General features: G+C 40.9%; 4 protein-coding genes across 4 annotated transcripts; 3 read left to right on the top strand and 1 right to left on the bottom strand.

The window, feature by feature from the left end:
* Positions 1-5,285: 5,285 nt before the first annotated feature.
* On the top strand, positions 5,286-6,218 carry LOC113249243 (olfactory receptor-like protein OLF4). Its single transcript, XM_026490756.2, has one exon. It carries the CDS (start codon positions 5,286-5,288, stop codon positions 6,216-6,218), a length of 933 nt encoding a protein of 310 aa, XP_026346541.1.
* Positions 6,219-17,321: 11,103 nt separating this feature from the next.
* On the top strand, positions 17,322-18,254 carry LOC113249244 (olfactory receptor 7A17-like). Its single transcript, XM_026490757.3, has one exon. The coding sequence runs from the start codon at positions 17,322-17,324 to the stop codon at positions 18,252-18,254; it is 933 nt and encodes a 310-aa protein (XP_026346542.3).
* An 8,586-nt stretch (positions 18,255-26,840) lies between these two features.
* Positions 26,841-27,773, top strand: LOC113249240 (olfactory receptor-like protein OLF4). The gene has a single exon (XM_026490754.2). It carries the CDS (start codon positions 26,841-26,843, stop codon positions 27,771-27,773), a length of 933 nt encoding a protein of 310 aa, XP_026346539.1.
* A 16,446-nt stretch (positions 27,774-44,219) lies between these two features.
* On the bottom strand, positions 44,220-48,873 carry LOC113249202 (olfactory receptor-like protein OLF4). The gene is made up of 2 exons (XM_026490719.3): positions 48,862-48,873; positions 44,220-45,137 (listed from the first exon to the last, which is right to left on the bottom strand). The coding sequence occupies exons 1-2, from the start codon at positions 48,871-48,873 to the stop codon at positions 44,220-44,222; spliced, it is 930 nt and encodes a 309-aa protein (XP_026346504.3).
* Between the last annotated feature and the right edge of the window lie 5,073 nt (positions 48,874-53,946).

Here is a 53,946-nt window from a genome sequence, read left to right as displayed (position 1 = left end):
TGGGAACCATGCTGGAGTCATAAGAGGGAAATGTGCCTAATGAGCAGATACAGGGAGCTGTAAATACCTCCTCGTCCCCGGTCTGTCAGCCTGTGCAACCTTGGATGGGAAGGACCATGCTTTTTATGTGCTTGTGCTAAGTCCTTATTCTGGCTGGCTGGGGGCCGATGCTTCACTCCCTCCTGCTCTCTCGGCTGAAGACAGAGCTTTAGTCTGTATCATCTGCCATCCAGGGAGGAATTCAGACTTCCACAAGGACACCTTCCTGTCACACACCCAGCCAGGTGAGTCCAACACTGCAGGGGATGACAGGGTCAGAGAGAATGGAAGCCAAGAACATTGACCCATCACCATGTGAGAGCCAATTCAACTTAGTCCAGGGCAAGCGATCACTGTGTTTCTTTGTTTGCTTGATTAAATAATTAATGTATTTATTCAGGGCTAATACTAATTTCACAGAGTGACTGCTACTCACACTTTTGGTGGTCTTTCATAATCTTTATTATTAAACTGCTATTATAGCGATGCTAGAAAAACTATGTTGAGATTGCTACACTCAATGTGTGGTTCTAATCGGGTGTGATTTTTGTCCCCTGGGGGGGTCACTGATCACTGTCTGGAGCCAGCTTTGCCTGTCACACTGAGAGGGGTTTGTGGGAGACAGGAATGTCTAAACACTAAATACCCCACAATGCACAGCACCCCCCCCACCCCAGGGCAGGCTCTGGCCAGAAAGTCCATGGCGCAGAGACAGAGAAGCCCTGGGGTGAAGATCATCAGTATTTGGAACACAGCTGCCTTCAGCTTCTGCCTTCACCCTTGTAACACTTTCCTCCTGCAGCAAATTCACAGTAACCCCTTGGCCACCAGTTTACAAGTTTCCACCACGAGCAATGTAACAGCTCTGTTAGTTTGTTGCCCGGGCTGCTGAGTGAAAGAGACATTTTTTGTTGTTTTCTTGAACTATCTTTCAGTTTTAGCAAACTGTATATCTGATGGCCATTCTGATCGGCTTTTATTATTCTATGACCATGTTATCCACCTCCCAGGTTTTTTTGTTTGTTTGTTTTCATTTTGTTTCAGTTTTCAGCCTTTCAAACAATTTCCTTAACCCATTGTTGTTGTGTTTTTCATTTGATCATTTTTTTCCTTTAAACTCCATGCCTGAGTGAAACCATATGGTATTTGTCTTTCTATGACCGACTTATTTCACATAATACTCTCTAGCTCCATCCATGTTGTTGCAAATGGCAAGACTTCATTCTTCTTTGATGGCTGAGTGATATTCCATTGCATATCACATCCACTTTTTTTCCCCCTCAGGCCCAGGGTTAGTGTTAGGGTTAGGGCCAGGGTTGGGGTTACAGTTAGGTTTAGGGCCAGAGTGTGGGTATGTGCCTGGTAACCGGCATTTCAGGGACTCCTCCAGACGGTTAGGATTAGGTTAGGATTAGGCACTACGGTTAGGGGCTAGGGTTAGGGTTTGGCTTAGGGTATGTGCCTAGCATCCTGCAGTTCAGAGACATCTCCACAGAGTAATACCCCAGATTCCCGCTGGGGTGAGAAAAAACATTGCAGCCATCTATGGAGTAGAGGCCAGGTTGGGATTTGAAGCTCTAAATTCTCTTTATTTTTTTAAAATATTTTTTATTATATTATGTTAGTCACCATACTGTACATCCCTAGTTTTTGATGTAAAGTTTGATGATTCATTAGTTGCATATAACACCCAGTGCACCATGCAATACGTGCCCTCCTTACTACCCATCACCAGCCTATCCCATTCCTCCACGCCCTCCCCTCTGAAGCCCTCAGTTTGTTTCCCAGAGTCCATAGTCTCTCATGCTTCACTCCCCCCTCTGATTACCCCCCTTTCTTTATCCCTTTCTTCTCCTACTGATCTTCCTAGTTCTTATGTTCCATAGATGAGAGAAACCATATGATAATTGACTTTCTCTGCTTGACTTATTTCATTAGCATAATCTCCTCCAGTGCCATCCATGTTGCTGCAAATGTTGAGAAACCGTTCTTTTTGATAGCGGAATAATACTCCATTGTATATATGGACCGCAACTTCTAAATTCTCTTTAAATAGATAACAATTGTTCCTTCTGTTTTTATCTCTACCTTCTCAGCAATTTCAGAAATATTGCCAGTTGTTTAATGTTTGGGTTCTTCTATGGAATAACTAGGTTGCCATCCAGGTTTTCTTATTGTGTGGAATTTAAGAGACAAAATGATCAAACATACAGAAAAACAAGAGAGACAGAGCAAACCAGGACACAGACTTTTAACTCTGGAGAACTCACTGCTGGTTACCAGGGGGGATGGGGTTGGGGGGATGGGTGAAGTAGATGATGGGGATTCAGGAGGACACCTGTGATGAGCACCAGGGTTGTATGGAGGTGTTGAATCACTAAATTCAACTCCTGAAACTAATATTACACTGTATGTTAATATTTCAACTAAAAAACTGATATTTCAACTATAAAAACTAACATTTCAATTCCTGAAACTAATATTACACTGTGTGTTAACTAACTGTACTTTAATTAAAAACTTAAAAAAATGAATTGGTATCATTTCTTAAAATAGGTGTGAAGATAGAGATAAAACCAAGAGCAACTGAATATAAATTTTGAGTATTGAGGCCCCCAAGTCCTACACTTGCCGCAGCTCAGTGTACCCTGTCTTCTGTCACCCGGCCACATATCCTAATCCTAACCCTAGCCCTACCCCTAAATCTAGCCCTAACCCAGCGCCAAACCTGAGAATATGGGTTCTCAAACACATGGTAAGAAAAGCTGAGAAGCAGCCTAGTTATTTTGAAGAACACCCCAAACATTTAAGTAACAGTAGTATTTCTGAAACAGGTGTGGAGATAGAGATTAAACAGAATAACAACTGAATATCTATTTAAAAAGTATTTTAAGAAATAAATACAAGGTATTTAGAGTCCCAAATCCCCTCCTTGCCTGAGCTCAGTGGATATCTGCGAAGTTCATTCTCACCCCAGCCACAGTCAAGGGTTTATTTTCTGGAGAGGTCTCTGAACTGCAGGATACTAGGGACACACTCTTACCCCAAATCTGGGAAAATATGTTCTTGAAACTACTCTTTTTAACCTGGTTTCATTATCCCTTCATTCTTTTTTTTAATAATATTTTTTATTATATTATGTTAGTCACCATACAGTACATCCCTAGTTTTTGATGAAAAGTTCCATGATTCATTACTTTCATTCTGTAACTTTTTATATTCTTAGATTTGTTTGTATATTCAGTACATATATTCACATATCTTTGTGGAAAAAAACAAAAGTGAACAAAGGAGGTGAGTTCCCTGCACCTTTGAATCCCACATCCTAACGGTGAGGACAGAGTACAGTGGTATGAACGAGTGGATGATGTAATGTCCTCAGGCATGATCATATGAAGCAAGTTATTTGGTATAAAAGATAGACTGTCATGATATTGGCAGCGTTTATAAAGCACGGTCTGGGGAGGGCTTTGCACGTGGAATGAAATCCAGAATGAGGATTAGAGGTGCTCTTTGGGTTTGTCAGAAGAGATCCACACCCAGAGCCCAAGAATATCAGTGAAAGATGCCACAGACGAAAAGGGATAAAGGAGGGGCGCCTGGCTGGCTCAGTCAGTGGCACAAGTGACTCTTCACCTTAGGGTGATGGGTTCAAGCCCCACATTGAGTGGAGAGGTAGGGAAATAAATTTAAGAGGGGGAAAAAAAGAAACGAAGGGGATAAAGGAGCTAATCTCATCCCCTCTCAGAATTCATGAAAATGAATTGGTCAGATAATGATGGAGGAGGTACAGGAAAAACAAGTTTTCTATGCTTGGGTTTGCAAATGCCCGCTTTTGCTATTTTGAGTGGGTTCCTTTCGTGAAGTATTGGTTGATCGCTTTGCTTATTTTCTCATGGGTCTCTCATATATACTGTATTTGACAACAGAAATATACCACTGCTTTGGCTTTTGGAAGAGGTTTTTTTTTTGTTTTTTTTTTTTTTTTTTTTTTGGTGGGTTTTTGTGTGTGTGTATGTGTGGTTTTTTGTCTGTTTTATTTTGTTTTTTTCTCCTCTTAGTATTGTAGCTGGGCACTGGGGTTAGATTCAAGGGTGGAACATTGCCAAAACCAAAGAAAGTTATTGTTCCTCACAGGCTCCCAGGGACCTCCTGAGCTTACACAGCAGAAAATGCCCACCCCAATATGGAGCCCCAGATTTAATTCTCCATGGGAGATGTAAGAATTGGCATTTCTCTGAGCCATTTCTGCATTTTGCAGGGGAAGGATCACTGATCTGGCTACTTGGGTTGGATTCATTCCCAAGCATAACCAGAATGGTGGGGCTGAGAAAGACAGGGGAATAACACAACCCAGGAAGCCACAGTGTCCTGTGTGTGTGACTGTAGAGTGTGAGCTGTCCCCACAACAGGGAGCCAGGACTCATAAATCCCAAGGTGACACAACATAGTGGCCAGAACTAGATAAGAGAGACCACTAAGAAGGGGATCTTGTTCAATTCATGGGATGTCTTTGCAACACGATGAATGCAGTGGGAGAGGCAGTGTGGACAAGGGAGTCCCTGTGCCTTGAGGGTTCAGCGGTAGCAGAGAGGCCACTTCCCTCCTCAGCATGTCTGACAGTGTCTCTCCTCAGTCTCCCTCCTGCTCATTCCCCTTGCACCACTGGCTTTGCTTCCTTGGCTTGAACCTTGGAAACAAGTACCTTCTTCCTAGGAGCCTTTGCACTGGCCATTCCCTCTGCTGGGCACACACTTCCCCCATAATCCTTGATCTATCTCCCTCTCTTACTTGAGTTCTGTGTTCCAATGTCACATTCTTTGCAGAATTGGCCTAAATACCCATGAAAATAGAATGACCTCTTCACTCTATCCTCTAACTCCCTGTCACCATCTGAAATGATCTATATTTTGAAGATGTTATTTATTTCTTTCTCTCTCTCTCTGTCTCTCTCTCTGACTAAAACCTGGTGAGCACTCAATATATATCCCTTAAAATTGGAGAGCTATCTAATTGAAACTGTGGAATACAAGACCCATTAGGGGAAAAAAACTGTTGGAGGAAAAATAGAATAACTAAGATGACATTGGGAATCTCTTACAGGATACCAATCCATAAACAAAATATTAAAATAAATTTCTGGATTGCAAAATATAAAATGTACCATTTCAAATATGTAAGTAATGCACAATTGTATAAAAATCGGTCATGCTATTTCCTTCTTTCCTGGAAGTCACCTCCACTACATGGAACCAGAAAATGATACACAAATTTCAGAATTTCTTCTTCTGGGACTTTCAGAGGAACCAGAACTGCAGCCCCTCATATTCGGGCTTTTCCTCTCCATGTACCTGATCACTGTGTGTGGAAACCTGCTCATCATCCTGGCCGTCAGCTCAGACTCCCACCTCCACACGCCCATGTACTTCTTCCTGGCCAACCTGTCCTTTGTAGACATCTGTTTCACCTCTACCACCGTCCCCAAGATGCTGGTGAACATCCAGACTCAGAGCAAAGTCATAACCTATGCAGGCTGCATCACCCAGATGTACTTTTTCACACTTTTTGCTGTGTTGGATGTCTTTCTCTTGAGTGTGATGGCTTATGACCGGTTTGTGGCCATCTGTCACCCCCTGCACTACACGGTCATCATGAACCCCCAGCTCTGTGCACTGCTGGTTCTGGTGTCCTGGATCATGTGTATCCTGAATTCCTTGTTACAAAGTTTAATGATGTTGCGGCTGTCCTTCTGTTCACATGTCCAAATCTCCCACTTTTTTTGTGAACTCAATGAGATGGTCCAACTCGCCTGTTCTGACACCTTTCTTAATAACGTGGTGATGTATTTTGCAGCTGTCCTGCTGGGTGGTGGTGCTTTTGTTGGGATCCTTTACTCTTACTCTAAGATAGTTTCCTCCATACTTAGAATATCATCAGCTCAGGGCAAGTATAAAGCATTTTCCACCTGTGCATCTCACCTCTCCGTTGTCTGTTTATTTTATTGTACGATGCTCGGTGTGTACCTGAGCTCTGCTTCTCCCCATAGCTTTCACGCAAGTGCAGTGGCTTCGGTGATGTACACGGTGGTTACCCCCATGCTGAACCCCTTCATCTACAGCCTGAGGAACAGAGACATAAAGAGGGCTCTAAAAAGAATCATTTGGGTTCCAGTGATGTGAGGGCCCATCATCTTGGGGCTGAAGAAGTGCAGGGCTCCCAGCCTCAGAGCCAGCAACTGCTATTTGTTGATCAGATTGTGGAAGTAGAATCTGCTCCTTCTATTTATTTCCTAGAATTTCCATTTATTTGAATTCAACTTCTCCATGCATATAAGTATTTACTTTATTAAGCTTCTGCCTTGTCTGATACATAGTTTTCCCCTTTCTCCATTTTCATATGTCCTCAATGTTTCCCCAAGCTTGAATCACAAATGCCTAGAAATTTCTGTATCTTACATGGGGCAGGTTAGATTCCTCAAAAATAATCTCATTTCAAAGAACTTAAATCATGCCAAGTAAATTTTCCCCAGCTTTCCTAATATAATAATCATGGGTTGTATATTCTTGTGGAAAGAGAACTATACTTGGTCACTAAGCCCTTTATATAATTTTATTGTAGGTGAAAATATAAAACTCCAGTTTTCACCTTGAGTCTGTCAATCTTGTTACATTACCACCTTCACTCCTCTTCCTGATAATGTGGATTCTTACCTTGTTCTCTTTACATCTCAGGCTCCTGATGGGGATGCTTAGGCTAGGAAAGCCCGGGCACCCCCTGCACCCCTGTGCTTGTGGACATTCCCACAGATGGTTCCCCAACCAGAGCCTCTGCTGTGGTTGCACCAGCCCTTGGGTTCTTACTGTGACTGCAAGACAGGCTTCAGCAGCACCCATCAGAGACTCTAACAAAACCAGGTTTATTCCTCACAGGTTCTGGAGGGCACAGGGGATCCCAAACACCATTCTGGAAGGTCTCAGAGGGGGAGAGAGGCATTGAGAGGGAGAGAGACTGAGCACCGCTGAGGGATCTGTCTTCATTGGGGTCCATGGGTGGGTGGTTAGGGACTTGTGCTCATTTTTTTTACTGGTGAATTTAAAACACGGGTGGAGTTGGAGGGTGGGAAAAATTGGTGAAGGAGAGTGGAAATGGAGATATGCGATGAATAAATCATGGGAATGGGAAGGCACAGCATATGGAATACAGTCAATGACATTGTAACAGTGATGTAACGGGACAGAGGGCAGCTACACTTGAGGGGAACACAGCAAAACAGAGAGACAATGAATCACTCTGTTGTACGTCTGAATCTGATGTAACGTTGTGTGTCTATATACTCAAATAAAAAATTAAAGAGAATATAATAAAATGTTTTCCTACAGTGCTTAAAAATAACAACAAAACTATACAAAGAGCACCCTACTAGAATTTAGCACAGAAAGGGGAAAGTAGGGTCACTCATGGTGGTTATCTAGGTCACCAGGGCTTTCTAAATTGGTACATGGTGGGTGGCCTGCGTGCTAATATAGTAATTGTGTCATACACACAACTGGCAATATGTTTATCTGAATGTCTGTCTTTGAAATGGAGGCTTCAGAAATCAAAAGCTTAATGTTAGGCACTTACTCTACAAACATGCTCCTGTGTTTCCTAACTGGTCTCCTGGTCTTACACTGTGGTTCAGCTCAGTGTCCAGGAAGCCCACCGTAGCCACTGCAGACACTGTCAGCATGTGTTTGTCTCCCAGTGGAGTCTGCATGGAAAGACAAATTTGAATAAATAGATCGATCTAATACATTCTAAGCATCAGAGACGACTATAAATATGAGGAAGCAAAATTTCATTGCACTCGTCTTCTTACTGTGCAAAATATTTCTTATTCGTGCAGTGAATGTATTTGTGGAAATATTGACCATCGGTGTCCACAACTGAGGGGGTTTATTCCTTGAGGTGAAGGGTCAGTTAGTGTCATATATTTTTATCACCGAATTATCTTCTGTTTCTACTTGAAAAGTTCCAATGCTACCTGATAATACGACTCTCTCTATTGTCACACTAGTAAGCCCCTTTCCTAATATTTGCCACAAATGCTAAGGGATGATGAATGAACAGTATCAGCATCATCCATTTCCTGCCTCCTTCCTGCTCAGAAATCTCTTCCACCTGCGTGATCAGAGGGTGCTTCACAGGAGAGCTGGATGTCCTGCTGGTCGTGGGGTTCAGGGTCACCAGTTCTTGTGCACAGATGTGCAGGTCCTTCAAACCATCCCATTGACCCGGAAGGAGCCTGTTCTGATCGCTTCGTGTCTGTTCACTTGGATTGTTGTGTCAGTCAGCTCTCGCTGTGTAACAGGCTGTCCTTGTGAAATGGGATATCATGACACCTTTACAATCAACTGGAATTATATGCTGGGGAGCATTTCTGATCTCTGCTGGGTCCTCATGGGTCTGGAGTCAGGTGTGAATCTCTACATATTTTTTCTAAGGCTGAGCCATGGTGTGTGTGGCTGTAATGCTCTCCTGTCCCAGCCACTTTATGGGATCTTATTATTACATTTCCGTTTGTAAGTTAATCTTCTATTTATAGATAAAAATTAGTTTATCACATGAATTACTTAAATTTAATTTGTTGTTCAACATCCATATTAACACCTGCCTTCTTCCCCATTAGAAGTGCTGTCTCCCACCCCTCTTAAGTGAGAGTCAGCTGCCTGTGTTCTAGATCCTACCCGTAGCCATGCACCATTAGATCTGTTCCACTGAATCAATCATCAGAGTAAAATTACCCACAATAACCTGCATATGTAAAGCGTACACTTTAGTGAACTAAAGGAGCTCCACAAAAATGAAGAGCATGTAGTGCAAGTTTCTATTTGTGTATAATTGGAGAATGCCACATAAGTTTTAACTGCTTTGTTAGGTAATTTTTTTAAGTAGGCTCCATACCCACCATAGAGCCCAATGTGGGGCTTGAACTCACAATGCTGACATCACTGTCTGAGCTGAGATCAAGAATTGGACACTTAACTGACTGAGCCATCCAGGTGCCCTGCTACTTTATTAGGTAATTTCTAAAACTTCAAGCACCCTGAGCCTTGGTCTCCCGATTTCTCAAGTCACTGTTGTATATTGAACATTACTTCATGTGGATATTGTGAGGATGAATGACATGTGTGGAATTTCCTTTTTGTCTCAAAGAAACATTTCAGGGTGAAATGTGTATGTGTGTGTTTGTATACATTTTCTTTCCCATAAGCTCACTCACACAGGTACACACACATTTATGATTTCATTACTTACATTGAAAGGAAACTACAGGAACTTGGAAAGGGTACCATGAAGAGAATGGACATTTGAATCAACATGACGTAAAAGGATGCAGAAATATAGACACAGAGATGTAAGTTTCAATGAGTGACCTTAATTTTGATCACGAGCTCCTTTCCTATGTCACTGCCTCAAAGGTCCCATAGTCAGATGCCACGAGGAACTCACTGCACCAGAGGATGGGACAGAATATCTCCAAATCAAATTAAAATTTCCTTCCTACCTACTGTGAGTTTCAACTTAAAATGCCCATTCCCCAGGGAAGCTGATGAATGAACTGAGAAGATTACACTCAGTTTTCTCAAGTAATGTTATTGACTTTGTCCATATGAGATTCCTCCGGCTGCTGTAAAGTATCTCCATACTGGTTTCCTAAAACAAACACACATGTGCTCTTACAGTTCCGGAGTCAGAAGCTCGGAAGGAGTCCCATCGGGCTAATAGCAACATGTCTGCAGGGCTGAGTTCCTTCTAGAGGCTCGGGAGAGAATCTGTTTGCTTTCCAATTCCAGTCTTTATTGCTGGCCCCTGATTCCTGGGCTCCTGGCTCTTCCTCCACCTTCAGAGCCTACAAGGCAGCATTTTGAATGTCTCTCCAACACCAACTCCTTTGTCTCCCTCATCAACATTTGGAGAACCTTCGTGATTACCTTCCTCCCACCCAGACAATCAAAGCTTATCTTTTTATCTTGATGGCAGCTAATTAGCAGCCCTGTTCAATCTGCTGCCTTAATTTCCTTGTGCTCTACAAAATAACATTTTCGTAAGTACTCATTAGGATGTGCACATATTTGGGAGACCCTTCTTCTCTCTTCTAAAAATCTTTTTTAAAAAAATTTTATTTAAATTCAATTAACATATCATGTATTATTAGTTTCAGAGGAAGAGGTCAGTGTTTCATCAGTCTTATAATAACACCCAGTGCTCATTACATCACATGCCCTCCTTAATGCCCATCACACAGTTACCCCATTCTCCTCACCCCTCTCCCCTCTAGCAACCCTCAGTTTGTTTCCTATGATTAAGAATCTCTTATGGTTTGTCTCCCTCTCTGATTTCATCTTCTTTTATTTTCTCCTCTCTTCCCCTATGATCCTCTCTTTTGTTTCTTAAATTCCACATATGAGTGAGTTCATATGATAGTTGTCTTTCTCTGATTAACTTATTTTGTTTAGCATAACACATCTTCTTTATCCATTTATCTGTCGATGGACATCTGGGCCCTTTGCATAGTTTGGCTATGTGGACGCTGCTGCTATAAACATTGGGGTGCAGGTGCCCTTTGAATCACTATGTTTGTATCGTTTGGGGTAAATACCCTGTAGTGCAATTGCTGGGTCATAGGGTAGCTCTATTTTTAACTCTTTGAGGAACCTCTGTATTGTTTTCCAGAGTGGCTGGACCAGCCTGCATTCTCACCAACAGTGGAAGAGGGTTCCCCTTCTCCACAACCTTGCCAACATCTGTTGCTTCCTGACTTGTTAACTTTAGTCATTGTGACCTGTGTGAGATGGTTTTGATTTGTATTTCCCTGATGTGGAGTATGTTTTCATGTGTCTGGTGGCCATTTGTATGTCTTCTTCGGAGAAATGTCTGTTCATGTCTTCTGCCCAGTTCTTGATTGGATTATTTGTTTTTTGGGTGTTGAGTTTGAGAAGTTCTTTTTCAAAAGTCTTTTTCAGAAGTATATTGCTTTCAGGTGTACACATCATGATTTGACGAGTTTATACATTACGCTCTGCTCACCCTAAGTGTAGCTACCATATGTCCCCATAAAACACTATTACAATGTATGGACTGTAGTCCTTATGCTGTGACTTTTATTCCTGTGACCTATTCATTCCATAACTGAAAGCCTCTGTCTCCCATTGCTGTACTCCAGAAATTAATGTAACCTGTGTGTCAACTCTACTAGAAACTACTATAAAATATATATATAACAAAAAATATAAATATATAAAATATATATATAAAAAATATATATATAACAAAAAAAAGTGTATTATTTTATGTCACTCAAGGGCCTGTATATAAAAGAAACATAGAATTTGCACAGCTTCTAGAATGAGTGAATACCCTTTTCCTTCAAAATTACATGCAATGGCAATTTTTGGTGCAGAAGACCTAAAACTACCTAAGCTAACTCTAACTCAGGATCACAGCTTTGCTAAGCAAAGAGTGGTCCACAGACCAGGACCCGAACATTAACAGCAACTGCGAGCTTGCCATAAAGGCAGAATCTCTGGGCCACTCAGACCTGCAATCAGATTCTGCATTTGTAGCGGGATCCGTGTGGATTCATGGACACCTTGTAGACAATTTGAAGTTGGAGAAAAGCTGTTCTAGAAAAGGTTTTCTCACTTCTTCCCTTTGACACTTGGGAGAGCGTAATTCTATTTTTGGAGGCTCCTTTCTTGTGGATGTAGGTGTTCAGAGCATCAGACGTTACCAGACATCCTCAGGGGAAAATTCATTTCTGGTTGAGAACCACTGTCCTGGAGCTTGAGAACTAGAAGCATCCTGAGAGAATCACACTCAAGACCCACCACGTACTTGAACATGAACTTGGGGCAGATCACTAGACGCCACCAAGCGCCATTCCTACGCGGAGAATGGAGCTGGGAAATGTACTTCCACAGGGATAACACGTTTGCAAAAATATAACCAATCTGCAAAAGGTGTTCAGTACAGGTGATGCTCGCACAAAGACCTAGTTATTTCATTTATAGCCAACAAACGTTTTATAATGAAGGACTAAATGACAGCTCTATACTTGCGATAAGGTAAGAAATTCTAATTGTAATGGCAAAAGAACCCTCTTTTTTTTTTTATTTCTTAAGTAGGCTTCACTCCCAGCTCAGAGCCCATCACAGGCTTGAACTCACGACTCTGAGATTAAGGGTTGGATGTTTAACACACTGAGCCGCCCACTTGCCACTTGTAAGGGCAAAACTGTCTTGATGTCGATGTGTGTCGTGCCCAACATTTATTATCAAGAATCTGAAACCAATTACCAGCAAAAAGATGAACAAAAGTCCAAATGGCTGCACCAATGCTTCAGCAAAGCTCAATTTTAAAGTAGCCCTTTTCTCCACTTCCTTCTCAGCCTTTTGTCCTAAGAACCCGGGACTACCCCAAAGACAGGACAAAGGAGCTGGTAGCAAGTACCCAGTTCCTGTCAAAACCAGCTGGATCCTGTATTTCCCTGTCAAACCCCAGCCCCTTCCTCCTGACTGGGCTTGCAGGTTTTGAAGGGTCTAGCCTGGGGCAGCCCCCTTTGCCTGGCAAAGCAGTAAAGCTAGTGTTCTTTATCCCAAAGTCTGCTTTCCCATTACACTTTGACTCTGACACTCGGGGGTCAGTATTCAATAACAAACCAGCTTCTCCGCCTCATTAAAATAATAATAATAATAATAATAATAATAATAATAATAATAATAATAACAATAATAAAACCTGTCAGAGACAGCAGGGCTGGGTCCCCACCACATGTCAATGCTTTGAAGATAAAGAGACCTAACCCAGGCAGGTTACTCTGGCTTAGACTTGGAGAAAATTATAACCTGGAGCAGAGATAAGATGCTAGGAGAGTTACATAGCAGGAAGGCGACAAGTTCAGAGAAAGGGAGTAAATAAAACAACCAGAATTTAAATAAAACCGTAGAAAAAAACCCCTAGATTCACTACTTCTCTTTTTTTAGATTTTTATTTATTTATTTGAGAGAAAGAGTGGGAGCACACAAACAGGGGGTGCAGAAGAGGGAGCGGGAGAAGCAGGCTCCCCATGGAGCAAGGAGCCTGACATGGGGCTGGACCCCAGGACCCCAGGACCACGACCCAAGCCAAAGGCAGACACTCAATAGACTGAACCACCCAGGGGCCCCATCGATTCACTACTCCAAACGGGTCCCTTGGGAACAAAGATTCATTAGAGAAATTTCTTTGTGTGCAAAACAGGTTTCCACTTGGGAACCAGGCTGGAATCACGAGAGGGAAATTGGTCTAATGACCAGACACAGGGCGATGTAAATACCTCCTCGTCCTGAGTCCATCACCCTGTACAACCTTGAATGGGAAGGGCCATGCTTCTTGTCTGTTTGTCCCGAGTCCTAATTCTGGCTGGAGTCCAATGCTTCACTCCATCCTGCTGTCTCGGCTGAGGTCAGAGCTTTAGTCTCTGTCATCTGCTATCCAGAGAGGAATTCAGACTCCCACAAGGACACCTTCCTGTCACACACCCAGCCAGGTGAGTCCAACACCCCAGTGGACCATGGATGACAGGGTCAGAGAGAATGGAAGCCAAGAACATTGACCCATCACCACCTGAGGCACAGTTCCGCCTAGCTCAGAGTGAGGGATCACTGTGTCTGTTTGCTTGATGAAGTAATTAATGTAATTATTCAGGGCTAATACCAATTTCACAGAGTGAACTGCTACTCACACTTTTGAAGGTCTTTCATAATCTTTATGATTAAACTGCTATTATAGCGATGCTAGAAAATGTATGTTGAGATTCTTACACTGAATGTGTGGTTCTAATCGGGTGTGAGGTCGTCCCCCGGGGGGTCAGTGATCACTGGAACCAGCTTCGCCTGTCACACTGAGAGGGGTGCCTGGAGAGCCCCTGGGGTAAAGAGCATCAGTACTTGGAACACAGCTGCCTTGGGTTCTGCCTTCTCCCTTCTAACACCTACTTCCTGCAGCAGATTCAGAGGCACCCTTTGGGTGCTAGTTTAAAAGTTCTAGCCACAAACAGTGTAACAGCTCTGTCAGTTTGCTCCCGAAAGCTGCTGGGTGATAGAATGTTTGTTGTTTTCTTTTTTCTTTCTTTCTTTCTTTCTTTCTTTCTTTCTTTCTTTCTTTCTTTCTTTCTTTCTTTCTTCTTTTTTTTCAATTGCAAGGTACAGTTTTAATAGAGTTTCAAACAAGCAAATATAAGTGTATATTGTTTGGGAATGTTTCCATATGTGATCAATGAAAATAAAGCAGGGAAATATTATGCTCTACCTTTTGATATTTATTTCTAAATTAACTGTATTTTTTCAGATAATACAGTTTTTTTTAATAATAATTTTTTATTATATTATGTTAGTCATTATACAGTACATCCCTGGTTTTTGATGTAAAGTTCGATGATTCATCATTGCGTATAACACCCAGTGCACCATGCAATACGTGCCCTCCTTACTACCCATCACCAGTCTATCCCATTCCCCCACCCCCTCCCCTCTGAAGCCCTCAGTTTGTTTCTCAGAGTCCATAGTCTCTCATGCTTCATTCCCCCTTCTGATTAACCCCCCTTTCTTCTTCCCTTTCTTCCCCTACTGATCATTCTAATTCTTATGTTCCATAGATGAGAGAAACCATATGATAGTTGTCTTTCTCTGCTTGACTTACGTCGCTTAGCATCATCTCCTCCAGTTTCAGTAAACTTCAGCTACTCGATGACCATTCTGATCGGCCTTTTCTATTCTATACACACAGGTTATTCTCTTCTTATTTTTAAAACATGATCAGCATTTTGAATGATGTCCTCTGATCATTGTTTCTCAAATGATGTTTGGAACATATTTTGACCATAAAAGTTGTAAGTTTGATTTAAATATATCTACTGTCTTTCTTCGGAGTTTCTTGGCTTATTTAAGTGGTGCGGCCCACCTCTAAATTTTATATGTAGTTTTGTGGTTTGTTTGTTTGTTTGTTTGTTTTGTTTTTTAGATTTTAAGTATTTATTAGAGAGAGAGAGAGAGAGAGAGAGAGCATGAGCAGGGGGAGGGGCAGGCAGAGGGAGAGGGAGAAGCAGACTCCCCCATGAGCAGGGAGCCAGATGCTGGGCTGGATCCCAGGACCCTGAGATCATGACCTGAGCTGAAGGCAGACCCTTAACTGACTGCGCCCCCCAGACGCCCTATATGCAGTTTTCTCGCTGTCCTAATACATTGTGTAGTTACACCGACACTGAGGTCATAATCCCTTTGGTTTTTGGTAGGATGTGAGGGAGGGGATTGATTCCATATTCTTCCAGACAGATATCCCTTTATGCCTGCATTTATTTAGCAATTCAAACTTTCCCACCAAATTGAAATACAACCTTGCCATGTGGTAAGGCTGAGACCCAGTTCCTGACTCATTTAACAAATAAAAAGTGAGCATCTAGGAACATTATATGATATTCTTCTGTTTGTGTTTGCCCACCTTTTGTCGTATTGTGTATACTTCCTTTGTGAAGTGTTGGTTTTCTCTTTGCTCATTTTTCCCCCCTTGGGTCTCTCATATGTAAGACTTTGATTTTATAAATATATCACTCCTTTTGTCTTTTGGGTGAGTTTAATGTGTTCTCACGTTAGTTTTGCTGGGCATCAGGGCATGTAAGCAGGGGTGCAATGCCTCCCGAAACAAGGGAGATGAGTCTTTCTCAGTCTCTCAGGGATACCTGGCTTATTCCTCTCCCTCATTCATTTTGTTCCCCCTTCTCCCTCACTCTTTGTCTTTCCACTTCTTAAACAGATTCTTTTTTTTTTTTTAATGTTCGTGAAATACACAGCAGAAAACTCCCATCCCAACATGGAGTTCCAAATCTATTTGTCCATGGGAAGAGTAAGACTTGGCACTTCTGTGAGCCATTTCTGCATTTTGTAGAGGAAGGATCACTGACCTGGCCTTCTTGGGTTGAATCCATTCCTGGCATCACCAGGATGGTGGGGCTGAGAAAGACAGGGAATAACACAACCCAGGAGGCCATGGTGTCCTGTATGTGTGTGACTGTAGAGTGTGAGCTGTCCCCACAACAAGGTGCCAGGACTCATAAGTCCCAAGGTGACACAACACAGGGGCCAGCACTCAATCAAGACAGGCCACAAGAAGGGCATCTTGTTCAATTCCTGGGATGTCTTTGCAACACGATGAATGCAGTGGGAGAGGCAGTGTGGACAAGGAAGTCCTGGTGCCTTGAGGGTTCAGAGGTAACAGAGAGGCCACTTCCCTCCTCAACGTGTCTGACAGCGTCTCTCCTCAGTCTCCCTCCTGCTCATTCCCCTTGCAGCAGTGGCTTTGCTTCTTTGAGTTGAACATTGGAAACAAGTACCTTCTTCCTCAGGGCCTTTGCAATGGCCATTCCCTCTGCGAGGCACACACTTCCACACAACAATGAAAATAAGAATGTTCTATTCCATCTCTGCTTTATCCTTGTTTTCCTTTTCTTCCTAGCACCCCCTCACCATCTACAAAGATGTAATTCTCTTATCTGCTTATACATTTTTTTTTCTATCACTGTAGGGACTTTTGTTCTCACGTAGCTGATGCTCATTGCTCATGTAGTGCCCGAAACACCATCAGCAGTCAATTTATATTCCTGAAATTTTTGAAGAATTTCTTAGTAAAACTACAAAATACATGATTTCTTAGGGAAGAAGCTAATTAAACAAACAAACAAACAAACAAGATGTGGCAGAGGAGATCCTCTAAAGGGGACCATATCCATATACAACTTATTAAAAATTATTTTGGAGGACGTGGTTGGCTACATCCCATGAGCATCTGACTCTTGATCTCAGCTAGGTTTTTTTTTAAGATTGTATTTATTTATTTGAGAGAGAGAGAGAGAGCAAGAGAGAGATCTTAAGCCAGGCGTTGGGGAGGAAGAAGCAGACTCCCCACTTAGTGGGAGCCAGAAGTAGGGCTCAATCCCAGATCTCTGGGATAATGACCAGAGGTGAAGGCAAATGCTTGGCTGATCCTCCCAGGTGCCCCCAGCTCAGATCTCGTCTAAGGTCCTCAGTACAAGCCCCACGTTCCACGCTGGGCATGGAGCCCACTTAAAAACAAAAACTATTAACAAAATAAAAAGAATGTCTGGCCTGCAAAATATAAAATGTAACATTTCAAATCTGTGAGTAATGCAAGTTTGTCTGAATATCAGTCATGTTATTTCCCTCTTTTCCAGAAGTCACATCTACCTTATGGAACCAGAAAATGATACACAAATTTCTGAATTTTTTCTTCTGGGATTTTCAGAGAAACCAGAACTGCAGCCCCTCATATTTGGGCTTTTCCTCTCCATGTACCTGATCACTGTGTTTGGAAATCTGCTCATTATCTTGGCCATTAGCACAGACCCCAACCTCCACACCCCCATGTACTTCTTTCTGGCCAACCTGTCCTTTGTAGACATCTGCTTCACCTCCAACACCATCCCCAAGATGCTGTGGAACATCCAGACTCAGAGCAAAGTCATAACCTATGCAGGCTGTGTCACACAGATTTATTTCCTCATACTCTTTGCCGTGTTGGACGTCTTTCTCCTGAGTGTGATGGCCTATGACCGGTTTGTGGCCATCTGTCACCCCCTGCACTACACAGTCATCATGAACCCACGGCTCTGTGGACTGCTGGTTCTGGTGTCCTGGATCATGTGTGTCCTGAATTCCTTGTTACAAAGTTTAATGATGTTGAGACTTTCCTTCTGTTCACACTTGCACATCCCCCACTTTTTTTGTGAACTCAATGAGATGGTCCAACTCGCCTGTTCTGACACCTTTCTTAATAACTTGGTGATGTATTTTGCAGCTGTCCTGCTGGGTGGGGGTCCTTTTGCTGGGATCCTTTACTCTTATTCTAAGATAGTTTCTTCCATACGTAGAATCTCATCAGCTCAGGGCAAGTATAAAGCATTTTCCACCTGTGCATCTCACCTCTCCGTTGTCTGTTTATTTTATTGCACGATGCTCGGTGTGTACCTGAGCTCTGCTGCCACCCAGAGCTCCCACGCAAGTGCCGTGGCCTCGGTGATGTACACGGTGGTCACCCCCATGCTGAACCCCTTCATCTACAGCCTGAGGAACAGAGACATAAAGAGGGGTTTGAAAAGAATCATTGGGGTTCCAGTGATGTGAGGGACCATCGTCCTGGGACTGAAGGAGTGCCCATGATTGCAGAGCCCACAGCCTCAGAGCCAGGAACTGCTATTCTTCTATCAGACTCTGGACATAGAATGTGTCCCTTCTATTTATTTCCTGGATTTTCCATTTGTTTGAATTCAACGGTCTTCATATATTGAAGTACTCACTTTTTAAGCCTCTGATCTTTCTGATATGCAGACAGAATCCTTTTCCTCCATTTTCAAAGGATCCCAGTGTTTCGCCCAACCATCAAGCACAAAAGCCTGGAAATTTCTGTATCTTACATAGGACATGTTGGATTTCTTAAAATAATTTCATTTCATGTGACTTATACCATGTCAAGTAAATTTTCCCTAGCTTTCCTAAAACAATAATCATGATTTGTATGCTTCATATAGAAGAAAGTACACTTGGCCTCTAAGCCCCTCACATAACTTTATTGTAGAGGAAAATACAAAACCCAGTTTTGACCTTGAGTCTGTCAATTTTCTTACATCGCTACCTGCAATCATCTTCCTCATTACTCTTCCCTTAAGTCTCAGGCTCCTGACAGGGATGCTCGCATTAGGAAAGCCCGGGCACCCCCTGCACCCTGTGCTTGTGGACATTCCCACAGATGCTTCCCTGACCAGAGCCTCTGCTGTGGCTGCACCAGCCCTTGGATTCTCACTATGACTGCAAGACAGGCCTCAGCATCACCCATCAGAGACTCTAACAAAACCAGGTCTACTCCTCACAGGTCCTGGAGGGCATAGGGGATCCCAAAGGCTTTTCCAGAGGTTTCAGAGGGGAGAGACACAGTGAGAGGGAGGGAGAGAGTGAGCTCCCCTGAGGGATTTGCCTTTATTAGGGTCCATGGCCAGAGTGGTGAAGGGTTTGTGGGTTTATCCCTTTGTAGAATTTTTGAGTAGAAATTGGGTGCTGAAGGGCAAAGGGGGGTCACTATGGTGTCCGTATGGAGGTGACCCAGGGCTTTCTGAAGAGGTACTTCATGGCTGGGACCACCTGAGGGCTTATCTGGTAATAGTGTCCCACACCTGTCAGTGTGCTTACTCAGCATGGCTGTCTTTGAAATGGATGCCTCAGAAATCAAAAGCTTACTGTCGGGCACTTTCTCTACAAACATGCTACTGTGTTTATGAACCAGTCCCCTGCTTTATTCTGTGATTCGGTCAGTGTCCAGAAAGCCTACCAGAGTCTCTGGGAAGCACTGATTAGCAAACATCTCTCTCCCAGTGGCGTCTACATGGAAAGGCAAATTTGAATAAATAGATGAACCTGGTGTGTTCCTTGTGTCAGGGTGACTGTAAATATGATGAAGCAACATTTCAAAACACTCGTTTTGTTACTACACAAATTGTGTTCCTTCCTTCCTTCCTTCCTTCCTTCCTTCCTTCCTTCCTTCCTTCCTTCCTTCCTTTTTCTTTCTTTCTTTCTTTCTTCTTCTTCTTTTTTCCATCACAGTTCATGCTGTGCATCTATTTTTTGAAGCATGGAAGATGTGTGTCCACAACTGAGTAGGTTTATTTATTCATTGAGGTGAAGCATTGGTTCGTGTCTTGTATGTTTCATCACTGAATTATCTTCTTGTTTCTACTTTGAAACTTCCACTGCTACCTGCTAATAGGACTCTTCTATTGGCACAGGAAATGACTATTTATGAGGTTTGCCACAGATGCTAAGGGATGGTGAATGAACAGTATCAGCATCACTCATTTTTACCCCCTTCCTGCTCAGAAGTCTCTTCCACCTGTGTGATCAGAAGACACTTCACGGGAGAGCTGGATGTCCTCCTGCTCCTGTGGTTCAGGGTCACCAGTTCTTCTGCACAAACGTGCATGTCCTTCAAACTCTCCCAGTGACCCGGAAGGAGCCCACATGTAGTCACTTGTTCATAAAGCCATCAGAAATAGACGTGAGTAACAATGACCAGGACTGGTCTCCTCATTTGTCAGGTCCTGTGCCACAGGTAAAGGCAGCACATGATCTAACTGCCTCAGGTCTGATCACTTGGGTGATTGTGTCAGTCAGCTCTCTCTGTGTAACAGGCTGTCCTTGTCAAATGGGATGTCATACTGATGTGTGGTTGTCAGGTGCAAAGGTTAAGAGAGAATTCTTGAACCATTTTATGATGTAAACTGTGCTTTTATTATAGGTCAGGAAGCATAGACAAAAAGAGTGGCATGGGACTGTGAGGATGACTGGTTATATACTTTTGAGTTTATGGAGGGAGGAGGTGCAGATAATGGAAGTTTCTAAAGAATTTGTATATGTTGGACGTGAGGTTTACAAGACCTTGGAGGTCTGGCTATTGTCAAGATAGGCTTCCTTTTAGTCTCTTATAAAGCATCAACATTGAGGCAGCCATGAGCTCCTGGAGGAGTGTCACACTCTGCATGTCTCAGGGATTCATCAAGCAAGGGCTGTAGGTTGTAAGGAGATTGACTTCTAGATACATTTCTCTTGCCTTTGTTCTCCTCATCAGTAATCCCTTTATAATCAATTAGCGTTATTTCTGGGAGGCTTTTCTGATCTCTGCAGGGCTCCTCCTGGGTCTGGTGTCAGGAGTGAATCTGCCTGTATTTCTAAGGCTCATTCACGGTGTTGTACCTGGTTGTAGTGCTTCTCTGTACCAGTCAACTTATGGTCTTATTACTACATTTCCATATGTAAGTTATTCTTCTATTTGTGAATTAAATTAACTTATGTGAATTATTTGAATTTCATCCCACTGTTCCCACATCCATATAACGCTTTCCTTCCCTGATAGAAGAGTTCTCTCCCAAACCTCCAATGGAGAGTCATTGTGCTCTAATCCTACCCTTTGCATTATACCGAAGGTATTTTCCCACATAATTACATCATTGGAGGATAATGACACACAATAGCTGCATATTCAGAGTGCTCCATTGATGAATTAAGGAAGCATCACAAAAGTGAAGAGTACACAGTGCATGCTTCCATATATGAACCTTGTTAGAAAAGAATGAAATTGATGGACATTAATTTTTTGTTTCAAAGAATACATTCCAACGTGGTTGTGTCTTCTCTATGTGTGTGTGCATGTTACACATTTTTCTTTCAAATAAGCACAGTCCCAACTTCTGTAAACACACAGTCAATCTATTATTTTGTCTTTTGTGTTGAAAGGAATCCTGAGAGAAAGTGGAGAGGATAGCACTGAAAAGGATGAATGGTTGATCAACATGAAATAAAAGGATGCAAAATATGAGCACAGAATTGCAAATTACAATGTGTGACTTTAACTTGATCATGAGTTCTTTTCCTATGTCACTGCCTCAGAGGTCTAAGAGTCAGGCCACATTCACATTTATGGAATGATGGACTCATTTTACCAGCTGATGGGGCAGAATATCTCCAAATCAAATTAAAATTTCTTTTTTACCTACTGTGGGTTTCAACTTAAAATCCCCATTCCCCATGGGAGCTGATGAATGAATTGAGAAGAGTATATTCAGATCCTTCAAATAATGTTATTGACGATGTCCACATGAGATGCCTCTGGCTGCTGTAAAATATCCCCATACTACTTGCTTAAAAAAAACACACATGTGCTCTTACAGTTCTGGAGTCAGAAGCTCGGAAGGAGTCCCATGTGGGGTTGATCTCCTTCTAGAGGCTCAGGAGAGAAGCTGTATTCTTTCCAACTCTAGTCCCCCTGGCTGATCCCCTGATTCCTGGGCTCCTCGCTCTTCCTCCACCTTCAGAGCCAACAGGGTACCATTTTGAATGTCTCTCGAACACCAACTCCTTTGCCTCCCTCGTCAACATTTGGAGGACTGTTGTGACTACCTTAGTCCCACCTGGACATTCATGGCTAATCTCGGTTAGAGATTTGGTATGAACGTCTCTAATGTTAGCCGATAGCATCCCTGTTCAATCTGCCGTCTTATTCCTTCTTTGCTATAAGAAGTAACACATTGAAGGTCCTGGGGATTAAGATGTGGGCATATCTGGGAGGGCCTTCTTCTGCCTTCTTCAATGACTTTTTCAGAAATGTATTATTTTGTGTCGCTCATAAAAGCAATACACATGGAATTTACACAGCCTCAGGAAGGAATGAATACACTGGTGAGGGAAACAAAGACAAGAGAAATGTAGCTTAAATGAAATCTCCTTACAGCTTGCAGCCGACAGATGGATACCCAAAACATGCAGAGCATGACATTCCTCAAGGAACTCGTGGCTGCCTCAATGCCTAATGTTTTGTTTTATTAAAGACCAATGTCAACTTATCTAACAGCAGCAAGCCCCTCAAGGTGCTGAAAGCCTTGCTTGCAAATTCCTGAGAGACTTACTCAATCCCTAACATTCACTAACTTCAAAGTATGTCATCAGTCACTCCTCACAATCCCAGTGCAGCTCTTTCTGCCCACCGGCCCTGTCCCCATGCCGTAATAAAATCTCCTTTTGTGCACTGTCAAACTTGCAAGAATTCTCTCTTGACCTTTGGGCTTGATGATCCCTCGTCAGACACTCTTCCTTCAAAATTCCACACAAAGACAGTATTTGGTGCAGAACACGTGAAACTGCCTACAGCTATCTCTTCCACAGGAACACAGCCTTGCTCACTGAGGAATCCTCCACAGACCAGGACCCGCACATCAACATCCCCCGGGAGCTTGCCAGAAGTGCGGACTCTCTGGGCCGCCCAGGACCTGTGATCAGATCCTGCATTTGCAGTGGGATCCATGTGCACGCACAGGCACGCCGACGTTGGAGAGATGCTGGTCTAGATGGATCTCTCAGCGTTTACGGTTGGCATGTGTGGCAGGATGATAATGTGGTGGGGGTGCTTTCCTTTGGATGGTAGGTGTTCAGCAGCATCCCATCAGACACCAGACATCCCAGGAGGAAAAGTCATTTCTGGTTGAGAACCACTGACTCAGAGCTTGAGAACTAGAAGCTCCTGACAGAATGACAGCCAAGGCCACCAAATACTGGATATTTAATATGAACAGACCCCTAGGCAGCGCCAAGCACAGTCCCTACAATGTAGAATGGAGTTCATAAATGTACGTCCTCAGGGATAAGATGCTTAGAAACATTAAATCAAACAATCCATATGACACGTGAATCTCACGCTGTATAGTACATAAAAAGGTCTCAACATGTCTGTTATAATTACTAACCATTTTATAATAAGGGAGTAAATGATAGCTCTTAACCTGTATAAAGTAAGAAATTCCTAATTGTAATGACCAACGTGTCTTGAAGCCAGTGTGTGTAGTGGCCAAGGTTTATTATCAGAAGAACCCCCTTCTCTGCCTTATTGAAAAGAAAAGTAGACCCTGTCTGGTGACAGCAGGGCTGGGCCCCACCACATGTCAACACTTTGAAGATAAAAGCCCTAACCCAGGTGTGGCCCTTAGTCTTAGCCTTGGAGAAAATTATAACTCGCAGCTGAAATAAGGTGCTGGAGAAGTCACACATCAGGAAGGGGGCAGGTTCAGGGAAAGGGAGTAAAAGAAACAAAAGAACTGGATTCACTTGACCTCTAACCCTGTCTTCTGGGGACCGAGATTGATTACGCAAAACATCCTTTTTGCCCAGAGGACTTTTCCACTTGGGAATCATGTGCATAGAATCTGGAGGCACAAGAGGGAAATGTGCTCATGAGCAGACAGAGGAGCTCTAAACACGTCCTGGACCCCAGTCCATCAGCCTGTGCAACCTTGGACGAGAAGGGCTATGCTCCTTGTCTGTTTGTTCCGAGTCCTAATTCTGGCTGGGGGCCGATGCTTCACTCCTTCCTACTGTCTCGGTTGAAGTCAGAGCTTTAATCTCTGTCATCTGCTGTCCAGGGAGGAATTCAGACTCCCACAAGGACACCTTCCTGTCACACACACAGCCAGGTGAGTCCAACACCCCAGTGGAGCATAGATGACAGGGTCAGAGAGAATGGAAGCCAAGAACATTGACCCATCACCACCTGAGGCACAATTCCACCTAGCTCAGAGTGAGTGATCACTGTTTTCTTTGCTTGATTAAATAATTAATGTATTTATTCAGGGCTAATACCAATTTCACAGAGTGACTGCTACTCACACTTTTGAAGGTCTTTCATATTCTTTATTATTAAACTGCTATTATAGCAATGCTAGAAAAAGTATGTTGAGATTGTTACACTGAATGTGTGGTTCTAATCGGGTGTGAGGTTGTCCCCCGGGGGATCACTGATCACTGTCTGGAGCCAGCTTTGCTTGTCACACTGAGAGGGGTATGTGGGGGACAGGAATGTCTAAACACCCCAGAATGCACGGGACACCCCCGACCCCAGGGCAGGCTCTGGCCAGAATGTCCATGGAGCAGAGACAGAGAAGTCCTGGGGTGAAGAACATCAGTATTTGGAACACAGCTGCCTTCAGCTTCTGCCTTCACCCTTGTAACACTTACTTCCTGCAGCAAATTCACAGTAACCCCTTGGCTATCAGTTTACAAGTTCCATCCACAAAGAATGTAACATTGTTGCAGGGCTCTTGTCTCATGGAGTCTAAGAAGGGAAAGGAAAGAGCTATCAGGAATGGAAAGGGGTTTTTTTTTAAGATTTTATTTATTTGACAGGAGAGACAGCCAGCGAGAGGGGGAACACAAGCAGGGAGAGTGGGAGAGGAAGAAGCAGGCTCCCAGTGGAGCAGGGAGCCTGATGTGGGGCTTAATCCCAGGACCCTGGGATCAGGCCCTCAGCTGAAGGCAGTTGCTTAAGGACTGAGCCACCCAGGTGCCCAAGGAATGAAAGGGTTCTGAATGGGTTGCCACTGAGGGCTTTTATGGTTGTTCTTTTTTTTTCTTTCTTTCTTTTTTTCTTTTTACCTTTTAAACCTTTACATTTATTTCCATTGAAAAACATTGGAGGCAGCTGGCCTTGTGGTTGCTAACAGGAGTGTGACAAAATAAGTGGCTTTCAATGAAACTTACAACCTGGTTGAAGGGAAAGATAAGTATCTATTTGAAGCAAAATAGGAAACGTGTCTCCAGGGAAGAATAAATTTTAATGAGGCTTCAAAGAGCTGGAAGGAGAGGAGGTCAAGGTTCAAGGAGCCTAAGATAAGGCTTGAAGGGGCTGTGCAGAGAGCATCACCTTGTGGCCAATTTTCAAAGGCCAGCTGTTACCCAGTCAAAGGAAGACAGAAGCTGAGGGTCCATGCAATGAGTGGGAAAATCAGGACACTCTCCCTCATTTTCCCTGGCAATGTAGTTACAATCTCATTTCAGAAAGCAAAATGAAAACGAATCTGATGCATTTTTTTTAGGTCACTTCTTCCTAACGATCTCCAGTTTAAAGTATTTTATATGTTGTCTATATGGCCACTAACATTTAATAAAAATGTTTAACCTCATTAGTAAACAAAGAATTGAAAATTAGAATAGCAATACAATATCTGTTTGGGGCCTATTAAATTGATAAAGATTTTATTTTTAGTTTATTTTTTAAATTTAGATTCCATTAGCCAACATATAGTACATCATTCCTTTCAGACCTAGAGTTTAACGGTTCATCAGTTGCATATAACACCCAGTGCTCATCACATCACATGCCCTCCTTAATGCCCATCACCCAGTTACTCCATCCCCCCACCCATCTCCCCTCCAGCAACCTTCAGTTTGTTTCCTATAGTTAAGAGTTGCTCACTGTTGGCCTCCCTCTCTGATGTATGGAAACTGACCAGGGAACTTGGTACATTTCTTGTCAATATCATGGTGGATTTGAGAATATCATGTCTCTATTGAGAACAAACAGGGTGGACTTGTAACTATCATGGGAACAACTCAGGTTTTCTTGTAAATATCATGTCTCTTTTTCCACATCTGAGATTTTTGTGAGACTGGTTATGCAGCCCCCTGGGTGACCCTAGTCTTGTGTCCCTTGTCTAACCCCACCTGTCCCTTATCCAACAGCACTGTAAGTCTGTACTTGAGGCTGCTGGGTGAAACAGGCATTTCTTTTTGTTTTCTTAAACTGTATCTAAGTTTTTTAAAAACATTTTTTTATTATGTTATGATGTACTATTATATAGTACTTCAGTTTTTTTATTATTATGTTATGTTAGTCACCCTACAGTACCTCATTAGATTTTAATGTGGTGTTCCATCATTAGTTTTTGATATCTCAGTTTTAGCAAACTTCATATTTGTGATGACCCCTTTTCTTCATACCACCTGCCCCCATTTGAAATGTTATTTAATTATCTTATTTATGAATGTATTCTTTCTCCATCATTGAATGTTAGGGACTTTAGTTCTTTAGCACCCTATACTCCTTGCCTAGACAATGCCTAAATCATGGCCAATACTCACTTTATATTTCTGAAATTTGGAAGCATTTTTTAATTAAAATTATAGAACACATGGCCTTTTGGGAAAAAATGATTGGAACAAAAATGCCATCACTATGGTGGCACATGGGATTCCCTGAAGGGGACCAGAGGCATGCACAATGTATTAAAACGAATTTCTAGATTAGAAAGAACGAGTAACATTTCAAATCTGTGAGTAATGCAAGTTTGTGTGAAAATCAGTCATGTTATTTCCCTCTTTCCCAGAAGTCACCTCCACCACATGGGACCGAGCAATGAAACACAAATTTCAAACTTTCTTCTTCTGGGATTTTCAGAGGGACCAGAACTGCAGCCCCTCATATTCGGGTTTTTCCTCTCTATGTACCTGATCACTGTGTTTGGAAACCTGCTCCTCATCCTGGCCGTCAGCTCAGACTCCCACCTCCACACCCCCATGTACTTCTTCCTGGCCAACCTGTCCTTTGTAGACATCTGCTTCACCTCCACCACTGTCCCCAAGATGCTGTGGAACATTCAGACTCAGAGCAAAGTCATAACCTATGCAGGCTGCATTACTCAGATTTATTTCCTCATACTCTTTGCCGGGTTGGATGTCTTTCTCCTGAGTGTGATGGCCTATGATCGCTTTGTGGCCATCTGTCACCCCCTGCACTACACGGTCATCATGAACCCACGGCTGTGTGGAGTGCTGGTTCTGGTGTCCTGGATCATGTGTGTCCTGAATTCCTTGTTACAAAGTTTAATGATGTTGCGGTTTTCGTTCTGTACCCACTTCCAAATCCCCCACTTTTTTTGTGAACTCCATCAGATGATCCAACTTGCCTGTTCTGACACCTTTCTTAATAACGTGGTGATGTATTTTGCAGCTGTCCTGCTGGGTGGTGGGCCTTTTGCTGGGATCCTTTACTCTTATTCTAAGATAGTTTCCTCCATACTTGGGATCTCCTCAGCTCAGGGCAAGTATAAAGCATTTTCCACCTGTGCGTCTCACCTTTCTGTTGTCTCCTTATTTTATTCTACAATCCTAGGAGTGTACCTTAGCTCTGCTGCTACCCAGAGCTCCCACGCAAGTGCAGTGGCCTCAGTGATGTACACGGTGGTCACCCCCATGCTGAACCCCTTCGTCTACAGCCTGAGGAACAGAGACATAAAGAGGGCTCTGAAGGGAATCATTTGGCTTCCAGTGATGTAAGGGCCTATGTTCCTGGGGTAGAAGAAGTGCCCATGATTACAGGACTCACAGCCTTAGAGTCAGGAACTGCTATTCGTTGATCAGGTTATGGAAGTAGAATTGGCTCCTTCTGTTTATTCCCTAGAATTTCCACTTGTTTGAATCCAAATTCTGCATGCATTTAAGTAACTCACTTTATTTATCTTCTGCTCTGAGAAACTTCAATAGCAGCGTAATCATGAATTCTGTCCCCAAATATCAGTGCAAATGCCCAGAACGGGAAGAAGCAGGTTTTTATAATCTCTCAGTCCTGGTTGCTTTTATAAGTGTATCTGTTCGCTAAAACTGCATAAACAGCTATTCTGAAAACACATGTCTTCATATGATGCCTTATAATTGGATGAGATCGTCTGGGAGTTGTTCTGATGTATTGTGCTCTAATTAACCGTCTCTACATTGTATTTCTAAAGCTCATCTGCTATGTTGTGCGGAGCTGTAGTTTGTTTCTTTCTTCAACTAGTACATGATATTTACCCCATTTCAAAATGTAGGTTAATCTTACAGTTTATGCAAAAATTAATTTACTAAATGTAAATTGCCTTATTGAATTTTGCTATTTCTATATCCTTATGTGCCACTTTGCCTTCTTTATGGTTATAATACATTTCTCCCACCCCTGTCAGGTGTGACAGCCACAGGTGCTTTTGATCTGATGTAAGTCATACACCTATTGCAGTTTACATACAATAAGCTACAGATATATTAAACGCACGAATTTCTGAATTAAGGGCACCATACTTGAATTAAGCATATATACTGTATGGGTTCATTTGTAAGAACTCAAGAAGATGCACTGGAAGTTTAATCTGCATTTTTATGTTATTGTTAAAAATGTAATTCACCTGGACATCTGTTTCCTTATTTCTGAAGGTAATGTGGAACTTGAAATGCATGTTGTGAGGAATAAATAAAGTGTTGAATACACTTTGTCATGTGCAAAGAAAACATTTGAGAGTGAGGAGTGTGTGTATGGACGTAAGTGTGTGCACTCGTGCACATCTTTTAAATAAACATGCTCACACAAATGTGTGCAAACACACACACACTGGTTTATAATCCCATCTATTGTGCTGAAAGAAAACTTGAGAGAAATTTTCAGAATATTGAAATGAAAAAGAATGTTTCATGAATGTGAAATAAGAAGAATCTAGAAATTTTGACACAAGTTAATTGAACATAGTTAAAAAAAAAGATTTAAAGTAGAATGAGTAATTTAGGGTGGGGTGCCTGGGTGGCACTGTCCGTTGAGTGCCAGACTCTATGTTTTGGCTCAGGTCATGATCTCAGGGTCATGGGATCCAACCTTCTGTCAAGCTCTGTGCTCAGTGTGTAGTCTGCTTGAGTTTCTCTCTCCCTGTCTCTGCCCCTCCCCTCCCCCTCAAATAAATAAATAAATCTTTAAAAAATTAGGGTGACTTAATTTTAATAATGAATTACTTTTCCTATCTTAATGCCTCAAAGGCCCAAAATCAGAACCAGGTTTACATGTATGCAGTGGGGAATTTCTCTGTACCATCTAATGGGGACAAATCTCTCCAAATTGACTCCAATTTCTCTACTTAATGTGGGATTTCAGCACAAAATGCCTTGGCCCAAGGGACGCTAACTGAATGATTTGAGAGGCTCAAACTCAGTTCCTGCAAACGCTATCTTATTGGATAAATATCTGTATTAGATTCCTTTCACTGTTGTCACAAATATCCACACTCGTGTCTCAAAACAAATGATTCTCTGATGGGTTTAGAAATCAGTAGCATGAAAGGGGTCTCACTGGGCTAAAATAATTATGTGGGTTGTGACCCTTCTGGATGCTCCAGGGGAGAACGTCCCCTTTCCTGCTCCAGTGTCCAGTGGCCCCCACATTCCTTGGCTCATGGCCTTTCCTCCACCTGCAAAACCAACATAACAGTAGTTTCAAGTGTCTCTCTGACTGCACTCTTCTTCCTCCCTCTTCCACATTTAGAGGACCATTGTTATTGCACTGGTGCAATGTGGTTAATCCAGGCTTATCTTCTTTCTAAATTTAAATTCAATTAACCAACATATAATACATCACCAGTTTTTGATGTAACGTTCAATGATTCATTAGTTGCATATAACACCCAGTACTCATCACATCATGTGAGCTTCTTAATGCCCATCACCCAGTTACCCCATCCCCTCACACCCCTCTCCTCTGTAACCCTCAGTTTGTTTTCAGAGTCGGAAGTCTCTCATGGTTTGTCTCCCTCTCTGATTTCTTCCCATTCAGTTTATGTCCCTGTCCCTATGGTCCTCTGCACTATTCCTTATATTCCACATATGAGTGAAATAGTGGAAGAAGCCAAGATGTTCTTCAACTGATGAATGGATAAAGAAGATGTGGTTCATATATACAATGGAATATTACTCAGCCATCAGAAAGGATAAATACCTACCATTTACATTGACATGGATGGAACTGGAGGCTATTATGCTAAGTGAAATGAGTCAGTCAGGCTTATCTTCTTATTGTAAGATAATGACTAGTAGTTTTATTCCTTCTGCTATCTTAATTACCCTACTAAGTAAGCTAATATTTTCAGATGTTATTCAGGATAACGTCTTTTGGAGGCCCTCCCAGGCCTGCTACAAAATCTTTTTTTATAGATATTTTTTATATCACTCAAGAGCTTTTCAATATAAAAAATTGAGCACATAATTTGTCACCACCAAAAGAGTGAGTGAAAAACTATTCTTTCAAAAACACGTTCAAGGAAGATTCCTGGTGGAGAAGACCTAACTACTACCTACACGTGACTCTAACACAAGACCTCAGCTTTGCTCTGAAACTGTGCCCCCACAGACAAGGACCTGCAGCATCCACACTACCTGGGAGCTTATTAGAAATACAGAGTCACTGGGAGCACTGGACACCTAATGAATTAGAATTTGAAAAATTTCTTTAATTTAAATTCAATTAACTTAGTTTCCAATGTAGTGTTCAATGATTCATTAGTTCCCTATCACTTTAGTGATTTGTATGCACAATGAAGGTAGAGAAATTATGGCCTAGAGTCGTATTTCTCACCTTCTCACTGTTGATATTTGGGGCTGGATAGCAATTTGTGTTGGCTGCTATCTCATGGATTATAAACATTGGGCAGCATCCCTTTAGACATGGCCCAAGTATCCCCATGGGCAAAACCATGTCTGGTTGAAAATCACTGTGCCAGAGTTTGAGAACTGGTAGCATCATGACAAAATTACAATCAAGGCTTCATCCAGTACTACATTTATAACAATGATAATATGAGTTATAACAAAAAACATCCATTTGGTCTTCATCTCCATTTCTGGCACAGAGCTTCTCAAGTTAGAATTTCCTAAGTGATAAGAGCTGTAAAGTTGTCTTTCATCAACTTAATGAAGTGACTTTGGGAAGCACCTAAGGAGTGGGGCTGCTTGCCAGGAGGACCAACCATATGGTTAAAGGACAGGAACTTTAGGTCCCACCCCCTGACTTCGTGGGATGGGAGAGGGGCTGGAGATGGAGTCTAATCACCAGTGACCAATGATTTAATCCTTCATGTCTTTTATGAAGCTTCCATGAAACCCATAAGGATGGTTCAGAATGCTCCCAGGTTGGTGGCATACCTGGAGAAGGCATGGAAGCTCCACGCCCTTTCCCCATACCTTGTCCTATGCATGTCTTCCATCTGGCATCTTCCTGCCCCTAAGGCAGCACAGCTCAAGAGGGAAATCCTCAAGAAGCACACATAAACTTGAACATGTGCAAGCTTACCTACTGAGTCCATCATGTGACCACCTAAGGTCAGACCTGAGGTGAGCACAAGGATTCTTGGTTGAGAAGGTGTAGAAACAACTATCCCTGACTTAAACACTGAACCACAGCCGTAGTACTCAAAGACTGTTCCACAGACCAGGACTGATGGCATCAGTAGCATCTGGGAAATAGTTACAATTATAGGATCTCAGATCTTCAAATCAGAATCTGATATTGAACAGGATCCTCAAGCGATTCCTATGCACAGTAATGTTGGAGAAGTTCTGGGTCTAGATTAGTGTTCTCAACCTCTCCACTGTTGACATCTGTGCTAGATAATTCTTTGTGGTGGGGGCCATCCTGTGCATTGTGGAATATGGGGCAACATCCCTGAGCTCAGCTCACTAGGGAGGTGCCAGTAGCAGATCCCTAGTTATGACAACCAGAGGTTTCTCCATATCTTGTCAAGTGCTGTCTGGAGGCAAAAAAGCCCCTGTTGAGAACCATGACTTAGAGCATGAAAACTGAAAATATCTGGTGGAGAGCAAGTCAAACATCATCCCTCCCTCAGCTCAGAACTCGGGATAGCTCATTTCACACCTCTGAGCCCCACTTTTACAAGTGTCACATAAGGTTCATTGTAGTACAAATATGACAGAGTGGATGTCTGGAAAAATGAAATAAAATTATCCATATAGGATTCTCACTCATTGTATGGTGCATAAAATGAACTAAATTCTCATAATTAACAAACTTTTAAAAACGTAGCAGTAAATGGCAGCTCTGAATTTTTGTTATCAGCATGAATCACCTGATTGATTAGTCAAAACCATCAGGAAGACAAGGACATAGTTCCTCATAAGAAGTAGGAAGATCGGTAGGAGAAGAAAGGGAAGAAGAAAGGGGGGGGGGTAAACAGAAGGGGGAATGAACCATGAGAGATTATGGACTCTGGGAAACAAACTGAGGGCTTCAGAGGGGAGGGAGGTGGGGGAATGGGATAGGCTGGTGATGGTATTAAGGAGGGCACATATTGCATGGTGCACTGGGTGTTATATGCAAGTAATGAATCATGGAACTTTACATCAAAAACTAGAGATGTACTGTATGGTGACTAACATAATATAATAAAAAAGTAAAAATAAAAAATAATAATAAAAAAGGAAGACAAGGACATAGTTCCTATATATTTATAGCAAATTAATATACCACTCTCTCTTGTTAAAATGGGGAATAGCCATTTTTTATTTATATCGGGAGATCTTCTCTGCCAGAGACCATACTTTGGAAGTCCAGGAGACCTGGTGAAGCAGGTTCCTCAGTCTTAGATTTGGAGAAAACATGAACTCAAATGGGGATAAGATGCAATGACGTTAAAGGTCTGGAAGACCCCTAATTGCCAGGGGAATATTGAAAAAGAAAACTAAAGCTGGGGGCATCACAATACCTGACTTCAAGCTGCATTACAAAGCCCTGATCATCAAGAAAGCATGGTACTGGCACAAAAACAGAAACATAGATCAATGGAACAGAAGAGAGACCCCAGAAATGGACCCTCAACTCTATGGTCAACTAATCTTCTACAAATCAGGAAAGAGTATCCAATGAAAAAAAGACAGTCCTTCAATAAATCGTGCTGGGAAAATTGGACAGTCACATGCAGAAGAATGAACACGGACCATTCTTTTACACCATCCACAAAGATAAACTCAAAATGGATGAAAGACCTCAATGTGAGGCACAAATGAATAAAAATCCTAGAGGAGAAAACAGGCATTAACCTCTTCAACCTAGGCCACAGCAACTTGCAAGACACATCTCTAAAGGCCAGGGAAACAAAAGCAAAAATGAACTATTGGGACTTCAAGATTGAAAGCTTCTTCACAGCAAAGGAAACAGTCAACAAAACTAAAAGGCAACCCAAGGAATGGGAGAAGATATTTGTAAATGACATAACAGATAAGGGGCTGATATCCAAGACCTATAAAGAACTTCTCAAACTCAACACTCAAAAAATAAGTAATCCAGTCAAGAAATGAGCAGAAGACATGAACAGATACTTCAAAGAAGAGATACAAGTGGTTAACAGACCCATGAAAAAATGCTGCACATCGCTTGCCATCAGGGAAGTGCAAATCATTACCACGATGAGATACCACCTCACACCAGTTTAAATGGCCCAAATCAACAAGACAGGAAATGACAAATGTTGGTGCGGATGTGGAGAAAGGGGAACCGTTTTACACTGTTGTTGGGAATGCAAGCTGGTGCAGCCACTCTGGAAAACAGTATGGAGTTTCCTCAAAATGTTAAAAATAGAGCTCCCCTCTGACCCAATAATTGCACTGCTGGATATTTACCCAAAGATACAGATGTAGGGAAAAAAAGGAGCACATGCACCCCGATGTTCATAGCAGCAATGTACTCAATAGTCAAACTGTGGAAGTACCTTAAATGTCCTTCAATAGATGAACAGTTAAAGATGTGGTTCATATATATAATGGAATATTACCGAGCCATCAACAAGGATGAATACCTACCATTTGCATCTAACTGGGTGGAATTGGAGGGGATTATGCTAAGTGAAATAAGTCAATCGGAGAAAGACAATTATCAAATGATTTCACTCATATGTGGAATATAAGGAATAGGGTGAGGACCATAGGGGAAGGGAGGGAAAATGGAACGGAAAGATATCAGAGAGGGAGAGAAACCATGAGAGACTCTGGACTCCAGGAAACAAATTGAGGGTTGTAGAAGGGAGAGGGGTGGGGGATGGGATAAGTGGGTGATGGGCATTAAAGAGGGCACATATGTGATGTGCACTGGGTGTTATACACAACTAATGAATTCTTGATCACTACATGAAAAACTAATGGTGTACTATATGTTGGCTAATTGAACTTAATTTAAAAAAAGAAAAATACTCTGGAAGGTTGGAGATGAAGTATGAAAAACTGGATTCAACTGACTTCTAATCTGGTCTCCTGGGGACAGAGAATTAGCAGGAAAAACTTCCTTTCTGTCCAGACCAATGGCCCATGGGGAAATAATATGCTCAGAGGTGACAGTAACAATGGAAACAGTGCCTAATGACCAGACTCAGGGAGTTGTAAATATATCCTCCACTGTAGTCCCTTATCATGGTGCATCCTTGTGGAGGCAGGACATGGTTGTTGCATTTGGGTTCCTAAGTCTGGTTGGGGGACCCATGCTCCACTGTTTCCTGCAGTCCTGTCTGGGATTCGAACTCCAATCTCCATCATCACCCCCCCAGGGAGGAATTGGGACCTCCACCTGGAGGCTTTCATCTTATAGACCCCACCCAGTGTTATCTAAGAGCTCAGCTGGTATTTCAGGAAAGGATCAGGGAGAAGGAACCCGAGAACCTTTGCCTGAGGTCACCTAAGAACCTAACCAGCCTAATACAGAGCCAAGAGTTTGCATGTTTGTTTGCTGGGTTGTCTACTAAGGATAAAAATAATTTATTTAATATATTTTAAAAACAAGTGTTTGTTGGACCCAGCAATACAGTGATCATTGCCGACAATATGTGGTCGAAAAGGAAGTACAGTTGGATGAGACAGAGGTAGGAATGGGGAGCATAAAGTGTTTCCTGTGAAATCAGAACATATTCAAGGAGTTTGCAGCTAAGGGAGAAGGAAAACAGAGTATTAGAATTAGAGATGTGAGCAGTGGAGCGAGAGCGTTTTCAAAATTTTCCAAAAGGGGTGCATTTAGCTTGTCCTGTATTTATTAGAAGGATCCTGGTCTGTGGAGGTAAATACTACCCCATGACAGCAGTTTCTGAGGCATACATTTCACAGTATCCGCTCTCCCATTGCTATTCACTGGGGGAAAAAAGGCAAGGATATGCAAGGAAACGAAATGACAAAACAAAAAAATGAAATACATGCAAGGAACATCACTTTGCAACGATTTTATTACCAGAGGCTGAATAGATTTTTGACTTGTTAGCCATTTACTTCCAATATGCAAATTGTATTTGCAAGCACCTTGCTTTCATGTTCTGGGATCTTTTTTATTTTTTAAATTTTTTAATAATTTTTATTTTGTTATATTTGTCACCATACAGTACATCCCCAGTTTTTGATGCAATGTTCCATGATTCATTATTTCTGTATAACACCCAGTGCACCATGCAAAATGTGCCCTCCTTAATACCCATCACCGGCCTATCCCAATCCCTCACCCCCTTCCCCTCTGAAGCCCTCAGTTTGTTTCCCAGAGTCCGTAGTGTCTCATGGTTCATTCCCCCTTCTGTTTATCCCCCCTTCACTCTTCCCTTTCTTCTCCTACTGATCTTCCTATTTATTATGTTCCATAAATGAGTGAAACCATATGATAATTGTCTTTCTCTGCTTGACTTATTTCACCTAGCATAATCTCCTCCAGTCCCATCCATGTTGGTGCAAATGTTGGGTAATCATCCTTTCTGATGGGTGAGTAATATTCCACTGTATCTATGGATCACATCTTCTTTATCCACTCATTTGTCGAAATACCTTAAATGTCTCCTTCCACAGTTTGGCTATTGTGGACAATGCTGCTATGAACATTGGGGTGCGTATGACCCTTCTTTTCACTACACCTGTATCTTTGGGGTAAATACTCAGTAGTGCAATTGCTGGGTTGTAGGAGGGCCTTCTTGTTTGAATTTAATCATAGATATTTTATTCTTGTTGATGCAGTTGTAAATGGGATTGTTTTCTTAATTTCTCTTTCTGAGAGCTTGTGATTTGAGTATATAAATGCAACCAATTGTTTTGTATATTGACTTTATATCCTACTGAATTCCTTCGGTAGTTTTAACAGAATTTCTTCTCTTAAACACTTTCTTGAAATACAATGACATACAATATACTAAACATATTTGAAGTAAATAAAGTAAATAAAACACACTTAATTCTATGTATTTTATTGGAGCACTGTTACATGTGATATACTTACTGTACATACTTAGAGCATACAACTTCAGGCATTGAAAGAGTCATTGAAAACTCATGGGAACACACTACGTGAACCATTTCCAAAGAACTCCAGAAGGCCCACAGTAAGTCCTAAGTACTTCATTATTCAATTGTTACGGTGTAATCTCTCCAGCCTTCATTTCTTTCTGAACACAATGTCAGAATCATAAAGATAACTTCAAGGGATGTTGTGAGAAAGATGAAATGTGTGGAAATAATTTGTTGGGTCCAAAGAATGTTCAAGACTAAGGGTTGTGTGTATGTAAATGTATGTGTATTCATGTGCTCATTTATTTCAAGAAAACACACTCACATGCATCTATGTACATGCGCAAGGCTCAAATCATCATTATAACTCATTGTAACCTATCTATTGTTTGAAAGCAAGCTTGAGAGAAACTTGGAGGGTTAGGAAATGAAAAGAATGAACATTTGCAGTCACATGAAATTCTAAGAATTTAGAAACTTAGACAAATTTAGAGTAGAACAGGTGGCCTTAATGTTCACAACACATCACTTTTCCTATCTTAATACCCAGAGGCCTCAAGGACAGAACCACATTGACATCTATGCAAGGAGAAATTCTCTGCACCAGCTAAAGAGACGAATATCTCCAAACTGACTTTAGATCTTCCTTCTTCTTAAGGTAGGATTTCAACCCAGAATGCCCTTAACCAAGGAAGCTAAGTGACTGAATTGAGAAGCTTAAATTCAGTTACGTCAAAGAAAATTTTATTGGAGAAATGTCTTTGTCACTTTTCTATTGCTGCTTTCATCAGTTACCACACGGAGGGTTTAAGAGAAACTAATTTACACTCTTCCAGTCATGGAGGTCAAAGCCAAAAACAAGTCTCATTGGGCTAAAATCAAGATGTCTCTTCAGGACACTGAGACCCTGAATTCCTGCCTAGTTCTGTGATTTGGGGGTCACCATTTTTCTCCACAACAATGCATGTCCTTCCAAACTCTACTTAATACCTGAACAGGATCCTCGTTAGAGTCACTTTTTTGGTTTAAGATTTATTTATTTATTTAAGAGAGGGAGATGAGTGGGGGGAGAGGGGTGGAGAGAGCATGAGTGAATCTTGAACAGACTTCCAGCAGAGCATGGAGCCTTAAGCAGAGCTTCATCCCATGACCCTGAGATCATGACCTGAGTTGAAACCAAGAGTTGGACACTCAACCAACTGAAGCACCCTGGCTCCCCTAGAATCTCTTTTTAGCAGGTATCCAAAATAAACTTTAAGAACAGAATGATCAAGAATGTTGCTGCATAACAGGCCATCTTAAAAGCAAATGGCCTGCTATAATGTCTTCAGTATCAGGTGGACTTTTATGGTGATGAGTTGTTCTAATCTCTGTTGATCTCCTCAAGAGTCTTGAGTCAGTTGTGTGTCAGCTGGGAGCTCTGATGATCTTTCCAGGGTATTCTAATATAATTGGGGGCTGGCTAGCTACCTGTGGCTGATCCAGGGTGGACAACTTTTGGCTTGGACAACTGGGCTCTGCTCCACATGTCCTTGCTTCCTCTGGCAGCCCCCCTGGTTGAATTCATTTTTTGGAGGCAGAGTTCAAAGACAGAGCAGCAGAAATGTACCAAGGCTCTCAAGTCCACTGCCGCTCCCATAATATCCTGCTGGCCACACCACATAAAATATCCTAATCCAGCCCAGAAGGTACTGCACACATTTTCAAAGACATGACTACAGAGAAAGATGGGGATGTGGGACGATCTCTGCAAACAGTCTACACTAGTACAAATTTCAACTTGGAAAGATTCCTTTCCATTTCCACCTTCAAAGGTAGAATGATCTCAGAACTAACAGAGAGATTGAGTTATGTGTCTCTGGGGCAGCTATGGAAATTCTACTCCACAGTGTCAAGCTTTCCTCCCAATGGAAATATATTCTCTCCACCACTTGCCTGTAGATCACCATCCTAGTCTAAGAATTAAAGAATAAAGAAAGAAACAATATTCTTCCCAGATGACTCAGAGAGACCAGGACACTTGTATCTAACTCACTGATTGATGGAACTAAGAACTGTTGTATCACTGATGCTATCTTCATGGCATCCTTATGTAGATACTGTTTTCCTATTGATTGACCTTCCCAGTGACATATTCCTGATGGTTTTCATCCTGGTACTGTGTTTTATTTATTTTTTATGGGGAGAGTTCCACTGGAATGAGGTGACATTTGAAATTCAAATAGAATACAGAGACATAGGAATATTTTTCTTCATTTATGCAGTACTTTTAAAAAAGATTTTATTTTTATTTATTCGACAGAGATAGAGACAGCCAGCGAGAGAGGGAACACAAGCCGGGGGAGTGGGAGAGGAAGAAGCAGGCTCATAGCTGAGGAGCCTGATGTGGGGCTCGATCCCACAACGCCGGGATCATGCCCTGAGCTGAAGGCAGACGCTCAACCGCTGTGCCACCCAGGCGCCCCCATTTATGCAGTTTTATTGAGATATAATTGACATATAAAATTGCGATTGGCGATTTCATTTACATATACATTGTGAAATGATCATCACAATAGGTTAGTGAATACATCCATTTCTTTTTGTTGTAAGAACATTTCTTTTTGTTGTAAGAACATTTACTATGTACTCTGTTGGCAGCATGCAAGTCTACAACACAATATAGTTAACCATCATGAAAATGTTGTACATTATGTTCAGGACACATTCGTTTTATAACTGAATGTTTGTGGGCTGATATCAGCATCTGCTCATTTCCCCAAACCCCAGCCACACACAAACAGCAAACTACTCTCTCTTTCTATGATTTCAGATTTTTGTATTTCACGTATAAGTGATATCATACACTAGTTGTCTTTCTCTGTCTGATTATTTCATTTAGTGTAATGCCCTTGGGATTGATCCATGGGTATTTATTTATTTATTTATTTATTTAAAAGATTTTATTTATTTATTTGACAGAGAGAGACAGCCAGCAAGAGAGGGAACACAAGCAGGGGGAGTGAGAGAGGAAGAAGCAGGCTCCTGGCGGAGAAACCGATGTGGGGCTCGATCCCAGAATGCTGGGATCACGCCCTGAGCTGAAGGCAGATGCTTAATGACTGTGCCACCCAGGCACCCCTGATCCATGTTTTAGCAAATGAAAGGATGTCTTCCTTTTTTTATTTGTTGAATTCTATTGTATGAATATGCCAATATTATTAATTCACCTTACAATGGATCCTGGGCTGTTTCTGTGTCGTGGCTATTGTAAATAATGCTGCATGAATGTAAGGGTACAGTTATCTGAGATATTTACAAATATGCAGGAATTAAACCATGCACTCATGTATGGGTGAAAGAAAAAAACAAAAAAGAAATTAACAAATCTTGAATCAAATGACAGTGAAAACACCACCTACCAACACTTATGGGATGTTGCAAAAGCAGCTGTAAGAGGGAAGTTTATAGCAGTAAATGCCTACATTAAGAAAAATTAAAAACCTTAAGTAAATAACCTCAGTTTATGATTCAAAGACCTAGAAAAAGAACAAACTAAGTCCCAAGCAGCAGAGGAAAAGAAATAACAAATATCAGAGCATACCTAAATGAAATATAGACCAGAAAATGAGTAGGAAAGATTAACAATGCTAGCTTCTTGAAAAGCTAAACAAAACTGACAAACCTTTAGTTATACCAAAGGAAATGGTAGGGGAGAAATGCAAAGAATTAGAAATCAGTAGCAGGAGGGCACATGATGGGATGACCACTGGGTGTTATAGGAAACTGATGAATTACTGAACTCTACATCAGAAACTAATGATGTGCTATATGTTGGCCAATTGAATTTAAATAATAATAAAAAAGGAAACGCTTCTACCATCATGAAAGAAGATGTTAGGGGAAAAAAAAAGAATCAGTAACAGGACACCTGGGTGGCTCTGTCAGTTAACTATCTGACCCTTAGTTTTAGCTCAGGTCATGATCTCAGGACCCCACCTCAGGGTCCATGCTCAGCAAGGAGTCAGTTTGTCTCTCTCCCTCTACTTCTCACCACTCCCTCTTTAGATGCCTCTCTCTCACTCTCTCTTTCTCAAATAAATAAATAAATAAATAAATAAATAAATAATCGTTTTAAAACTTTTTAAAATAAAAATATAAAATCATCAGGAACTTTGTTACCTTACAACCAATTTCATAGAAATGCAAAGAATCATAGGAGAATGCTATGAACAATTTCCTTCCCACAAATTGGGCAACCTAGAAGACATGGATATATCCCTAGAAAGGTATAAGCCACCAGGACTAAATTAGAAAGAAATAGGAAATATGAACAAACCAATAATGAGTAATCAAAAGTCTCCCAGGAAAGAAAAGCCCAGGACCAGAGAGCTTCAGAGGTGAATTCCATTAATCACTTAATAATATATAAACCATAAAATTGAATTAAGAAGGATATATAGACAAGAAAACCAATAGAAAGATTAAGAAAGAGTCAATAATTTGAAAAGCTAAGCAAAATTGACAAAGCTTTAGTTAGACCAAAAAAAAAGGGGGAAATGAAGATGTAAATAAATAAAATCAGCAGCAAAAGGTACAAGGAATACTGTAGAAATACAGAGACTCATAGGAGACCTCTACGAACAATTTCACTCCAACCTATTGGACAACCTAGAAGAAATGGATAAATCCTAGAAACATACAAACTACCATGACTAAATCAGGAAGAAATAGGAAATAGGAACAGACCAATAATGAGTAAGCCTATTAAATCAGTAATCAAATATCTCCCAGCAAAGAAAAGCCCAGGACAAGCGAGCTTCACAGGTGACTTCTACTAATCACTTAAAGAAGAATGAGTGACAATCCTTTTCAAACCTTTCCAGAAACCTAAAGAGGAGGACACATTCTCAACTTCATTTTACAAGGCCAGCATTACCCTGATACCAAAGCCAGAAACGGTCAGTACAAGAAAAGAAAACTATAGACCAATATATTTGATGAACATAGACACAATTTTTTTTTCAAAAAATATTAGCAAACTGGATTAAACAGCACATTGAAGATCTATATTCCATCATCAAGTGAAATTTATCCCCAGGATACAAGGATCGTTCAGCACAAGCAAATCCATAAAAGTGATACATCACATTAATAGAATGAAATATAACAATCATATGCTCGTCTCAATACATGCAGAAAAAGTTTTAGACACAATGCAACATACTTTCATGATTAAAAGCATAAAAAACTTCAACAAACTGGGTGTAGGAGGAATATACCTCAATATAAAATAAGACCATGTATGACAAACTCACAATAACATCATACTCAATGGTGAAAGGTTAGAAAACTTTCCTTTGTGATCAGGAGAAAGACAAGGGTGTCCACTCTCACCCTTCTTATCCAACATAATACTGCAGGTCCTAGCTAGACCAATCAAGCAAGATAAAGAAATAAAAGACATCCACATCAGAAAGAAGTAAAATTATTTATTTATTTACAGATGATATGAACTAAATATTGAAAATCCTGCAAACTCAACCCTTAAGAACACACTGACCATCATGAGCACTGAGTCATGTGTAGAATTGTTGAATCACTACATTGTACTGTACTATAGTGTTCTGTATGTCAATTTCATGCCCTACACCAATACAACTGTAGTGAATTGAAAATGACACTTGTGGTAAACCTTTTTGAAGGATGGTCCCAATTCACCACTTATCTCTGTATCCAGGTGCTCCGCAATGTGACTGTGAAGCTCCTCCCATTGAGAGGTGGAGCCTCTCACCTCTGAATCTGGGCTGAAATTCGTGTTTCATTTGCCTTGACTAATAGTGTATGCTGAGAATGACAGTGTGCCTAAAGGGGCCTTGCTGTGTTTCTGCTCCTCTCCTGTAACTCCTGTATACAAGTCCAGGGTAGCCTGCTGTAGGAGGAGCAAACATGTGGAGCAGAGCCCAGATGCACTAACAATGGCCAACCCAGACCAGCCTACCATTAGCAAGTTCCAAATGTGAGAACACAGCCAGGATTAGCAGAGCACCTCCAGCTGACCCACAGCTGACAGAAGCCTCATGAGGAGAGCAGCAGAGACCAGAAGACTTCCCCAGCGTAGTCCCCCATGTGATTTTAAAAGAAGCATTATCTTATATCTTTTACATTTGGCATGGGTTGTCATGCAGCAATAGCTGACTGATACAATAATCAATGTAACAGATCTGAGGATATTAAAAATAATCTACTCCTTATTATTTTTGACACTTGTTCCAATATTTGAAAGGACTATTCATAATGACCTGGTTATTCACATTTATTCCAAATAACTGTACTAAAAAGTGACTGTCATTGAGATTCCCTTCCAGGTAACTGGTAGAGGTTGGAACGACCTGCATGTTTTTGCAGGAAACTTGTGGGATCCTCAGTCACAAGTTTCCATTCCCAGAGCTTCACTGGGCAGGAATTCCAGCTCTTGTCTGAGTCATCCTTTGATCATAGGATTGAAGAGAGTTTAGAGCATAAAAAAGGTAAGAAATTAATGACATCAACAAAAACTAAGGATATCCTGTATGGTGACTAACATAACATAATAAAAATTATTATTAAAAAAAGAAATTAATGACCAATTGTTCACTCATTCACACTGTAAGTTTTATGACAACCTTTTAAAGGGGGGAATTTAAGTTTAGGGCAATGAAAGGAGTAATATTTGTAGGCAGGGTTTGAAATTTTCAATTAGAAACAGCAAAATCATCCAATTAAATAATACAAAATCTGCACTAAATTCTTCACTCCAGTTAAGAGAACCATTTAAACAGGGACACCACATATCCTACAGCTCAGTGCGTTGATATTCATCATCATATTCACATCGTCATGTGAAAAACATATTTTCCACAATAAAATATGGTGTGATAGAAAATTTTACTTCATCATATTTCAGATTTTCTCTGATCCTGAGCCCATGTTAAGTCAATTGGTTTATGCAAATTTGTCTTTCTATAGGTAACACTGGGAGGGTGTTTTGCATAAGCTATATTTTTAATGTTTTTTTATTATGTTATGTTAGTCACCATACAGTACATCCCTAGTTTCTGATGTAAAGTTCGATGATTCATTAGTTGCATAACTAATGCATAAGCTATTTCTGCCTCGCGATTCTGTGCCAGGGATACTGTGGCTGCTGAGCTGATAAGGGAACAGAATCCTAATGAGGATCACGAAACCCCATGACTAGCTACAAAACAAACTCATAGCTTAAAGTCTCTATTATCAAGAAGAGCATTCTATTAACATAGAAAGAAATGGTAGACATAGAGTGAAAAAGTGTGATCTCAGAATTTCCTCTACAATAAAATTATTAAAAGTGGCCTCAGTTGCCAATATAGTTTATTTCAAAAACTAGTACAGGTCATCACTATATGAGGCAAATGGGAATCTCCGAAATGTTTCTGATTCAAGGTTGGGATTAACTTCGGAAGTTAAGAAGACAAAAGGAAGATTGTTGGCTATCAGAAGGAGCAGAAAGTTTAACAAAGGGACTTATTTAAATTCTATAGAGCAGATGAACTTTAGGAAAATTGAATCTCCAGGATATACATAGAAGGATGAAGTTCTTTCACGATCTGGTTAAAGAATCACAATGTCTGGCTGTTAGGCATTAAGCCTGCAATCACAGGTAGTAGTTGAAAAATGGCCCTTTTATGGCTTCCCTCTGAAAAATACACTTAGAGCCCCCTTTATGTCTGTGTTCCTCAGGCTGTAGATGAAGGGGTTCAGCATGGGGGTGACCACCGTGTACATCACCGAGGCCACTGCACTTGCGTGGGAGCTCTGGGGAGCAGCAGAGCTCAGGTACACACCTAGGCTTGTACAATAAAATAAGGAGACAACGGAGAGGTGAGATGCACAGGTGGAAAATGCTTTATACTTGCCCTGAGCTGATGAGATCCCAAGTATGGAGGAAACGATCTTAGAGTAAGAGTAAAGGATCCCAGCCAGGGGCGCACCAGCCAGCAACAGTGCTGCAAAATACAGCACCATGTTATTAAGAAAGGTATCGGAACATGCAAGTTGGATCATCTGACGAAGTTCACAGAAGAAGTGGGGGATTTCCACCTCTGTACAGAAGGACAGCCGCAACACCATTAGGGTTTGTAACAAAGAATGCAGGGCACTCATGATCCAGGATACGAGAAGCAATAGTGAACAGAGCTGGGGGTTCATGGTGACAGTGTAGTGCAGGGGGTGACAGATGGCCACAAAGCGGTCATAAGCCATCACAGTCAGGAGGAAGTTGTCCAAACCTGCAAGAAGTATGAAAAAGTACATCTGCGTGATGCAGCTTTCATAAGTTATGGTTTTTTTCTGTGTTTGTATATTTACCAGCATCTTGGGGACGGTGGTGGAGGTGAAACAGATGTCTACAAAGGACAGGTTGGCCAGGAAGAAGTACATGGGGGTGTGGAGGTGGGAGTCAGAGCTGACGGCCAGGATGATGAGCAGGTTTCCACACACAGTGATCAGGTACATGGACAGGAAGAGCCCAAACAGGAAGGGTTGCAATTCCGGTTCTTCCGAAAATCCCAGAAGAGCAAATTCTGAAATTCGTGTATCATTCTCTAGAAATTTGTGTATCATTCTCTCATTCCACGTAGTCAAGATGACTAGCAAAATAAGAGAAAATAACATGACATAATCATGCTTTACTAACGTGGCAGAAAAATTGTTGTTTGTATTCTGCATCAAGAAATTTAATGTTTACATTTGTGTATGGAACATGATAAAAATACTAAAAACTAAGAATAAAAGGAAACTATCTCCACATAAAACCATTTATGAAAAACCCACAGCAAGCATGATACTCCATGGGGATTCAGTGAACATTTTTCCTCTTTGATCAGGAACAAGGCATGGAAGCCTGATTTCAGAACTTCTTCTCAACAGAACACTGGAAGTTCTAGCCAGAGCAATTGGATGGGTTAGCCTGGATGATGGGTATTAAGGAGGGCATGTATTGCAATGAGCACTGGGTGTTATACGCAAACAATGAATCATGGAACACTATGCGAAAAACTAATGAACTACTGTATGGTGACTAACATAACATAAAAAAAAAAAATTAAAAAAAAGAAGTAAATGGCTTCCAAACTGGAAAGGAAGAAATAAATGTATGTATGCAAATGATGGTATCTTATATGTGGAAAATCCTAAAGATGCCACAAGAACACTAGTAGAAATAGTAAATTAATTCAGCCAAGTAACTGGAACAATGGCAAACCTCAAAAAATCAGGTGCGTTTCTACATACCAACAGTGAACAATCTGAGAAAGAAATAAAATAATTCCATTTATGTGACATCTAAATGAATAAGACTGTCACCTCACACCTGTCAGAATGGCTAGCATAAAAAGGACAGGAAATAACAAGTATTGGTGAGGATGTGGAGAAAAGGGAACCCGCATGCCCTGTTGGTAGGAACGCAAACTGGTTCAGCTACTGTGAAAACAGTATGGAGGTTCCTCAAAAAATTAAAAAGAGAAATACCACATGATCAAGTAATTCCACTACTGGGTATTTAGCCAACGAAGACAAAAACACTAATTTGAAATTAAATATGCACCTTATGTTTTTTTTGCAGCATTGTTTACAATAGCCAAGATATGGACGCAGCCCAAGTGTCCACTGATAGATGAATGGAAAAGAAGATGCGGTATATAGAGATAGAGAGATATAGATAGATGATAGATAGATAGATAGATAGATAGATAGATAGATAGAAGATAGATAGTAGATAGATAGTAGATAGATGATAGATAGATAGATAGATAGATAGATAGATAGATAGAAGATATATAGATAGTAGATAGATAGATAGTAGATAGATAGTAGATAGATAGAATGATATAGATATAGATAGATATAGATATACACAATGGAATATTACTCAGCCATAATAAAAAAGGAGGTCTAGCCATTTGCAACAACATGTGTGGATCTAGGGGGTGCTATACTAAGCAAAATAAGTCAGGTAAAGAAAATATCATATGACCTCACTTATTTATGTAGCCTAAATATGGAACAAATGAACAAACAGACAGACAGACGCTTAAATACAGAGAACAAACTGGTTTGCCAGGGGGGAGTTTGGGAGGTAGATAAAGGGTATCAATGACCTCAAATGAGATCTTGCCTTTTGCAAAATCATGGATGAATCTGGAGGGTATAATGCTAAGTAAAAGAAGTCAGTCAGAGAAAGACAAATACCATATGGTTTTACTTGTATATGTAATTTAAGAAACAAAACAAATGAGCAAAGAAAACAAAGAGACAAGACAGCAGACTCTTCAATATGGAGAACACACTGGTGGTTGCCAGAGAGGAGGTAGACGGGGGGATGGGTGAAATAGATGAAGGGGATTAAAAGTATGCTTATCATGATGAGCACTGGCAGTGTATATGGTTTGTTGAGTCACTATATTGTACACCTGAAACTAATATAGCACTGCATGTCAATTATACAGAAATTGAAAAGAGATTTAAAAAAATACAAAAAGTCCTTAAAATGACCCCAAAAATCTCCAAAATAAAAAAAAATACATAGAACAAAATCTATAGGGAAAACCATCTTACGACGGCAAGAAACAGAAGGAAGAATTTATATATTAACTAATAGAATTTAAAACATTTTTATGGCCAAAATATCTCCATAGAATTCAATAGAGAAACAGTAATCTGTAAAATTATTTGAAATGCTGACAACTGTAGAAAATGGGCATATAATATATGGGCATATAATAATCATGGGCAAATCAATTGGTGACCAAATGTATGAATTTGCTCAAACTCACTGTTCATGAAAATAGTAACAAATCCCTTCCATACCCATCAGCCTGTCAAAAAACTTAAAGAGCTGTCACATTGATTGGGATTGGAACTTATAAACAGGTAGCAAAGTGGTATTCTTTAATTTTTGTAGAAGAAATGTGAAGTGTTATAACATTTGGGGGAAATGGTCTGAAGACCATACCAAAATATAGGTATGCATTATTTCCTCAAGGTTTCTCATCTCAGCACTATTGACATTCAGCCCCAGGTCATTCTCTGTGCTGGGGTTTGTCCTGGGCATCATCGGATGTTTAGAGCATCTCTGGTCTCTAGAAACACCTCCCCTATCTGACAGCCTAAAATGCCTCTGAACATCCCCCGGTGTCCCATGGAGGACAAAATTGCCCCTGGTGGAGAACCAGCATTCTAACACAATCTCAAAATATCTTTGTATAATTGATGTAATAGCAATTTAATGAGAAAGAATATGAAAAATGCTCAAAAGTGTCAATGACCCAGCCACACCCTGAAATATTATGCAATTACTGAAATAAAGAATTAGCGTTATACTGGTTGATGGGGGCAAGTCTGTAAAGTACTATTGGGGAGATAAGCTATATATATATATATATAAAGACTGAACCATAGTTAAAGGCCATTTACAATGTGCATAAGATTGCATTCATGAATTTGTATAGAAGCGTATGAATCAGGGCACCTGGGATGGTTAATCGGTTAAATGTCTGCCTCTGGCTCAGGTCCTGGGCTCGGGGTCCTGGGATCCAGCCCAGCATCAGGCTCCTGAGCAGGGAGCCTGCTTCTCCCTCTCCCTCTGCCCTCCACTCTGCTATGCTCTCTTGTGCACTCTCTGTCTCTATCAAATACATAAAGAAAATATTTAAGAAAAAAAGTGTATGAATATTTGTATGTGCATAATATAGAAACATACAATTTTGTTGAGAGAAAGAGAGAACACAGAAGCTAGGTGGGTGAGGGACAGAGGAAGAGGCAGAGAGACAAACTCAAGCAGGCTCCACAGTCAGCCCAGAGCCTGACCCAGGGCTCCATCTCATGACCCTGACATCATGACCTGAGCTGAAATCTAGAGTCAGACACTCAGCTGACTGGGCCACCCAGGCACCCCTAGGAATGTAAGTTTTAAAAGAAACTAAGAGCTTATGGAACAAAGGATAGCAGTAGGAATGAGACTAGGTTAGGCAAGGAGCTATCTCAAACAACAGTCTGAAACACAATGACAATTTAAAACTAACTTTCTAGACAAGCATAAAATAGTGTTAATGTAATGACATCAACATGGGTCACTAATTCAAGATTGAAGTGCTAAAGACTTGGAAGCAGCGGAGCCTGCCTGACTCAGTCAGTAGAGAGTACAGCTCCTGTTCTTGGGCTTGAGAGTTTGAGCCCCACATTGGGCGTACAGATCAGTTTTAAAAAACATAAAACACTTAGAAATAAACTAAATAATAAAATAATATAACCAAAGCATTATCTACACTGATGCATTCATCTCCTACAGAGATATATTAATTCATATTTGTTGAGGAAGAAAAGGTGAATGTTAGTTAAACGATAAAGACTGCTTTTCAAATGATGGCTGCAGGTGACGTGACGTTGAGAAAGAGACCTAATCACAAAAGACCAAAAGGTAGAATAGGGAATAACAGAAACGTGAAGTATGTTGTTGCAAATATGTAAAAATGGTGATTTATTAATTCAGATGATGCAGAAGAACCTTCTACACTTAAACATGCAAGAGAGGGGAGGAAAATACGACCAAATGATAGGTTTGAGCACAAAATGTATGAACTTTACTTCTACCCTCGGATACTTCTACACGCACATAAAGGAACTGAAGGTCAAACAGCAAAGTTGATGGCAAAAATTCCAATTCTTATGTTTGGAAAAATGGAATAAAAAACAGGAATATAAACACCCCAAACCCACCCAACAAAACACAGAACTGGCACAGACAATTTGCAATAGAGAAGGCAAACGTCTATGAAACCCACAAATATTCTCATCCTCACCAGTAAGGAAATAATGGCAATGTAAACCTTCTTTTAGTATACCTCTTTTCACCTGTTACATTAAAAAAAAATTGCTTGGAATACCCAGCCTGAAAAAGGACACTGTGAAATGTATGTCTTATGATCCATTGGTCTGGAGCTTTCTCATCAATATGGGAACACACTCAAATTTCCCCTGGCTTAAGAGAATAAAAAGAATGCCCTCATTTGACTGGTATCCCTCATAGCTAATACCTTATATTTCTATTCCTCTTGATTGCAAAGACTCTTGGACTTGTGTTCCAGTCTTATTGGGACCAGTTTTCGCCACCCATCATCACACAACCATCATCACTAGTTAATCTTCAACGATCTCCTCTGCATGCTGATTTCAATGTTTTCTTTTTAGAATCATAAATAAATATATTCACCAGTTATTCAAGCAAGCCAAAAACTGCAGTGATGCCTGGTGCTGGGCAGGGCTGTGTTGGCTCTCAGGTGGCTTCAGATAAATATTCCCACACTTCTATTCTTGCTGGCCCTTTCCTGCAACACCTGCTGGATATTCAGACTCACCTGTATAGGGGTCTCTGTACGGAAGTCCGAATTCCTCCCTCTATGGTTGATGATGGACACTGAAGCTCTGTTCTCAAACAACACAGCAGGAATCTCCTAGCCAGACTTAGGACTTCAAAAAGAAATAACCGTGTCTCACTCAGCCCAAGGTTGCACCTGCTGAGGGACAACAGCAGAAGAGATATTTACATGTCCCTTTGCTCCTTAAGCATATTTCCCTCCTGGCCCTCCAACCCGTGGGCACATTATCCCCCATGGGACATTGCTCTGGACAGATGGACTATTTTTTTTCCTGTAATTTCCTGTTTCCAAGAGACCAGCTTATGAGTCAGGTGAATCCAGTTATTATTCTTCCCTGAACTCACCTGCTTCCCACAGAGCTAACCTCCTAGCACCTTATCCCAACCCTGAGTTAGAGATTCCTCCAAATCTAAGAGTGAAGAGTTTTTCTTTACTAGGCTCCTTGGGTCTCCCATATATTGACTCATGGTGGGATACAGCACTGATATCCCCAGAAGATTGCTATTTCCCCTTCAACAAGGTGAAGGACTGTATTCCTTTGACATAAAACCATGGGTACTACAGTGCTTGGCTTCCATGACACTTTTGCCAAATCAGTTAAGAGTTCAACTCTTTATGATAAATTAAGAGCTGTCGTTTCTTCCAAATTTATAAAATATTTTGGTAATTAAAAGCTACTTAGGTATGGAGCTTCAGGTTCACAAGATGAAAAGAGTTCTGGAGATGGATGGTGATGCCAACCGCACAGCAATGGGAATGTCTTTCATCCTGCTGAGCTGTGCATCTAAAAATGGTTAAGGGACATCTGGGTGGCTCAGTCAATCCAACCTCTGACTCGAAATCTCAGCTCAGGTCTTGATTTCAGTGTCTTGAGTTCAAGACCGATGTTGGACTCCCTGCTGGGCATCGAGCCTACTTAATAAAATGATAAAAATAAAAATCCTTAAGCAGTGGTGAAAGAGGTCATTGAAATTGAGGAGTGCACTTGCCCTGATGAGCACAGGGTAATGTATGGAAGTGTTGAATCACTAAATTGTACACCTGAAACTACTATTATGCTGTATGTTAACTAAATGGAATTTAAATAAAAGCTTTAAAAATATATATATAATAAGTACTAGGAAATGTATGAATCGTGGAACCGTTGTATTGTACCCCCCAAACTAGTAAAGCACTGTATGCTAATTTTACTTTAATTGAAAAATCTTTAAAGAAAAAAAATAAATAATAAATTTAAAAAGAGAAAAGGATAAAAGATTACCTCTAATTGTCCAGGTGAGACTAAGGTAATCACAACAGTCAAATGTTGACAAGGGAGACAAAAGAGTTAGTTTTGGAGAGACTTTGAAAATGCTGCTCTGCTGGTTCTGAAGGTGGAGAAAGGGCTGTGAACCCAGGAATGCAGGTGACCAGCAATCAACTGGAATTGGAAAGGGCACAGAGCCTCCGTTGAGCCTCCAGAAAGAGCTCAACCCTGCAGACATCTTGCTATTAGCCCGATGAGACTCCTTTCAAGGCTCTGACTCCAGAACTATAAGAGCACGTAAGTGTTTGTTTTAAACAACTAGTGGGAGGATATTTAACAGCAGCAGGAGAAATCTCACATGGACATAGTCAATGAAATTGTATGAGGAAACTGAGTTTAAGCCTCTCAATTCACCTATCAGCTTCCCTTGGATAAGGCAATTTATATTAAAAACCCACAGTAGGTAGAAAGGAATTTTTTAAAATTTAAATTCAACTAGCCCACAAGAAAGGAAATTTTAAATCGATGTGGTTATATTTTGCCCCATCAGCTGGTGTAGTGAATTCTTCGTGGCAATAATATGAGTGTGGTCTGACTCTGAGGTGTTTTAGGCAGTGACATAGGAAGGGAACTCATGATCAGTACAAGATCACCCACTGTAGTTTAAATCTATGTTTGTATTTCTGCATCCTTTTATTTCACATAAATTCAAAGCTTCATTCTTCTTTTAGTGCTATCCTCTCCAGCTCTCTCAACATCCCCATCAACATAAAAATAAAATCATAAATGTGTCTGTGCATGTACATACAGGAGTGAGTTTATTTGAAAGTAAACATACTCATCACATCACCCAATTATCCCATCCCCCTGATCCACCTCCCTTCTGACAGCCCTCATTTGTTTCCTATAGTTAAGAGTCTCTCATGGTTTATCTCCCTCTCTGAATTTAAATAAAAAATAAAGAAAGTAAATGTATGTAAACACACACATATACAAGAAACAACTATTACCCTTAAATGTTTTCTTTGAGTTAAAAAAGAATGTCCACACTTTTTATTCATTCCCAACATGTCCATATAAATTTATGTTCAGAATCCCACATTACAAAAACAAAAGAAAACAAAACAAAAAAACAAAACAAAAAAAAAAACAAAAATAAAAGCAAAACGAACAAAAAAGAAACAGAACAGAGGATGATAGGGGAAGGGAGGAAAAATAAAATAACACAAAATCAGAGAGGGAGACAAAGCATAACAGACTCTTAACTATAGGAAACAAACCGAGGGTTGTTGGAGGGGAGGTAGGTGGGGGGATGTGGTTACTAGGTGAGGCCATTAAAGAGGATACCTGATGTAATGAACAATGGGTGTTATATGCAATGGATGAAATCTGAACTCCACATCTGAAACTAAAATAAATAAATAAATAAATAAATAAATAAATAAATAAATAGAAATAAAAAGAAAAAATAATAAATAAAAATAATTCAATCCAAAAAAATAAATGAGGGATAAAATATCAAAATTTTATTCATCAGGAAAATTTGTCTGTAATTCTCCTTTTTGATGGGGTCTTTGCCTGCTTTGGAGATCAAGGTGATACTGGCCTCACAGAATGAATTTGGTAGTTGTCCTTCTGTTTCTATTTTTTGAAACAGCTTCAGGAGAATAGGTATTATTTCTTCTTTGAATGTTTGGTAGAATTCCCTGGGGAATCCGTCAGGCCCTGGACTCTTGTTTTTTGGGAGGTTTTCGATCACTGCTTCAATCTCTTCATAATTAATCAGTCTGTTCAGATAATCAATTTCTTCCTGTTTCAGTCTTGGTAGTTTATAGGTTTCCAGGAAGGCATCCATCTCTTCCAGGTTGTTTAATTTATTGGCATAAAGCTGTTGATAAAAGTTTCTAATGATCCTTCCTATTTCATTGGTGTTGGTAGACGTTGGGAGAGGTTGAGACCTCTCCCCTTTCATTCATAATTTTATTAATTTGGGTCCTTTCTCTATTTCTCTATTCTTTTGAATAAGTCTGGCCAGTGGCTTATCGATCTTATTTATTCTTTCAAAGAACCAGCTTCTAGTTCTGTTGATCTGCTCTACTGTGCTTCTGGTTTCTAATTCATTGATCTCTGCTCTAATCTTGATCAACTGCTTTCTGGTGTGTGGGTTAGGCCTGTTCTTCTGTTCCAGCTCTACCTTATTGAGGTGAGAATATAAAAACTGCATTTTAGATTTTTCTATTCCTTTGAGTGAGGCTTGGATGGCTTTGGACAGCTACATGCAAAAGAAAGAAACTTGACCACTCTCTCACACCATACACAAAGATAAACTCCAAATGGATAAAAGACCTCGATGTGAGACAGGAATCCATAAAAATCCTAGAGGAGAACATAGGCAGCAACCTCTTTGACATCGGCCACAGCAACCTTTATCATGACACATCTCCATAAGCATGAGAAACAAAAGAAAAAATGAACATGTGGGACTTCATCAAGATAAAAAGCTTCTGCACAGCCAAGGAAACAGTCAAAAAAACTAAGAGGCAGCCCACGGAATGGGAGAAGATATTTGCAAATGACACTACAGATAAAGGACTGGTATCCAAGATCTACAAAGAACTTCTCAAACTCAATACATGTGAAACAAAAAATGAATCAAAAAATGGGCAGAAGATGTGAACAGACACTTTTCCAATGAAGACATACAAATGGCTAACAGACACATGAAAAAATG

The sequence above is a fragment of the Ursus arctos genome, unplaced genomic scaffold, assembly GCF_023065955.2.
Source record: "Ursus arctos isolate Adak ecotype North America unplaced genomic scaffold, UrsArc2.0 scaffold_14, whole genome shotgun sequence".
NCBI classification, from domain to species: domain Eukaryota; kingdom Metazoa; phylum Chordata; class Mammalia; order Carnivora; family Ursidae; genus Ursus; species Ursus arctos.
Note: the sequence above shows the minus strand (reverse complement) of the source record. Positions and strands in the feature narration are given on the sequence as shown.

Bases quoted from the DNA above. Each gene is read 5' to 3' on its own strand.
- LOC113249243 (XM_026490756.2), top strand. From the start codon at position 5,286: ATGGAACCAGAAAATGATACACAAATTTCAGAATTTCTTCTTCTGGGA.
- LOC113249240 (XM_026490754.2), top strand. From the start codon at position 26,841: ATGGGACCGAGCAATGAAACACAAATTTCAAACTTTCTTCTTCTGGGA.
- LOC113249244 (XM_026490757.3), top strand. From the start codon at position 17,322: ATGGAACCAGAAAATGATACACAAATTTCTGAATTTTTTCTTCTGGGA.